The 63,255-nt window shown below is 43.3% G+C and overlaps 2 protein-coding genes across 2 annotated transcripts; one reads left to right on the top strand and one right to left on the bottom strand.

Annotated features, from left to right (window-relative positions):
• Positions 1–3,183: 3,183 nt before the first annotated feature.
• On the top strand, positions 3,184–3,767 carry LOC311142216 (stonustoxin subunit beta-like; the record flags this gene model as incomplete). Its single annotated transcript, XM_084177817.1, has 1 exon — positions 3,184–3,767. A coding segment is annotated over one exon (537 nt), but the record flags the coding sequence as incomplete, so codon positions are not given.
• Positions 3,768–26,300: 22,533 nt separating this feature from the next.
• On the bottom strand, positions 26,301–52,536 carry LOC311098959 (NLR family CARD domain-containing protein 3-like; the record flags this gene model as incomplete). The annotated part of the gene is made up of 6 exons (XM_084139526.1): positions 26,301–26,437; positions 30,676–30,767; positions 31,061–32,145; positions 48,430–48,568; positions 49,426–49,483; positions 52,527–52,536. 6 exons carry the CDS (start codon positions 52,534–52,536, stop codon positions 26,301–26,303), a joined length of 1,521 nt encoding a protein of 506 aa, XP_083995652.1.
• Positions 52,537–63,255: the final 10,719 nt, after the last annotated feature.

Here is a 63,255-nt window from a genome sequence, read left to right as displayed (position 1 = left end):
TTTAGACAAATTAATTTAGTCAAAAGTTTAGTGTTTGGTCCAATATTCTTTGCCTGCAGTGATTACATCAAGCTTGTGATTCTACAAACTTGTTGAATGCATTTGCAGTTTGTCTTGGTTGTGTTTTGGATGATGTTTTTCCCAATAGTAACTGAATGGTGAATAATGTCCTGTCATTTTGGAGTCACTTCACTTGTATTGTCAGTAAGAATAGAAGATGTTTCTGAACACTTCTACATTCATGTGGATGCTACCATGATTATGAATAATCATGAATGAATCGTGAATGATGATGAATGAGAAAGTTACTGAGGAACAAGGATCATACCCCCTCTGTTATTGGTAATGGTGAGAGGTTAGCATGTTTTGTTGTAGCCTCTGTAACTTTCTCACTCATTATTATTCATGATTCATTCATGATTTTTCTTAATCATGTCATCATCAGGATTCATTTAGTAGTGTTTAGAAACATGTTATCTACTCACTTAGAAAGAAAATTACTCCAGTCATCATCCACCATTCAGTTACTATTGGGCAAAACATAACCCAAAACACAACCAAAACAACTGCAAATGCAACCAACGAGTTTGGGACCAAATACTAAACTTTTGACTACTTTAATACACTATGAGTGAATTTATCAAAATACTTATGACTTCTTCAAATGGGGGACTAGATACATAAAGTGCTTTCATTTCTAAATGGTGAAACAGATATGTATGAAAATACCCTAAAATAAAAGGTGACATTATATACTGTCACCTCATATGAAACTTTTGATCTCAAATCCAAAATGCTGGAATATAGAGCCACATTTAAAATGTTAGCTTCACTGTCAAAATAGATATGGTGTGGACTGTATACTCAATACAATCTAAATCTGATACCTCACTGTCTGTCTTTTGACTGATACTGCTTTTTAAACTGCTCTTGTCAGTCTACTCAAATATGTGTACATTATATTTTTCTCTCTACAAACAATACTTTGATAATTTCTAATAATGATACATTCATTTATGAATAGATATGTCAGGTTTCAGGACACTGATGTATCTGCAAATGTAGAAAAAATATACTGCCATTATTTTCACCACCAAAGAATAGCAGTGTGGTTTTAATATGATTTGACTCTTTGCAGGCTGTCAGGCTGTCTAGTCACAGAGGAAGGCTGTGCTTCTCTGGTCTCAGCTCTGAAGTCAAACCCCTCACACCTGAGAGAACTGGATCTGAGTAACAATCACCCAGGAGACTCAGGAGTCAGACTGCTCTCTGCTGGACTGGAGGATCCACACTGCAGACTGGAGAAACTCAAGTATGTAGAGGGTTTATGTCAATGTTCATATCAGACATGTTGGAGTTATCAGGCTAGTTAAGACAAACATTCTGGCCACCACTTGGACTAAGTTATATAAAGACTGTGTGTGTGTGTGTGTGTGTGTGTGTGTGTGTGTATGTGTGTGTCTGTGTCCAGTGTGTGTGTGTCCAGTTTGTGTGTGTGTGTGTCCAGTGTGTGTTTGTGTGTGTGTGTGTGTGTGTGTGTGTGTGTGTGTGTGTCCAATGTGTGTGTGTGTACACTAGACCCTGGACCCCCCCCCCACACACACACACACACACACACACACACTGGACACACACACACACACACACACAGAGAGACACACACTGGACAGAAACACACACACACACACACACACACACACACAGAGGACACAAACACACACACACACACACACACACTGGGGTCACACACACATACACACACACACACTGGACACACACACACTGGACACAAACTCATTCACACTGGACACACACTCACACACACACACTGGAAACACACACACACACACACTGGCCCCACACACACACACAAAGGTAACACACACTGGCCCCCCCCACACACACACACACACACACAAAGGAAACACACACTGGACACACACACACCGGACACACACACACTGGACACACACACACCGGACTCACACACAAACACACACACTGGACACATACACACACACACACACACACACTGGACCCACACACACACACTTGACCCACACACACACACACACACTGGACACACACACACAAAGGACAGACACACACACACACACACACTGGACACACACACACTGGACACACACACACACACTGGCCTCACACACACACAAAACGTTAACAGTGGACAGACACACACACACACACACTGGACACACACACACACACACAGACTTTTATAAAGTTATATGCTGACTGTGTGTGTGTGTGTGTGTGTGTGTGTGTGTGTGTGTGTGTGTGTGTGTGTGTGTGTGTGTGTGTGTGTGTGTGTGTGTGTGAGTTCAGGTGTATCCCTCAATGACTGTCTGTTCTTCTGCTTACCGCTACAGTGTGGAACATGGTGGAGAGAACACAATGAAACCTGGACTTAGAAAATGTGAGTGTTGACTGCTGTGAAGAATATGACTAAGAATAAGTCTTAATTCAAGTGAAGTCAAAGTCAAAGACCACCATCATTACTTACTTGGTCATATTAAATATCAGCTGTAGTTCTACAGAAGCACAAATCAGGGAAACCAAAGTTTACAAAGAGTTGCTTTGACAATGTGTGTGGTCATATTAAATAGTGTGTGTGTTTGTTCAGGATGTGTGTGTGTGTGTGTGTGTGTGTGTGTGTGTGTGTGTGTGTGTGTGTGTGTGTGTGTGTGTGTGTGTGTGTGTGTGTGTGTGTGTTCAGGATGTGAGTGTGAGTGTGTATCCGGTCTGTGTGTGTGTGTTCAGGATGTGTATGTGTGTTCAGGATGTGTGTGTGTGTTCAGGATATGTGTGTGTGTCCAGTGTGTGTGTTTGTTCAGGATGTGAGTGTGAGTGTGTATCCGGTGTGTGTGTGTTCAGGATGTGTTTGTGTGTTAAGTGTGTGTGTGTGTCCAGTGTGTGTGTGTGTCTGTGTGTTCAATGTGTGTGAAAGTGTGTCCAGTGTATGTGAGTGTGTGTGTCCATTATCTGTGTTTATCCAGTGTGTGTGCGTGTCCAGTGTGTGTGTCCTGTGTGTGTGTCCAGTTTGTGTGTGTGTGTCCAGTGTGTGTGTGTGCCCTGTAAGTGTTTGTCCAGTGTGTGTTTGTGTGTGTCCAGTGTTTGTGTGTGTGTGTTCAGGATGATGATGATTTCTAATATTGTGTCTGGTTTCATCCATCAGATGTCTGTGATCTCACACTGGACCTAAACACAGTAAACAGACTCCTCTCTCTGTCTGAGGAGAACAGAAAGGTGACATGTAGGAGAGAGGAGCAGCCGTATCCTGATCATCCAGAGAGATTTGAGGTCTATAGACAGGTGCTGTGTAGAGAGGGTCTGACTGGGCGCTGTTACTGGGAGGTAGAGTGGAGTGGGAGAGGGGCTGGTATAGGAGTGGCATATAAAGGAATCAGCAGGAGAGGAAGGGGTAATGACTGTTGTCTTGGATGGAATGACAAGTCCTGGAGTCTGTTCTACTCTGACAACAGTTACTCTGCCTGGCACAATAATAAGTCCACTACCATAGACGTCCCCTCCTCCAGCTCCCACAGAGTAGGAGTGTATCTGGACTGGCCAGCCGGCACTCTGTCCTTCTACAGAGTCTCCTCTGACACACTGACCCACCTCAACACATTCCACTCCACATTCACTGAGCCCCTCTATCCAGGGTTTTGGGTTCATGATGACTCCTCAGTGTCCCTGTAAATAATAACCACTGACACACACACACACACACCCACACACACACACACACACACACACACACAAACTGGACACACACTGGACACACACACAAACTGGACACACACACACACACTGCACAAACACACACACACTGGACACACACTCACACTGGACACACACACACACACTCACACTGGACACACACACACACACACACACACACACACACACCGGACACACACATACACCGGACACAAACACACACTGGACACACACACACACACACACAGGACACCCACACTGGGCACACACACACACACTGGACACACACACAGACACACACTGGACACACATACTGGACACACACACATGCTGGACACACAAACACTGGACACATACTGGACACACACACACTGGACACACACACACACACTGGACACACACACACAATGGAGACACACACACTGAACACACAGACACTGGACACACACACACTGGACACACACACACACACCGGACACACACACACACCGGGGACACACACACACACACTGGACACATACACAATCTGGTACACACACACACACAAACACTGGGCACACAAACACACACACTGGACACACACACACACACTGGACACACACACATGCTGGACACACAAACACTGGAAACACACAGACTGGACACACACACACACTGGACACACACACACACACTGGACACACACACACATGCTGGACACCCAAACACTGGACACACACACACTGGAAACACACACACACACACACACACACACACACACACACACACACACACACACACACACACACACACACACACACACACACACACACACACACACACACACACACTGGACACACACACACACACACACTTGACACACACACATACACACTCACACACTGGACACACACAGGAGACACACACACACATATTGGACACACACACACACACACACACAGGACACAAACACACACAGGACACATACACTGGACACACACACACACTGGACACACACAAACTGGAAACACACACACACACACAGGACACAAACACACACAGGACACATACACTGGACACACACACACACACTGGACACACACACACACATTGGACACACACACACACACACACACACACACTGAACACACACACACACTGCACACACACTCACACATCTTCCTATAATAGTGAGGACCTTGACACAGGACCTTCAAATGAGGACCATCATTTCTGATAGAATTGGGAACAAACAGACTCCTCATTCCAGCACTAAGTGTCCAACAAACAGAGACATCACTTCAAAACCTGATAAACTCCAATGAACAAATAGACATGCAGGGCACCAGTCTAGTGAGGACCAGTGGTTGCTAGGCAGTTTCTGGATCCCAGGTTCCAGAACAGCTTCTATCCCAGTTCTATCTGCCTGTTAAATCAAGCAACCTAAACTGTTTCCATCAGACTTTTAGAACATGACTGAACATTTTTTTCCTTTTATGATCTTTTACCACTTTGCATTTTTTATTGATGTTCTTATGATATATTTTACTGTTTGTGTGTATGTACCACAGGAGGTTGGTGGGACCTTAGTTGGGGAGGAGAGGCTTGTAATGGCTGGAGCGGATTGAGTGGAATGGTATCAAATACATCAAATACATGTTTTCCATGGTTTCCATGTGTTTGATGCCATTTAATTGGCTCCGTTCCAGCCATTATTATGAGCCGTCCTCCCCTCAGCAGCCTCCACTGGTATGTACTGTCCTGTATGAGCTCCAACAATTGTTGCAATTTGTAAGAGCGACTTACAAATTGGTGCATTCAACTTATGATAGCCAGTGGGACTACCACTTTTTTTTTGATGGGGGGGGGGGGGGGGGTGGGGGGGGGGGGGGGGGGGGGGGTAGAAGGATTACTTTTATACTATCCCAGGTATTCCTTAAAGAGGTAGGGTTTCAAGTGTCTCCGGAAGGTGGTCAGTGACTCTGCTGTCCTGGCGTCGTGGGGGAGCTTGTTCCACCATTGGGGTGCCAGAGCAGCGAATAGCTTTGACTGGGCTGAGCGGGTACTATGCTTCCGTAGAGGTAGGGGGGCCAGCAGGCCAGAGGTGGATGAACGTAGTGCCCTCGTTTGGGTGTAGGGTCTGATCAGAGCCTGAAGGTAAGGAGGTGCCGTTCCCCTCACAGCTCCGTAGGCAAGCACCATGGTCTTGTAGTAGATGCGAGCCTCAACTGGAAGCCAGTGGAGTGTGCGGAGGAGCGGGGTGACATGAGAGAACTTGGGAAGGTTGAACACCAGATGGGCTGCAGCGTTCTGGATAAGTTGTAGATGTATCCTCTGTTTAAACATTGAAACTCTTACAATAACACTTAAAATACCAATGTGATAATTTTTTTATGTCTTTTATGTTGGAAAACTAATTGTATATGGACATATGCTCCATAATTGTACAATTGTACATAGATAAATTGTACTTTTCATAATAAAACATACTTGAAACAAGACAAAGCACGTTAATAGTGAAAACAATTTCGTTATCGATTTTACATTGTCCTCTCCCAGTCACAGGTTGACTTTTGTCATGAATTTTGCCCTGGAGGCAGAACTGCACGATTTCCTCTAGATATGCCAGCTGCATAGTCAAAATTGGACTATATCGTAAACATTTGTGGAAAATATATTAATAAAAAAGTTTTTTTGTCATTTTATAGCAGACGCTCTTATCCAGAGCGACTTACAGTTAGTGAATAAATTTTTATTTTATTTTTCATACTGGTCCCCCATGGGAATCGAACCCACAACCCTGGCGTTGCAAACGCCATGCTCTATCAACTGAGCTACATCCCTGCCGGCCATTCCCTCCCCTACCCTGGACAACTGTGCGCTGCCCATGAGTCTCCCGGTCGCGGCCGGCTGCGACAGAGCCTGGATTCGAACCAGGATTTCTAGTGGCCTTAGACCACTGCGCCACTCAGGAACCCAGGTAAGGGTTAGCAGTGAGGTTAAGGTTAGCATTAAAATCAGATATTATTACTTTTTGCCTGTGCCAGCTAGTGACCACTTTGCAGAACTGCCTCCAGGGCAAGATTCATGACAATAAATGCCAACTGCCTCCCAGTCATCCCCTCCCTATCTCTACAAGGCTGCAGAACATGCAAGCTAGTGATGCGGGGGTTGTCTCATAACCCACAGTCCCCAGGCGGGTGGGTGGCAGGCAGGTTCAATACAGAGAAAACAATAGACTACATAAGACAATCCATCAATGGATCATTATTGTGCAATTTACACTTAAGTGGACAAAACATTAAGGACACCTGCTCTTTCCATGACAGACCGAGCAGGTGAATCCAGGTGAAAGCTATGATCCCTTATTGATGTCACTTGTAGATGAAGGGGACGGGACAGGTTAAAGAAGGATGTTTAAGCCTGGAGACAATTGAGAATGGGCAAGACAAAATATTGAAGTGCCTTTGAACGGGGTATGGTAGTAGGTGCCAGGCACACCGGTTTGTGTCAAGAACTGCAATGCTGCTGGGTTTTTCACGCTCATGGTACACCACACAAAGGACATCCAGCCAACTTGACACAACTGTGGGAAGAATTGGCATCAGCATGGGCCAGCATCCCTGTGGAACGCTTTCAACACCTTGTAGAGTCCATGTCCTGACGAATTGAGGCTGTTCTGAGGGCAAAAGTGGGGAGGTAACCCAATATTAGGAAGGTGTTTGATATAACGTCTTTTGATACAGCATTTATTAATGTCTTTAAAGTCATCAGCTGTAGGTGAGAGAGAGGAGAAGGACACGCCATGTGTTGTGTCGGTCACGGATGGGTGGCCAGAAGGTCGGCGTGCCAAGATAGATTAGGGGCCACTGTTGCTAATCTTAGAAAGAGTACGTGATGGAATGGCCTGGCTCTGGGTGCCACACGATACTATGTATGGGGATCCTATTGTAGGAGATGAGTGACACTCAATAATGGTTGGCAACTGTGGGATGGAAGTAGCTCGGAGAGCGTTATATAAACTGAGAGGTTTTCTATGGAAGTCATTCAGATGACAAGAGGCTACGCCCGTACCGCTTGTCATTGAATCCAGTACTGTAACCATTAAATAACAATGAATCAACTCTCCATCTAAGTGGTCGACTACTCTCTTCCATCCTGAAGTACGAGATACCAGAGAAACTGGTCATAACAGTGTTGTGAATATTTAGTCCACTCAGTGTATAACCTGTAGCTACACTGTGCAGTTAGCACCTTAACAGACGGCCCCTGTCTTTATCAGCATCAGAAAAGATGACAGTATTTCAACCACATCAAATATGCATCCGAGCCAAAGACTAATGACACAGGAGTGGTATCTGATTCTACACTATAGGAGCCTTTTCAAGTGGTTATGAGAGGTCATATTATTTTATATGAGTCTGCCATAAAACAAAAGGGAATGACATGTGACTGGAGGAGATCGCCTGCCCAACATCCTCTATTCTGACCAACAGAGACAAATCCAGTCCCTTTGAACTACCTAGATCGGTCCAGCAGGGTTGCCCACTCAGTCCTCTGCTCTTGCTGTCTCCCTCGAACCCCTGGCGATACAAATAAGGGATCATCCTAATATCCAAGATCTTAAAGTAGGAAACATATAAGAATAATAACAATAATAACAATAATAATAATAATAATAATAATAATAATAATAAGCCATTTAGCAGACGCTTTTATCCAAAGCGACTTACAGTCATGTGTGCATACATTTTTACGTATGGGTGGTCCCGGGGATTGAACCCACTATCTTGACGTTACAAGCGCCATGCTCTACCAATTGAGCTATAGAAAGCATAATTTCGTTATATGCAGACGATGTGCTTGTATACCTCTCAGACCCAGTAGCCTCTGTCCCTAACCTACTAGACTTAATCAATTCATTTGGCAAACTATCTGGAAATTCAATAAATTGGGGAAAAAGTGACCTCATGTGTATCTCAGATAATTTTACAACAAGTGAGCTAGAGAGGATACCATTTAAAGTGGTGCATGATCACTTAACTTACCTGGGTCTAAACATACCTAGAAACCCAAAGTTTATCTTCAAGCTTAACTACAGTGATCTGGTTGCAAAAGCTAAAACAAAACATAGAGAGCTGGGGAATATTGCCTCTTTCTATGATGGGGCGCATTAATGCCATAAAAATGGTTTCTCTTCCCAGGTTCCTTTTGTAACCAACTTCTATACAGAGGAACACTAACCTGCTCTCAGAATATCTCTCTCAGACTGAGGAGCAGGCAGACCAACTTCCCAAATAGGGGAGAAGCACTCCAAACCCACTAGTTGTTCTTTCAAAAGAAAATAGTACAAAAAATGCTAAGTCCGAAGACCTCTCGTATTACCAACCTTACTACAATGGCAGCAAATATGTTTATGAATTCAGTAACACAAAATGAAAGGAAACTTTATCTATATCACCCCTTTTCCTGAAGTGAATGGTTTCACCCACTACTCTACCACGAACTGCACCGTTCTTTGATGTCTACATTGCACCGAGGTTGATGGAAACTTTAAATTTTCACTTTGTTACACTTTATCTTTGCCAGAATCTTCCTATTTGTCTTACCTCATAATTTTTTAAGACTTTGGACTCTGCAATCTTGTCATTTGTCTGGGGTTACAAAAACCATCGTATTCGTAAAGCCCACTTGCAAAAGCCCAAGGAAAGTGGCGTCTTAGACCTCCCCATCTTTAAGCATTATTACTGGCCAGCAAATGCCAGGGCATTAACGTCCTGCCAACTGGGTTTCCCTGATCAGTTGGACACTGTTGCCCCCCTGTGGCATTACAGTTTTTCTCAATTGCTAAAACACTAAAACCCATTGGCTGAACAAAGTTCTCAGTTGCCTGGACTCATTTAGCTAATTATGCAGTCTGTTGTCAATACCTTAAACCATTTCACATGGTAAAACACAATATGCAGATCTCACTTAGACTTTTCATCAAAACTCTAAACACATTCTCATTCTCCAAACACATTTTGCACTCTAATGCACATGTCATCCATACTGGTAAACACAAGAGGCAACAATCAAACACAAATAGAGAACACATGTCATTGATTGAACACAACCACTCAAAATTGATTTAACCTGTTTCAAATGATGCGACACAACCAATATAAGGCAGTTCAGAGAGCAAACAGGTTGTTGAAGGTGGGAAGGAGAAAGTCTGAGAATGGATAGAAGAAACAATGTGAGAGGACGAGGACGAGTGCGTATGCGAGGTGGGCGATGAGGGGGAAGAGGAGGAGGAGGAGGAGGGCAAGAAAGAGGAAGAGGAGGACGAAGAGGAAGAGGAAGACAAAGAGTGGAAATATCTGATGAAATTCGAGCAACAGTCATAGACCATGTTCTTGTCCATGGACTGACAATGAGGGAAGCAGGACTTAGAGTGCAACCCAATTTGAGCCGATGTTCTGTGTCCACCATAGTAAGGACATTCAGAGAAGAGAACAGGTACAGTGTACTACTGTATTTTTGTAATTGCAAATGTACTGTACTACACTATATGCAGCTGTTTCAATAGACGTTTGTAAAGTGAATCACTGTATGTATTGTACTGCATGAATATGTTTTGTAACTGCACAACTACTTTTTGTAGAATTGCAAGGCTGCCACATGCAGGTGGAAGGACATTATACAGTATCACAGAGACAAAGGACAAGTTTGTGAGATGCAGGGTACAGTACTGTAAAAATAGGGGTACAAGGAGGAGGAAGAACAAAAAACTAAATTGCAAAGAGCAAAGCAGAGTAGTAATTTCTGATCCATTTTGAGCTAATAGAACATGTTTTCGTTCATCAAAAGACAATGACGGAAAAATATGAAATTTGTTTTGAGATTAAAAATGTCCTTCTCCCTGAGAACTGTATGTTTTGAACAATGTGTTTTCTATTTTTCGGTGTGTTGTTTACTGACTGCTTGAGAGTGTTTATCATTTTGATCACTTTGTTTATGATTTGAGAGCAGTGTTTGATTTTGAACACAGGTAAAAACAGTTTTGAGGGCGAATGTTTCATTTTGCGAGAGGAGTCAGAGGTTTTGTAAATAGTGCTTGAAGTTTTGTGTTTAATGTTTTCAGGAAATGGAGCAAGGTTTCAGAAATTGTGTTTTAGTAATTGAGAACAACTGTAATGCCAAACACCACAGACTACAATTAAAATGTACTTTCCATAAATATGACCATTTACGTCACTTAAATTAATCTCTTTTTCATATATTTACATTTTAGTCATTTAGCAGACGCTCTTATCCAGAGCGACTTACAGTTAGTGATAACATTTTTTTATTTTTTTTATACTGGCCCCCCGTGGGAATCGAACCCACAACCCTGGCGTTGCAAACGCCATGCTCTATCAACTGAGCTACATCTCTGCCGGCCATTCCCTCCCCTACCCTGGACAACACTGGGCCAATTGTGCGCCGCCCATGAGTCTCCCGGTCGCGGCCGGCTGCAACAGAGCCTGGATTCGAACCAGGATCTTTAGTTGCACAGTTAGCACTGCGATGCAGTGCCTTAGACCATTGCGCCACTCATATATCACTTCTAAACTTACAAATAAACATCAAATATACCTTTTACAAATACATCAGCATGTTTAATACATTTGTTTCAAGCAATAGAGCATTTGCTTTGAATACTGGTCTGTAGGGCAAATATGCAGTTTTGGGCAAATTCTCATATCACTTTGCTCAATTTGTCACATCCAAGGCTTTTGTATGGCTGTTGAAATGTGCAGAACAGTAATCAGCTATGCCTGCCCCATATGTACGGCCCTCTTTGAGTTGTTGCTGGTGCTGCCTTAGTTTCTTGACTGTGTCATGTGACCTGCGCCTCCCCTTGTCACACTCCATTGAAGCAGCATCAGCTCTCACAACTCCTCTCTGATTGCTTCCAGTGTCGCCAAAGTGCTGCCAATACACAATTAGTCCATCCCATCTGATATAGCAGTGGCTCCCTCATTGAACGTGGCTACTGCCATACTGGCAATGAGGCTTTTGCCCAAGAAGACAGTTTTGGGGCGTCACGACCATATTAGAGTTCAGACATTCATTTGCATTCTGGGTTTCTCCGTGTTACATTCTTTTGAGGACGTTATCATTTGACATCCTGTGATATACAGGTACCATTTTCTGTGCATCCTCTCAATTAAAGAATGTATGGCCTCCATTTTTTTTGCGACTGGGTGGATCTTCACCATTTTCTAGGGCTGGCTGGTACCAGCACCAATGAACACACCTATCCCGTAGTTGGAAGTGAATCCTCTCTTGTGCCAAGAGACATCAAAGGATCCATGAATGTCTATGATGGCATCCTCATCCTCCTTCAGCAACTCTGCTATGTCTGGGTCTATATCTGCCTATTCTAATTAGCTTTGCAGCACTCCCCATTGGCTGTTGCCCTCTCTGAATCTCTGCTACTAAAGTGGGGGGAAAAAGTACTTATTATGATGTCTGTCGACATTACAGTCATAACTGCAGGACTAAATATCAGCATGTTACCCTATGTACATATTAGCATATCAGCATGTTACCCTATGTACATATTAGCATATCAGCATGTTACCCTATGTACATATTAGCATATCAGCATGTTACCCTATGTACATATTAGCATATCAGCATGTTACCCTATGTACATATTAGCATATCAGCATGTTACCCTATGTACATATTAGCATATCAGCATGTTACCCTATGTACATATTAGCATATCAGCATGCATTTCCTTTATGTAAAGCTAATTTCTCAGTAATCCCAGTTGGCTACTAAATATTATTTATCCACAGCAAGTCACCTGACAATAATGGGCTACTCTCCCTTTTTATTGACCTGTCACTCTCCTGTCATGTCTCTGATATGAGCTGAGACTCAGGGAAGGAATCCCTAGGACTTTGTTAATTTTCTTTAGAGCTGCATAACCAAGTCCAAGTTCGTGTGCTAGAAGAACCATCCTCACATTTATATAAAATGCCACATCTCCCCTGGAGCCCTCCTGCAGCCTGGAGGAAGTGGAAACACTCCTCCTAAATGCATCACGATCACCTTCTCAGGGTGCACATTCTATCATGACAGAATTACAGAATCCCTGGTTGGTGGGGGTCTATGGTGATTTTCAGTCCAGTGTTTAGACACTTAGGGCAAATCAAATCATGTACAAGTTGGTTTCTTTGTGACATGTGGAATAAAAGCCACTGTTGGCTGTCTGTCTGTCTGGTTGATCGCTGCTAGCTGTCATCTTCATCTCAACTAATGTGCGTCTCGACACGCTGCTGCCGGCCTCCTCCTTTTCCTCCTCTACCTGTACTGCCACTGCCTGGATCGGCTGATCAGGCTCATGTTTTCTTTCATTCACTGCTTTTCTCGCATTGGCTAACTGAGATCGCCTATTTTTTATCCACATACTGTAGGTATATTCTTCGAGATTTTCTCATTTTGTCTCTCTTTACATGGATTCCTCGCGGGAGATATTTTCAAACAAGGAAGTGCTGTGCGGCACGTGAGGCCTTTTAACCAATCAGGTTGCCGGAAAGTGCCATTAAATGCCAGTAACCAATCAGGTTGCCGGAAAGTGCCATTAAATGTCAGTAACCAATCGGATGTCAGTAAATACCTCCTTTTTATAATAATAATAAGCTATTTAGCAGACGCTTTTATCCAAAGCGACTAACAGTCATATGCGTGCATACATTTTTGTGTATGGGTGGTCCCAGGAATCGAACCCACTACCTTGGCGTTACAAGCGCCGTGCTCTACCAGCTGAGGTACAGAGCATCACGTCACAAAGGATATAGCCATGTATGGACTAGTAACGATCTGCTCCGGAAAACAAGCTGTTGAATTATATATGATTCAACATGGAGAGTTTGAAAAATAGAGGTTGAATTATATATGATTCAACATGGAGAGTTTGAAAAATAGGGGTTGAATTATATATGATTCAACATGGAGAGTTTGAAAAATAGCGGTTGAATTATATATGATTCAACATGGAGAGTTTGAAAAATAGCTGTTGAATTATATATGATTCAACATGGAGAGTTTGAAAAATAGCGGTTGAATTATATATGATTCAACATGGAGAGTTTGGAAAATAGCGGTTGAATTATATATGATTCAACATGGAGAGTTTGGAAAATAGCGGTTGAAGTTCTACATGAAACATGCTAACAAAAACGACATTTATGCTAGGTGTAGTTGACGGAGTTGGGATAAAATGATACAAATCAAGTATTTATATACATTATTGCCGATGTAATTGTACATTTTATGAAAGTATGGAAGTTATAGTTCCAAAATATCCCAAATTCTGAACATTGACAGATGGAAGCAAAATCTAATTTTTCGCCTGTGGTGCCTGGCCTTAATATTTTACAATTGGTTTCAATTTATAATGTCTGTTTATCAAATGGGCATGAACAGGGTCAGGGGAACAGCTCGACTAGTGAATGGAGGCTGCTTTCCTGCCTGTTGGTTTTTAGTTTTTCAATCATATGCTGTGTATACTCTGGTTATTTCACTCCAAAACCCCACCACTGTTTGAGGAGCATGCAGCCTCTCGCTGCCCGACAGGTGATATTCCACCCAAACTCTGTATGCCATGGGCTCTCCAACCCTGTTCCTGCAGCTACCCAGTGCTTCATTTTGGGAAACTAGGTGGAATCTGTTTTGGTAAGCCCATAGTAACATGTTTTCACAAGGAAACATATTTCACTAAACTGTTGACAGCCCTTCTCTCTGCGCGCTCGAAAAATGAATGAAGGATAGAGGGGAGGAGATGGAAACGCATGGTGGTGAGATATTCTGTAGCTAACGGTAATGTCTGCCTATTAATTATGGACATATTTGTTTTCTTCCTATTACTAGACTATATTAAAATCTAATTCTGTAAACCGGAAGGCTAACTCTGTAAGCTGCCCTGCACAATCAATGAACCAACAGCATCGCCCAGGCCTATACGTTCTCTCCCAGACTCATGGATAGGAAGTGTGGAGTGTAACATAAGGTAACCAGTCCATCCAGTATGTATAATAATACAGTCATCACTCAAAGGACATTACTAGAATTTGTTTAATTGTGGAGTCAAGGCTAGACCAATTATGTCCCGAAGACATCTTAAATATTTTTTCAGTTTTTAATGTTTTTCTGCCGTGTGTAATATGCAGCAGGCTATGTATTGGATAATGGCAAAATCATTATTTTATTACGAGTTTTTTTCGGGCTTGGTCTCATATATAGTCTATGTGTATACATAATATACAACATCCACAACAACCATGTTTTTCACTCAGTTTCAACCTGTTGAACTTCTTTCTTCAAATGGATCAATCACAATGATGTGAGTTTTAAAGCACCATACTGTTATGATAATAAATGTTTGATGTGATTTGTTTGTGTGGTCCTCTGTAGCTCAATTGGTAGAGCATGGCGCTTGTAATGCCAGGGTAGTGGGTTCAATCCCCGTGACCACCCATATGTAAATATATATATATATGTATGCACACATGACTGTAAGGTGCTTTGGATAAAAGCGTCTGCTAAATGGCATATTTAAGTTTTGTTGAGAGAGAGAGAGCCTTTGTTTGAAGTTGTTGAGTGGTTTTTGGCAATACACCACAATGTTCTTCTGGTGGGTGACAATAAACAAAAATGTGGATTGGATTACAACCAACAACAATTTGTTGACCAGACTAGAGATGCAGTAGAGGGAATATCAGCTCAATTATCCGCCACCTCGCTCATGACTTGGCAAAATAGGTTGGCTCTCGATATGTTGCGGGCAAAGAAGGACGGTGACTGTAGAATGGGGGGGGGGGGGATATTGTTGCACATTTATCCCCAAGAACACAGCACCAGACGGTACTGTGGCAAGAGCTCTTGCAGGTTTGACTGCTCTAAGTGAAGAATGGGCTGAGAACTCAGGAGTTAATACATCTTTGATAGGGTGGTTTGATGAAATGTTGGGTAAATGGAAAACAATAGCAGCCACCATCTTGGGGGCAGCCACCGCAATTGAATGAAATGCTTGTATTATGTGGTTGTTGTTGTCTTGTTCCCTGTGTCCGAGGGTTGGTGAGTAAGGCGTAGGAGAATGCAGTGTCAACAGATGGTGAGATATGGACGGAATCCGGACTCGGACCAGTGGAAATGTGAAAAACAATCCTCCAGGCTTGGTGGATAACGAGGACTTTGACCCTGAATAACCTGCAATTAGATACAACTTTTATTGGTTCTGACATATGCCTATGATTGGAAAAATATCCTGAGGGTGTAAAAATTTAGTCAAAGGGTGGATTGATAGAGGAATTATGATTATGACTAAGATTGTTCCACCCCAATACTGATGATGACTATGTAAAACTGTGTCAGGGTTATAATGGGGGGGTAGAAACAGCTGAGACAAACATTCCAAAAGGAAGGGGACTTAGAAACTGGTTACAGGCCGCCTAAAGGTGGGCAGAGCAAAGTTCCTTTGTGTGAAGGCATATATAAAGACTGTATATGTGTTTTGGCGGCAGAGCTCTCCATGATTAAACATACAGATCATTCTTGCTGGTTGTGGACCTTGAATAATTCATGATTAAAACCAGAACCGTACACCCTCTGGGAATGATTCAAGCTTGAGTTTAATTAGAGATAGAAATTCTCGTGACACTTTCTGAAATGAAACCATCAAGTGATAGATTTTAAACAATACAATGATTAGATAGTGAAAAAACACACCAATCTCTTTCATAATTTCTTTAAACAATAAAGGCTAATATACCAAAACTTCTGAAAAGTGATATATAGCGTTTTGGAATGAAACTCTTCTCATGTTTCCCCATCTGAGCTCAGAGTAGATGAGAGACTGAGGGGCGGTTTCCCAGACAGAGTTTAATTGAAGTCAGGACCAGGTAAATTCTACTGAAGTATCTCCCCAATATCCCCACATGTCTTATTACCTGTTCTGTCTGTGTCCCGTATACTCCCTCTCCGGCGTTCCAGGTCACCAGTCTGCTCATTATTATGCACACCTGTCACCATCGTTACGCCCCCTGTGACCAATCAGACTCACCTGGCCTCCATCCCCTTCCTGATTACCTCCCCTATATCAGTCACTCCCTTTGGTTCCTTCCCCAGGCGTTTTTGATTCTGTTTCAGTGCTTCATGTCTGTACGCTACTCATGTTTGTTGTTTTGTTCTATGTATTATTACATTCACTTCCTGTACTTGCTTCCTGACTCCCAGCATTCACGTTACAGTCTGGCTGTAGCAGGCTGCCTAGTAAATTAAATGTCTTTGGCCCCATTACACTAAAACATGTAGGCACAATGTTGTCCTGATCCATGTCATTTACAAGAACAAAATATTCAAACCGTTCTGTATATGAGCTCCACTGCTCAAAACTTTCATCAAACTGTCCAATGTTTCCAACATTTCCAATAATTGTTCGTATCTCAATAAGCTCCTGATTGTCACTCACTTCAATATTGTCCTCAACCACAGCAATATTTTCCTCAGTCATGTGATCTTCATTCACTTCACTCACTGACGTTTCCTCCTAAGTTCGCTCATTTAGCAGATTTAATTAAAAGGTTTTGTCTTCACAGTTTAATAAATGTCTTTCCTGTAATCACTGTATATTCCACCTTTTTAATCACGTTGTTTTCCCACTCCGATGTCCGTCTCGAGTCATTTTCTGCCGTCCATGACGATGTTAACTCTTTCTTAGCTAGCTGGACTATGCACTTGCCTCTGCTAGCAATACACTGTGCTAACATTAGCCTAGACAGTGCCACAGAAAATAACAGTTTTAAACAGTTGTAAAAACCCACTTCTTCCAGACAGAATAGTTCCTGTAGATTCAGACTTACTCATCACCAATCTTTTGTTATGTCTCATGGGTTTCATAACCACGTCTGTATAACAATTCAAAAATGATGAGACAGGAGACAGGAATCAGTTCAACCATTTATCTGGAACGTGATCATCTCAACACATACAAACCCCCATGATGCTCTGCAGCACAACCCCAATATACAACAAATACATAAATAAGTAAATGGACACTAAACAAAACTCATAGAGGAATTGAAATGTTCAGTTGTAGAAAGTAGGGCCATGGGATAGGGTCAGAAAGGTCAGTATGTTTGATAACTGATTCCAGAGGTGACATAACAAGCATAAGGTCCATTATAACACAGTGAAGTAGAGGTGGGAGCTAAAAGCAGACATGGACAGTGAGACGGTGTGAGGAGGTCAGGGGTGAAACACTAGATCAGGACAGGTAGAAATGGCAGGGCTGGAAATAGACACAGAGACACATTCTGATCATGGCTCAGACCTGACCTGATACACCCAAACAGAAGATGCCATAGCAAAGTCCTGTCCAGTAGGCTATATGGGATTTCCTTTCATCAAAATCCAACACATGGAAATGTGTCCACTGTGTGTGTATGTGTCTAGTGTGTGTGTGTGTGTGTTCAGTGTGTGTGTGTGTGTGTGTGTGTGTGTGTCCTGTGTGTGTGTGTGTGTGTGTGTTCAGTGTGTGTGTGTGTGTGTCCTGTGTGTGTGTGTGTGTCCACTGTATGTGTGGGTGTGTGTTCAGTGTGTGTGTGTCCAGTGTGTGTGTGTGTTTGTTCAGTGTGTGTGTGTGTGTGTGTTCAGTGTGTCCAGTGTGTGTGTGTGTCCAGTGTTTGTGTCCAGTGTGTATGTGTGTCCAGTGTGTGTGTGTGTCCAGTGTGAGTGTGTGTGTGTGTTCAGTGTGTGTCCAGTGTGTGTGTGTCCAGTGTGTGTGTGTCAGTGTGTGTGTATGTGTATCCAGTGTGTGTGTGTTTGTGTGTCCAGTGTGTGTGTGTGTGTCAGTCTGTGTGTGTCCAGTGTGTGTGTGTCAGTGTGTGTGTGTGTGTGTTCAGTGTGTGTCCACTGTGTGTGTGTGTTTGTGTATCCAGTGTGTGTTTGTCAGTGTTTGTGTGGCCAGTGTTTGTGTTCAGTGTGTGTGTGTGTGTCCAGTGTGTGTTTGTGTGTGTCCATTGTGTGTGTGTGTGTTCAGTGTGTGTGTGTGTGTCCTGAGTGTGTGAGTGTGTTCAGTGTGTGTACAGTGTGTGTGTCTGTGTGTGTGTAATCAGTGTGTGTGTGTGTGTCCAGTGTGTGTGTGTGTTCGATTCCAGTGTGTGTGTGTGTCCAGTGTGTGTGTTTGTGTGTGTGTATGTCCAGTGTGTTTGTGTGTGAGCGTCCAGTGTGTGTGTGTGTGTGTTCAATGTGTGTGTGTTCATTTTGTGTGTGTGTGGGTGTTTGTGTCGAGTTTGTGTGTGTGTGTGTTCAGTGTGTTTGTGTCCAGTGTGTGTGTGTGTGTCCAGTGTGTGTGTGTGTGTGTGTGTGTGTCCTGTGTGTGTGTTTGTGTGTGTCCAGTGTGTGTGTGTGTTTGTGTCCAGTGTGTGTGTGTGTGTGTTTGTGTGTGTGTTCAGTGTGTTTGTGTCCAGTGTGTGTGTGTTTGTCTGTGTCCAGTGTGTGTGTGTGTGTGTGTGTCCTGTGTGTGTTTCCAGTGTGTGTGCGTGTTTGTGTCCTGTGTGTGTGTGGGTGTGTGTGTTTGTGTGTGTTTGTTAATGTCCAGTGTGTGTTTGTCCAGTGTTTGTTTGTGTTCAGTGTGTGCGTCAAGTGTGCGTAGGTGTCCAGTGTGTGTGTCCAGTGTGTGTGTGTATGTGTGTGTCCAGTGTGTGTGTGTCCAGTGTGTGTGTTTGTCCAGTGTGTGTGTGTGCAGTGTGTGTGTGTGTCCAGTGTGTGTGCGTGTCCAGTGTGTGAATCCAGTGTGTGTGTGTGTGTGTCCAGTGTGTGTGTGTGTGTGTGTGTGTCCAGTGTGTGTGTGTGTCCAGTGTGTGTGTCCAGTGTGTGTGTGTGTGTGTGTGTGTGTGTGTGACCAGTGTGTGTGTGTGTGTGTGTCCAGTGTGTGTGTGTGTGTGTGTGTGTCCAGTGTGTGTGTGTGTGTGTGTGTGTGTTTGTGTCCAGTGTGTGTGTGTGTGTGTGTGTGTGTGTGTGTGTGTGTGTGTGTGTCCAGTGTGTGTGTGTGTGTGTGTCCAGTGTGTGTGTTTGTGTCAGTGTTACCATGGTTATTATTTACAGGGACACTGAAGAATCATCCCAAACCCTAAACCCTGGATAGAGGGCCTCAGTGAATGTGGAGTGGAATGTGTTCAGGTGGGTCAGTGTGTCAGAGGAGACTCTGTAGAAGGACAGAGTGCCGGCTGGCCAGTCCAGATACACTCCTACTCTGTGGGAGCTGGAGGAGGGGACGTCTATGGTAGTGGACTTATTATTGTGCCTGGCAGAGTAACTGTTGTCAGAGCAGAACAGACACCAGGACTTGTCATTGTATCCAATCCTACAGTCACCCCATCCTCTCCTGCTGATTCCTTTATATGCCACTCCTATAACAGCCCCTCTCCCACTCCACTCTACCTCCCAGTAACAGCGTCCAGTCAGACCCTCTCTACACAGCACCTGTCCACAGTCCTTAAATCTCTCTGGGTGATCAGGATACGGCTGCTCCTCTGTCCTACATGTCACCTTTCTATTCTCCTCAGACAGAGAGAGGTGTCTGTTTACTGTGTTTAGGTCCAGTGTGAGATCACAGACATCTGATGGATGAAACCAGACACAATATTAGAAATCATCATCGTTCACATTAGAATGTTAACTCACTTTTCACTAATTAATTTTAATGTAGATGTTTCTAGGTATCAAAAGGAGAAGTTAAGGTAACTTGAGATTTGTTGAATGATCATATGTTATACTGTATGGTAATATAAAACACACTTATTCCCATTAATTACACACACACACACACAAATCCTGAACACACACACACACACACACACTGGATACACACACACCCTGAACACACACACACACACACACATTTCTAATGTAACAGGAACACACCACACACAGACACACACATTGACAAAGCAACTCTTTGTAAACTTTGGTGTCCCTGATTTGTGCTTCTGTAGAACTACAGCTGATATTTAATATGACCAAGTAAGTAATGATGGTGGTCTTTGACTTTGACTTCACTTGAATTAAGACTTATTCTTAGTCATATTCTTCACAGCAGTCAACACTCACATTTTCTAAGTCCAGGTTTCATTGTGTTCTCTCCACCATGTTCCACACTGTAGCGGTAAGCAAAAGAACAGACAGTCATTGAGGGATACACGTGAACTCACACACACACACACACACACACACACACACACACACACACACACACACACACACACACACACACACACACACACACACACACACACACACACACACACACACACACACACTCACACTCACACAGTCACATGGTCAACATATAACTTTGTCCAAGAGGTGGTAAGAATGTTTGTCCGTGTGTGTGTTCAGTGTGTGTGTGTGTGTGTGTGTGTGTGTGTCCAGTGTGTGTGTGTCCATTGTGTGTGTGTGTGTGTCCAGTGTGTGTGTCCAGTGTGTGTCGAGTTTGTGTGTGTGTGTGTGTGTGTTTGTGTGTGTGCCCAGTGTGTGTGTGTGTGTGTGACCAGTGTGTGTGTGTGTGTGTGTGTCCATTGTGTGTGTCTAGTGTGTGGGTGGGTGCATGTCCTGTGTATGTGTCCAGTGTGTGTGCGTGTGTCCAGCGTGTGTGTGGTGTGTGTGTCCTGAATGTGTGTCCAGTGTGTGTGTGTCCTGTGTGTGTGTGTCTCCTGTGTGTGTGTCCAGTGTGTGTTTGTGTGTCCAGTGCGTGTGTGTCCAGTGTGTGTGTGTGTGTCCAATGTGTGTGTGTGTGTGTGTGTGTGTATGTGTCCAGCGTGTGTGTCCTGTGTGTGTGTGTCTCCTGTGTGTGTGTACAGTGCGTGTTTGTATGTGTGTGTGTGTGTTTGTGTCCAATGTGTGTGTCCAGTGTGTGCGTCCAGTGTCTGTGTCCAGTGTGTGTGTGTGTGTCCAGTGTGTCTGTGATTCCAGTGTGTGTGTGTGTCCAGTGTCTTTGTGCGTGTCTGTGTTTCTGTGTGTGTGTGTGTGTGTGTGTGTGTGGGTCCAGTGTGTGTGTCCAGTGTGTGTGTGTGTGTGTGTGTTTCCAGTGTGTGTGTGTGTGTGTGTGTGTGTGTGTGTGTGTTTGGGTCCAGTGTGTGTGTGTGTGTGTGTTTGGGTCCAGTGTGTGTGTGTGTTTGTGTGGTTCCAGTGTGTGTATCTGTGTGTGTCCAGTGTGTGTGTGTGCATGTGTGTCCAGTGTGTGTCTGTGTGTGTGTGTGTGTGTGTGTGTGTGTGTCCAGTGTGTGTGTGTGTCTGTGTGTGTGTGTGTGTAAGTGTGTGGCCAGTGTGTGTGTGTGTGTGTGTGGCCAGTGTGTGTGGCCAGTGTGTGTGTGTGTGTCCAGTGTGTGTGTGTGTGTGTATGTGTGTGGCCAGTGTGTGTGTGTGTGTGTGGCCAGTGTGTGTGTGTGTGTGGCCAGTGTGTGTGTGTGTGTGTGTGTGTGTGGCCAGTGTGTGTGTGTGTGTGGCCAGTGTGTATGTGTGTGGCCAGTGTGTGTGTGTGTGTGTGTGTGTGTGTGTGTGTGTGGCCAGTGTGTGTGTGTGTGTGGCCAATGTGTGTGTGTGTGTGGCCAGTGTGTGTGTGTGTGTGTGTGTGGCCAGTGTGTGTGAGTGTGTCCAGTGTGAGTGAGTGTGTGACACACAGACACACACTCACACTGGACACACACACACATACACACACACACACACTGGACACACATACACACACTGGCCACACACACACACACACACACACACACACTGGACACACACACACACACACTGGCCACACACACACACACACAGACACACACAGTCTTTATATAACTTAGTCCAAGTGGTGGTCAGAATGTTTGTCTTAACTAGCCTGATAACTCCAACATGTCTGATATGAACATTGACATAAACCCTCTACATACTTGAGTTTATCCAGTCTCCAGTGTGGATCCTCCAGTCCAGCAGAGAGCAGTCTGACTCCTGAGTCTCCTGGGTGATTGTAGCTCAGGTCCAGCTCTCTCAGGTGTGAGGGGTTTGACTTCAGAGCTGAGACCAGAGAAGCACAGCCTTCCTCTGTGACTAGACAGCCTGACAGCCTGCAAAGAGTCAAATCATATTAAAACCACACTGCTATTCTTTGGTGGTCAAAATAGTGGCAGTATATTTTTTTCAACATATATTCAGATATATCAGTGTCCTGAAACCTGCCATATCTATTCATAAATGAATGTATCATTATTAGAAATTATCATAATATTGCTTGTAGAGAGAAACATGTATAGTACAAATATTTGAGTAGACTGACCAGAGCAGTTTAAAAAGCAGTATCAGTCAAAAGACAGACAGTGAGGTATCAGATTTAGATTGTATTGAGTATACAGTCCACACCATATCTATTTTGACAAAGATAACATTTTAAATGTGGCTCTTTACTCCAGCATTTTGGATTTGAGATCAAATGTTTCATATGAGGTGACAGTATATAATCTCACCTTTTATTTGAGGGTATTTTAATACATATCTGTTTCAACATTTAGAAATGAAAGCACTTTATGTATCTAGTCCCCCTATTTGAAGAAGTCAAACGTATTCTGACCAATTCAATTATAATGCATTAAAGTAGTCAAAAGTTTAGTATTTGGTCCCAAACTCGTTGGTTGCATTTGCAGTTTGTTTTGGTTGTGTTTTGGGTTATGTTTTGCCCGATAGTAACTGAATGGTGGATGATGACTGGAGTAATTTTCTGTCTAAGTGAGTAGATAACATGTTTCTAAACACTACTAACTGAATCCTGATGATGCCATGATTTAGAAAAATCATGAATGAATCATGAATAATAATGAGTGAGAAAGTTACAGAGGCTACAACAAAACATGCTAACCTCTCACCATTACCAATAACAGAGGGGGTATGATCCTTGTTCCTCTGTAACTTTCTCATTCATCATCATTCACGATTCATTCATGATTATTCATAATCATGGTAGCATCCACATGAATGTAGAAGTGTTCAGAAACATCTTCTATTCTTACTGACAATACAAGTGAAGTGACTCCAAAATGACAGGACATTATTCACCATTCAGTTTCTATTAGGAAAAACATCATCCAAAACACAACCAAGACAAACTGCAAATGCATCCAACAAGTTTGTAGAATCACAGGCTTGATGTAATCACTGTGGGTAAGGAATATGGGACCAAATACTAAACTTTTGACTACTTTAATACAATATAAGAGAATGTGTGTCACACCCTGGCTCTGGGACTCTATATGTTGAGCCAGGGTGTGTTCATTCTTTGTGTTTATTTCTAGGTTGGTAGTTTCTGTTGTGTTTAGTTCTATGTTGGCTAGAGTGACTCCCAATCAGAGGCAACGAGTGTCAGCTGTCGTTGGTTGTCTCTGATTGGGAGCCATATTTATTCTGTCTGTTTTCCCTTTGTGTTTGTGGGTTTTTGTTCCGTGTTCGGTCATTGATACCGTGGACTTCACGAGTCGTTTCTTGTTTTGTATTGTGTTTACACTTTAACTAATTAAAGTATGTTCGTTCATCACGCTGCGCCTTGGTCTGTTCCATATGACGATCGTGACAATGTGTCCAAATTATTACGACTTTTTCAAATGGGAGAACTAGATACATACAGTGCTTTCATTTCTAAACGGTAAAATATATATATATATATATATATATATGAATACCTTTAAATAAAAGGAGACATTCTGTACTGTTGCCTAATATGAAACATTATATCTGAAATCCAAAATGCTGGAGCATAGCACCACATTTTTTACTGTAAGCTTCACTGTCCAAACACATATGGTGTGGACTATGTGTGCCTGGTAAACACATGTGGATCTGGTGAACAGTTATCACTTGTTGACCAACTACAGGAATACTGACCTCAGAGTCTCCAATTTACAGTGGGGATTCCCCAGTCCAGCAGAGAGCAGCTTCACTCCTGAATCCTTCAGGTCATTGTTACTCAGATCCAGCTCTCTCAGGTGTGAGGGGTTTGACCACAGAGCTGAGACCAGAGAAGCACAGCCTTCCTCTGTGACTAGACAGCCTGACAGCCTGCAAAGAGTCAAATCATATTAAAACCACACTGCTATTCTTTGGTGGTGAAAATTGTGGCAGTATATTTTTACAACATATTCAGATATATCAGTGTCCTGAAACCTGCCATATATATTCATAAATGAATGTATCATTATTAGAAATGATCATAATATTGCTTGTAGAGAGAGACATGTATAGTACGAATATTTGAGTTGACTGACCAGACCAGTTTAAAAAGCACTATCAGTCAAAAGACAGACAGTGAGGTATCAAATTTACCGTATTTTCCGCACTATAAGGCGCACTGGAGTATAAGCCGCAGCAGCTAAATTGAATGATGTGTACATATATAAGCCACACTGGACTATAAGCTGCAGGTGTTTTAATGTTTAATTACCATATGTAAGGGTTCGTGCACAGAGGGGATTGTCGGGAAAGAGATGGCTGCTTGAGGAAGCTCCCATTTATTAACATTTCAACAAACAAGTTGCATATTTGCATAACGTATTCCAGCAAAATTAGTTAATAGCGTCACAATCATTTAACCACTTAACTTTGGTTATTTTTGAAAAACCTTGAAAAAGTGTGCACATCTTTGAATATTTATCTACATTATAGCCTACAGTAGTACCATAACAAAAAACAAAGCTTACAGCGCTTGACGAGGCAATATCAATGGCTAAATTAAATGTGTTTTTTTTTTAAGTGCAAAATAAAGTGCCTGTAACACGACAGTAAGCGCGTAAACCTAAAGTTGCAGCAACACGGCTGCTTAAAATATACGGTAATCAGCCTACCAGAAAAGTCATGAATCCTCGTCTTCATCTTTTAGGCTAAGGTGCAGTACACGGCTGTAAACAGAAAAGTCAAGTCATTAATCCTCATCTCCGTCTTCTTCCTGCGTACTAAAACCACCAAAGTCCTCATCTTCAGTGTCGGAAACGAACAGGCTCAGGGTGGCTTCGTCAGCCACTCTCCTCTCTCCTTCGTTGACGCTCTCAAAACCAACGAACTCCTCTTCGTCACTGTCGGAATCAAACAGCCTCTGAAGGGCCTCAGCTGTGGCGGCGTCCTCCTCTTCATCACGCAGCAGTCCAGCCTTTCGGAACCCGTTAATGATCGTGGATGTTTTGACACTCCTCCACGCTATCAGGATCCACTCGCAAACTTGAGCGAAAGTTGCTTTTCGCATGCGACCAGTTTTGGTGAATGATTTATCGCCGCTAGTCATCCACGCCTCCCACTGAACGCGTAGTGCCACTTTGAACGCACGATTGACACTGATGTCGAGTGGCTGCAGATGCTTCGTTGTGCCCCCAGGAATCACAGCTGGAATGGAGTTTGTGCTCTTAATGGCTGCTTTCACATAATCCGTTATATGGGCCCTCATGCTGTCCAAAACGAGCAAAGCTTTTTTTGGGCGAAAGAATCCTCCAGGGCGCTTGACGTAGCACTCATTCAGCCACTCATTCATTACGCTTTCCATCATCCACCATCATCCACCCTTTCTTGTTGACTTTAAAGGAGATGCCGTTCAGAATCTTTTCTTTTAGCATTGTAATCCGCTTAAAAATCACCATTGGCGGAAGCTTTAATCCAGATGCTGTGCAGCCAAGAACACAAGTGAAATTCGTTCTCTCATGGCCAGTGGTTCTCAACGTGATGGACGATTCACCTTTCTTGTTAACAGTCCTAGTGAGAGGCAGGTCAAACGTCAAAGGCACTTCATCCATATTTATGATCTGGTCCGGTCCGATGGAATATTCCTCTATCATTCTTTGTGTGAATTCGCCGAAGTTTGTTATTTTTTCCTGGTAGTCCGGAGGGAGTTGCTGACACACAGTCGTCCGCTCCCTGATGGAGAGTCCCTTTCGTCTCATAAATCTGAAACACCAGGATGGTCCACCTCTAAAATTTTCAATTTTCATTTCGGTGGCGACTGTTTCAGCTTTCAGTCGGATCTGCACGGTGGAAACACCTCAGCCGTCTGCTCTCTGTGTGTTCACCCAATCTTCAAGAAAGTCTTCAAGTTCGGGCCATCTGCTTTTATTACCTCTGAAAGATTTTTTTGACTTTTTGCATTGAGACAGTTCTTCCCGCTGGCGTCTCCAACGTCTCACCATTGACTCATTGATGCCAAGGCTACGTGCAGCAGCTCTATTTCCTTCTTTTACAGCCAGATTGACTGCCTTTAACTTAAAAGCTGCATCATATGCATTTCTACGTTTGTTTTCCATAATGAGGGTTTGTGCATGAAAACTTCCTTTGCACAAACTGTCTTGCTCTCGTTCTGTCTCTCGTTCTGTCTCTCGTACCACTCTCGGTTCCACTTTTACTTTTGCGCGCTAATCGTCTCACTCTTTTCCGGCCTCCAGCTTTTCCTGCTGGAGCCCGCCGCTTAAAGGTGGGGGGCGCGGACCGGTCATAGAGCCCATAGAGTTAAAGTTGGTGGACTGTAACCTGTAAAATCCATAGATTTAGGAGGTCTTCTAGTGGCCATTAGCTGTAAAAATCCATAGATTAGCCGCACCGTTATATAAGCCGCAGGGGTCGAAAAATTGGAAAAAAGGCGCGGCTTATAGTCCGAAAATTACGGTAGATTGTATTGAGTATACAGTCCACACCATATCTATTTTGACAGTGAAGCTAACATTTTAAATGTGGCTCTATACTCCAGCATTTTGGATTTGAGATCAAATGTTTCATATGAGGTGACAGTATATAATGTCACCTTTTATTTGAGGGTATTTGAATACATATCTGTTTCACCGTTTAGAAATGAAAGCACTTTATGTATCTAGTCCCCCACTTTTGAAGAAGTCATAAGTATTTTGATAAATTCACTCATAGTGTATTAAAGTAGTCAAAAGTTTAGTATTTGGTCCCAAACTCGTTGGTTGCATTTGCAGTTTGTTTTGGTTGTGTTTTGGGTTATGTTTTGCCCGATAGTAACTGAATGGTGGATGATGACTGGAGTAATTTTCTGTCTAAGTGAGTAGATAACATGTTTCTAAACACTACTAACTGAATCCTGATGATGCCATGATTTAGAAAAATCATGAATGAATCATGAATAATAATGAGTGAGAAAGTTACAGAGGCTACAACAAAACATACTAACCTCTCACCATTAACAATAACAGAGGGGGTATGATCCTTGTTCCTCTGTAACTTTCTCATTCATCATCATTCACGATTCATTCATGATTATTCATAATCATGGTAGCATCCACATGAATGTAGAAGTGTTCAGAAACATCTTCTATTCTTACTGACAATACAAGTGAAGTGACTCCAAAATGACAGGACATTATTCACCATTCAGTTTCTATTAGGAAAAACATCATCTAAAACACAACCAAATCAAACTGCAAATGCATTCAACAAGTTTGTAGAATCACAAGCTTGATGTAATCACTGCAGGTAAGGAATATGGGACCAAATACTAAACTTATGACTACTTTAATACAATATAAGTGAATATGTACAAATTATTACGACTTTTTCAAATGGGAGAACTAGATACATAAAGTGCTTTCATTTCTAAACAGTAAAACAGATATGTATGAATACCCTCAAATAAAAGGTGACATTCTGTACTGTCACCTAATATGAAACTTTCTATCTTAAATCCAAGATGCTGGAGCATAGCACCAAATTTAAAACTGTAAGCTTCACTGTCCAAACACATATGGTGTGGACTATGTGTGCCTGGTAAACACATGTGGATCTGGTGAACAGTTATCACTTGTTGACCAACTACAGGAATACTGACCTCAGAGTCTCCAGTTTACAGTGGGGATTCCCCAGTCCAGCAGAGAGCAGCTTCACTCCTGAATCCTTCAGGTCATTGATACTCAGGTCCAGCTCTCTCAGGTGTGAGGGGTTTGACTTCAGAGCTGAGACCAGATAAGAACAGCCTTCCTCTGTGACTAGACAGCCTGACAGCCTGCAAAGAGTCAAATCATATTAAAACCACACTGCAATTCTTTGGTGGTGAAAATATATTTTTTCAACATTTTCAGATACATCAGAGTCCTGAAACCTGCCATATCTATTCATATATGAATATATACACACTACTACTAGTCGAGAGTTTGGACACACCTACACATTCAAGGGTTTTCTTTATTTTTACTATTTTTGACATTGTAGAATAATAGTGAAGACATCAAAACTATGAAATAACACATTTGGAATCATGTAGTAACCAAAAAAGTGTTTAACAAATCAAAATATATTTTAGATTTTAGATTCTTCAAATAGCCACCCTTTGCCTTGATGACAGCTTTGCACACTCTTGCCATTCTCTCAACCAGCTTCATGAGGTAGTCACCTGGAATGCATTTCAATTAACAGGTGTGCCTTCTTAAAAGTTAATTTGTGGAATTTCTTTCCTTCTTAGAGCCAATCAGTTGTGTTGTGACAAGGTAGGGGGGTATACAGAAGATAGCCCTATTTGGTAAAAGACCAAGTCCATTTATGGCAAGAACTGCTCAAATAAGCTACGAGAAATGACAGTCCATCATTACTTTAAGACATGACGGTCAGTCAATACGGAACATTTCAACAACTTTTAAAGTTTCTTCAAGTGCAGTCGTTAAAAATATCAAGCACTATGATGAAACTGGCTCTCATGAGGACCGCCACAGGAATGGAAGACCCAAAGTTACCTCTGCTGCAGAGGATAAGTTCATCAGAGTTACCAGCCTCAGAAATTGCAGCCCAAATACATTCTTCACAGAGTTCAAGTCACAGACACAGCTCAACATCAACTGTTCAGAGGTGACTGTGTGAATCAGGCTTTCATGGTTGAATTGCTGCAAAGAAACCACTACTAAAGGACCCCAATAATAAGAAGAGACTTGCTTGGGCCAAGAATCACGAGCAATGGACATTACACAGGTGGACATTTGTCCTTTGGCCTGGAGTCCAAATTTGAGATTTTTGGTTCCAACCGCCGTGTCTTTGTGAGAAGCGGTGTGGGTGAACGGATGATCTCGGCATGTGTATTTCCCACCGTAAAGCATGGAGGAGGAGGTGTTATGGTGTGGGGGTGCTTTGCTGGTGACACTGTCTGTGATTTATTTAGAATTCAAGGCACACTTAACCAGCATGGCTACCACAGCATTCTGCAGCGATACGCCATCCCATCTGGATTGGGCTTAGTGGGACTATCATTTGTTTTTCAACAGGACAATGACCCAACACACTTCCAGACTGTGTAAGGAGAGGGATTGAGTGCTGCATCAGATGACCTGGCCTCCATAATCACCCGAACTCAACCCAATTGAGATGGTTTGGGATGAGTCGGACGGCAGAGTGAAGGAAAAGCAGCCAACAAGTGGTCAGCATATGTGTGAACTCCTTCAAGACTGTTGGAAAAGCATTCCAGGTGAAGCTGGTTGAGAGAATGCCAAGAGTGTGCAAAACTGTCATCAAGACAAAGGGTGGCTATTTGAAGAATTTCAAATATAAAATATAATTTCATTTGTTTAACACTTTTTTTGGTTACTACATTATTCCATATTTGTTATTCCATAGTTTTGATGTCTTCACTATTATTCTACAATGGAAAAAATTAAGACAAACCCTTGAATGAGTAGGTGTGTCCAAACTTTTGACTGGTACTGTATATACATGAATTAATGTATCATTATTAACAGTAGATAACATGTTTCTAAACACTACTAAATTAATTATTGTGTGTGTGTGTGTCCAATGAGTGTGTGTTCATTGAGTGATACAGGAATACTGACCTCAGAGTCTCCAGTTTACAGTGGGGATTCCCCAGGACAGCAGAGAGCAGCTTCACTCCTGTATCCTTCATGACATTGTTACTCAGATCCAGCTCTCTCAGGTGTGAGGGGTTTGACTTCAGAGCTGAGGCCAGAGAAGCACAGCCTTCCTTTGAGAGTCCACAGAATGACAGCCTGACAAAGAGATCATCATGATTTCACAAACACACTGTTAATTTAACACCAGTAGTGTAGAAGGACAATGGCAGATGCATTTGGTTTATTCTCTTAAACAACATATAGATTAATCTTCCGTCTCCTAGAATTGTATGGTCATATTGTTATACTAATGTGAACATCAATGCATTGATTCAGTAAGTTTTTCAATATAATATAATATATTACATACATATTATAATATATATTTTTCTCTAAACTGAATATTTCTTCCTGATGATTAGTACTTAAATGTCATTTTATGTACTCACAGAGCAGCTCTGGAGGCTTTGACCACTGGCAGCAGCCTCAGAAGACCTTCCTCTGATCTGGAGTATTTATTCGGGTCAAACACATCCAGCTCCTTTTCTGAAGTCAGCAACACAAAGACCAGAGCTGACCACTGTGCAGGTGACAGTTCTTCTTCTGAGAGACTTCCTGAGCACAGGTAGCTTTGGATCTCCTCCACTAGAGAATGGTCATTCAGTTCATTCAGACAGTGGAACAGATTGATGCACCTCTCTGGAGAGGGATTCTCCCTGATCTTCTCCTTGATGTACTTGACTGTTTCTTCATGGCTCTGTGAGCTGCTTCTTGTCTTTGTCAGTAGACCTCGTAAGTGCTTCTGATTGGACTCCAGTGAGAGGCCCAGAAGGAATCGGAGGAACAGGTCCAGGTTTCCTGTCTCACTTTGTAAGGCTTTATCCACAGCACTCTTGTAGACAGTAACTTTATGCTTGTGTCTGATCCTCACAGAAAAGTTACTGGACGTTGATTGAGGTTTGGCCATTAGATTTTCATTGTTGTTGATGAATGAGAGGAACACATATACAGCAGCCAGAAACTCCTGAACGCTCAGATGCACAAAGCAGTACACCTTGTCCTGGTACAGCCCACATTCCTCTTTAAAGAGCTGTGTGCACAATCCTGAGTACACTGAGGCGTCATTGACATCAATGCCAGCCTCATTCAGGTCTTCTTCATAGAAAATCAGATTGCCCTTCACAAGCTGTTGAAAAGCCAGTTTTCCCAGTGACAGAATGCTCTCTTTATTCCAGTGTGGACCTGTCTCTTCTTTCCCAAGATACTTATCATTCTTCTGTTTGGTATGAAACTCCACAAGGTGTGAGTACATCTCAGTCAGAGTCTTGGGCATCTCTTCTGTCTTGTCTGTACTCAACATGTGTTCAAGGACTGTTGCAGAAATCCAACAGAAGACTGGAATGTGGCACATGATGTGGAGGCTCCTTGATGCCTTTATGTGTGAGATGATTCTGTTGGCCAGGTCCTCATCACTGAATCTCTTCTTGAAGTACTCCTCCTTCTGTGGGTCATTGAACCCTCGTACCTCTGTCACCTGGTCAACACACCCTGAAGGGATCTGATTGGCTGCTGCAGGTCGGGTAGTTATCCAGAGGAGAGCAGAGGGAAGCAGATTTCCCTTGATGAGATTTGTCAGCAGAACATCCACTGAGGATGTAAATGTAAAAAAACACCATGTAGAATTATGTGTACAGATGTAGGATCTTAATTTGATCACCCCCCACTGCAGAATAACTTTCCCTCAACGCAGTAAATGTAAAACTTGTAGTGTATTTGAGGTTTTAAAAGGCTTCTGAAGTTTGTAATTTCCACTTAGAAATAGCAGACTTGAGTTTCCCTTACTAAAAATGTATCAACCGATACAAAATTTTTATATTTCACCCAATTGATAAAGGAAGCTAGAAGGCTGAACCCAGAAGACAACTCTAAATCAACACTTACTGATATTATCCTAAAATCCTTTCACTCATATTGTTGTGTCTCTTTGTTCAACGGACGTCGGGTAGCCTGTGATATTAATATTGTAGCAAACAGCGGGGCAGGGCAGTGAACCCAGGTCGCTGGCCAAAACTAGGTTAACCCTATTGCTGCGATGGGAATTGTAACCTGTCTCACACTGCCCCCTATAAAAGCAGGTCTCGTGCTTCGACTACTCAGACCCCTCACACATCCGGGCCGTGCAATCTGATGGCCTCACAGACACCATACTACTTCTGACACCAATGTAGCAAACAGCGGGGCAGGGAAGTGAACCCAGGTTGCACTTGTAAAAAGGCAAACAACCTACGCATCGCGCCACTGGCGCCAATTGGGTTACTTGGTTGGAATTGCATCGTAGTACATGGGAATAATGATGCATTTTATTTAGTAAAGTGGTTTCTTGCATCAAACACAACAACATTTTCAGTCACCTCCTCCTTGTGTGAAGGACAAGTAGATAAACAGGTTAATGTCAAGCTCTGCTTGTCTCATGGAATGTAGGCTTACATTGAACACCACACATTGGCTGCTACTGTAGGCTGAATGATAGAACAGCTATTTCCATGTTAAATGTTATTGGAGGCCTTTTTTACATTATGATCAAATAGCCTACTTGGTCTCTGTTAAAACTGTAACTTAAAGTGGGTACAGCCTCAGTGTTCACAGTAAACTCACGCCGGAAGTTGCACAGATGGCTACACTATAGTAGAACTATGATACAATTACATTTATCATACGAAATGTGAAATGTAGAACTAGGATGAATGAATATTGATGTATTGAATTCACAGGAGGTTGGTGGCACCTTAATTGGGGAGGACGGGCTTGTGGTAATGGCTGGAGCGGAATAGGTTGAATGGTATCATTAATATGAGCCGTCCTCTCCTCAGCAACCTCCACTGATTGAATTTGACTTGCCCACGTCCAGTTAGCGCCATTTTGTATGATTAAACTGTCAAGTCATTATATATTTTCCGTTCTGCTGAGAGCACCTTCCTGATGACTGGCACTCTGTACATTCCTATGGGTGAGCCCTGAGCTGGAATGTGAAGATAACTGAAGCTAGCTTTAGAAAACCAGTATATCTAGCTTGCATCATAGTCCACCCCTCAGGCTAAGTTCAGGTTACAGCATAAGGCAGACATCAACAGCCGAGTTGTAGGCTACTACCTGGGTAGTATTCATTAGTTTACTCCGTAGCCAACAGTTTTAAAATGTTGCATAAACAGTTTACTCCAAACGCTGTACAACGTGACCTAAACGGTTTCTGTTGCCAAACGTTTTGCTACGGTGGGCACTAATGAACACACACAACCTGTTTTGAGGAAGTGTAAATTGTTGTTAGTCTTTCCACAGTATTTATTTGTCTCTCTTTCACACAACATACCTTCCTGAGTGAAAAGAGTTAACAGTAGATTAGAAAGAGAAAATGTTGTTGCTTGTTGTGTTTTAAGCCTGTTTTAAGAAGACAAGTCTATAGACCTAAGATACAGTACACTCTTAGAAAAAATAGTTCCAAAAGGGTCCTCTGGCTGTCCCCATAGGAGAACGCTTTTGGGTTCCAGGTAAAACCCTTCTGGCTTCCATGTAGAACCCTCTGTGGAAAGGATTCTTCATGGAACCCAAAACATTTTGGGTTCTACCTAGTACCAAAAAGGGTTCTACCTAGTACCAAAAAGGGTTCTACAAAGTGTTCTCCTATGGGGACAGCCAAAGAACCCTTTTAGACTCTAGATAGTGTAGGAGTGATCACCCGGGGACACACAGATGGAAACAGAACGAATTCACCCCACGCATCTAATTTATATCCAAAACATTTTAAGGAGAGTAGGCCTATTATAACACTATAACAATATCATCAACTATATGAATACACATAACAATATCATCAACTATATTAATACACATAACAATATCATCAACTATATTAATACACATAACAATATCATCAACTATATTAATACACATAACAATATCATCAACTATATTAATACACATAACAATATCATCAACTATATGAATACACATAACAATATCATCAACTATATTAATACACATAACAATATCATCAACTATATGAATACACATAACAATATCATCAACTATATTAATACACATAACAATATCATCAACTATATTAATACACATAACAATATCATCAACTATATGAATACACATAACAATATCATCAACTATATTAATACACATAACAATATCATCAACTATATTAATATCATAACAATATCATCAACTATATTAATACACATAACAATATCATCAACTATATTAATACACATAACAATATCATCAACTATATTAATATCATAACAATCGTCGTCTTACCTTTTATATGTCTCTCAATAGAAGTAGAGTCTGGAATGATCATTCGGTGGTGGAAAGTTCCTTTAGTTTGTTCTGCTCATTTCCATATCAGGTTCTACCTGTTCTCTCTCCCACTCCCTGTCTCTTTATAGCTCTTACAATGTGCCTTGGCATACATTCTACAAGTGTCTGGAACTCCAAATGTAGTTCTGATTTAGTGTTCCAAATGAAAACAATTTGATTAAACTGGTTAATATGGTTAAAATACATTAAGACTGAGTAATGCTGTGATTGTTTTTATTATTTTGTATTGAAATGTTTGACTTTATTTTCCCTATGTCCTTTCAATATAGGAACAATTTGTGAAATGACAGCCTTCTGTAAATATGGACAAAAGTCTATGGATTAATTTTATGGTATGTGTCTTGCAACATTATGTAAAATGACAGGTTGAGAAAAATTGCATCTTCCTAGGTGCATATGTGAGAAGGAACGCAAACTGTCTCCCTATGTGTGTGCCATCCCTAAACATCAAGTGTTTGTGGTTCATTAACATGTTTATTGTCAAGGTTGAAAAAAGAAAAAAGAAAAAAAAGTATCTTGAACTCTATTGGAGGGATGTGACATCATTCTTCCACAAGAAATTCCATAATTTGGTGTTTTGTTGATGGTTGTCTTCAATTGGGTTGAGACCTGGTGACTGAGATGGCCATGGCATATTGTGAAACATCAGCAAGTTCAGCAGTCTTCATCACTGAAGCTCCTGCCAAACGTGCCCCAACAATCACCAATCGTTAAGCTCTTCCCGAGCAGGGTCGCAGTCTCTCTTCGTTGCAGCTGCTCTCTCCCCAGGGGTATCAGCTTCTCTCTCCCCAGGGGTATCAGCTCCTCTCTCCCCAGGGGTAGCAGCTCCTCTCTCCCCAGGGGTAGCAGCTCCTCTCTCCCCAGGGGTATCAGCTCCTCTCTCCCCAGGGGTAGCAACTCCTCTCTCCCCAGGGGTATCAGCTCCTCTCTCCCCAGGGGTAACAGCTCCTCTCTCCCCAGGGGTATCAGCTCCCCTCTCCCCAGGGGTAACAGCTCCTCTCTCCCCAGGGGTAACAGCTCCTCTCTCCCCAGGGGTAACAGCTCCTCTCTCCCCAGGGGTAGCAGCTCCTCTCTCCCCAGGGGTAGCAGCTCCTCTCTCCCCAGGGGTAGCAGCTCCTCTCTCCCCAGGAAGACATCGGTGGCTTAGCCCACAGCCAGTAGGAGGGTCCGGGAAGGAATTTCAACAGCTAAATCCATGAATACATCACCAGTGTATTGCCAAAAACCACTAAAGAACTTCAAATATAGACTCTGACCTGTCCAATGAGCCAAACTGATTAAATAATCCCACAGTACCTAAACACACTCTCTCTCTCTCTCTCTCTCTCTCTCTCTCTCTCTCTCTCTCTCTCTCTCTCTCTCCCCCCCTCTCTCTCTCTCTCTCTCTCTCTCTCTCTCTCTCTCTCTCTCTCTCACACACACACACACAGTGCAGTAATTATAATCCCTATATCAGCTTTTAGTGATAGTCTATTGTGTGTTCTCCCCTCCTCTGTCTCTCTCCATCACTTTCTCTGTGTCGTCTATTGATGTCTTTCATCTTGTCTGGTGTCTCTCTCCATCATATCCTATTCTTCTGTTGATGTCTCTCATCTTGTCTGGTGTCTCTCTCCATCACCAGAAATATTGGTGAGGGTTAGGCCTACTCCAATACAACATTGAAAACATGAAAACACGACTACATAACACCATTAAATACAGTTGGAATATAGTTACAACAAGAAAGCTGGATAAACTCATTTAGATTTTTTAGATACTGCACTTTGCTTTTGCATGACCCATACAGCTGTTTAAGGTCATAAAAAGGCAGAGTGCAGTATCAGCATTTAAGGGGTCATAGGTCAGATCAGTGGTCATGGTTGATATGCATGGACCAAAAAACCCAACTTTAAAGCCATTTGTTCTCAGATTCATTGTTTGCGTAGACTGCTCTTTGCCTTTGTAGGGCAGTAGTTCAGGTGGCTTCCCTTGCCCTTAGTCTGCCTCCTGTCCCTCCTATCGCCATGGAGACACCTTCCTGAAAACAATGACTCCATACTTTGCTGAAACCTGTTCTGCCAGTTCATGTCCTTAAAGATGAATGTTGGAATGTTCCAATGTGGTTACACCGGATAGGTGCAGTGAAATGTGTTGTGTTACAGGGTAAGGCATAGTAGTACAGCACCCATGAAGCAAGTTAGTGTTAAGTGCCTTGCTTAAGGGCACATCAACAGATTTTCACATTGACGGCTCGGGTATTTGAAACAGCAACCTTTCAGTTACTGGCCCAACGTTCTAACCACTAGGCAATGTGACCATACCATACCAGGTCCCGCCCTAAAAGAAGACAATGTTTAAGTGTTAAAATGTAGTCCATGAAGAGGTATTAGCATTATGTGCACAGCTATTCTGCCGTACAATTGCAAACTGCTGCTACACATTTGGTCAAAGATGAGTTCAGACCTAAATCAGGCTTCATAGTATCTGTTATATCTTGTGACAAATTGTCCTGGTTCAATTATCTTCCGTTTCAGAGAAAATGGAGGGTCAAATTTGATGCAACTACAAAATCCCAGTAAAAACCAAGGAAACAGCAGTAAGTGAGGTTACTGCCATCTGGCTTTGTTCCACCATGTTCTACTGCAGTTACTACGGTTTTCCTTGGTATTCTATCAGGCTCTGAGTTCAGGCCATCCCGACCATGACACTCACCCTCACACACTCCATGAGACAGCCAGTGGTCCAGTTATCAAATCAAATCAAATCAAATCAAATGTTATTGGTCACATGCGCCGAATTCAACAGGTGCAGACATTACAGTGAAATGCTTACTTACAGCCCTTAACCAACAGTGCATTTATTTTAAACATAAAAAGTAAGAATAAAACAACAACAAAAAAAGTGTTGAGAAAAAAAAGAGCAGAAGTAAAATAAAGTGACAGTAGGGAGGCTATATTTACAGGGGGGTACCGTTGCAGAGTCAATGTGCGGGGGCACCGGCTAGTTGAGGTAGTTGAGGTAATATATCACCAGAATAAACTGGTGGTCCTGTGGTCCTCTGTAGCTCAGCTGGTAGAGCACGGCGCTTGTAACGCCAAGATAGTGGGTTCGATCCCCGGGACCACCCATACACAAAAAATGTATGCACGCATGACTGTAGGTCGCTTTGGATAAAAGCGTCTGCTAAATGGCATATTATTATAAACATGGCACAATTCCGTGGAAAAATATTGGATAATTTTTGTCATAAAGTCAGTCTTGTCCAAAACTGAGTTTAGTGAGACTTGTGGTTGTGACTGCATCACAACGTAAATGAAGGTTGCCCACATGCCCACACCAAGTAATAATCAATTCAGAATGCAACTGCACGCGACCCAATCATAACGCCTGTGGTAAATTTGGGTTGAATTTGGATATCCCTATGGGGCTAGTTAGGGACCATCAGTAAATTACACCGTGTACATGGGACAACATGTTACAATTCCAATAGCTCCAAATTTGGATTGCAAAACTAAAGAGAAACATCAGACAAGACACAGAGACAGCAACAGAAGAATAGGATATGATGGAGAGAGACACCAGACAAGACACAGAGACAGCAACAGAAGAACAGGATATGATGGAGAGAGACACCAGACAAGACACAGAGACAACAACAGAAGAATATGATATGATGGAGAGAGACACCAGACAAGACACAGAGACAACAACAGAAGAATAGGATATGATGGAGAGAGACACACTAGACAAGACGAGGAAGACATATTGATGGGGAGAGAGGAGCTGCTACCCCTGGGGAGAGAGGAACTGCTACCCCTGGGGAGAGAGGAGCTGTTACCCCTGGGGAGAGAGGAGCTGCTACCCCTGGGGAGAGAGGAGCTGCTACCCCTGGGGAGAGAGGAGCTGCTACCCCTGGGGAGAGAGTAGCTGCTACCCCTGGGGAGAGAGTAGCTGCTACCCCTGGGGAGAGAGGAACTGATACCCCTGGGGAGAGAGGGGCTGCAACCAGGAGAGAGGAGCTGTTACCCCTGGGGAGAGAGGAGCTGCTACCCCTGGGGAGAGAGGAGCTGTTACCCCTGGGGAGAGAGGACTGCTACCCCTGGGGAGAGAGGAGCTGCTACCCCTGGTGAGAGAGGGGCTGCAACCAGGAGAGACTGCGACCCTGCTCAGGAAGAGCTTAACGATTGGTGATTGTTGGGGCACATTTGGCAGGAGCTTCAGTGACAAAAACTGCTCAACTTGCTGATGTTTCACAATGTGCCATGGCCGTCTCAGTCACCAGGTCTCAACCCAATTGAACACTTATGGGAGATTCTGGAGAGGCGCCTGAAACAACGTTTTCCACCACCATCAACAAAACACCAAATGATGGAATTTCTCGTGGAAGAATGATGTCACATCCCTCCAATAGAGTTCCAGACACTTGTAGAATGTATGCCAAGGCACATTGTAAGAGCTATAAAGAGACAGGGAGTGGAGAACAGGTAGAACCTGATTATGTAAATGAGCAGAACAAACGAAAGGAACTTTAGGTGACCGAATGATCATTTCAGACTCTACTTCTATTGAGAGACATATAAAAGGTAAGACGACGATTGTTATGATATTAATATAGTTGATGATATTGTTATGTGTATTAATATAGTTGATGATATTGTTATGTGTATTAATATAGTTGATGATATTGTTATGTGTATTAATATAGTTGATGATATTGTTATGTGTATTCATATAGTTGATGATATTGTTATGTGTATTAATATAGTTGATGATATTGTTATGTGTATTCATATAGTTGATGATATTGTCATGTGTATTAAGATAGTTGATGATATTGTTATGTGTATTAATATAGTTGATTATATTGTTATGTGTAATGATATAGTTGATTCTATTGTTATGTGTATTAATATAGTTGATGACATTGTTATGTGTATTAAGATAGTTGATGATATTGTTATGTGTATTAATATAGTTGATGATATTGTTATGTGTATTAAGATAGTTGATGATATTGTTATGTGTATTAAGATAGTTGATGATATTGTTATGTGTATTAATATAGTTGATGATATTTTGTGTGGACAGTGTTATAATAGGCCTACACTCCATAAAATTGTATTTTATGTAAATTAGATGCGTGGGGTGAATTAATTCTGTGCCCAATATGTGTTCCCCAGGGTGATCTCCTTCATAATAGTCCTATAGACTATATGTGTTCCCCAGGGTGATCTCCTTCATAATAGTCCTATAGACTATATGTGTTCCCCAGGGTGATCTCCTTCATAATAGTCCCATAGACTATATGTGTTCCCCAGGGTGATCTCCTTCACAATAGTCCCATAGAATATATGTGTTCCCCAGGGTGATCTCCTTCATAATAGTCCTACAGACTATATGTGTTCCCCAGGGTGATCTCCTTCATAATAGTCCTATAGACTATATGTGTTCCTCAGGGTGATCTCCTTCATAATAGTCCTATAGACTATATGTGTTCCCCAGGGTGATCTCCTTCATAATAGTCCTATAGACTATATGTGTTCCCCAGGGGGATCTCCTTCATAATAGTCCTATAGACTATATGTGTTCCCCAGGGTGATCTCCTTCATAATAGTCATATAGACTATATGTGTTCCCCAGGGTGATCTCCTTCATAATAGTCCTATAGACTATATGTGTTCCCCAGGGTGATCTCCTTCATAATAGTCCTATAGACTATATGTGTTCCCCAGGGTGATCTCCTTCATAATAGTCCTATAGACTATATGTGTTCCCCAGGGTGATCTCCTTCATAATAGTCCTATAGACTATATGTGTTCCCCAGGGTGATCTCCTTCATAATAGTCCTATAGACTATATGTGTTCCCCAGGGTGATCTCCTTCATAATAGTCCTATAGACTATATGTGTTCCCCAGAGTGATCTCCTTCATAATAGTCCTATAGACTATATGTGTTCCCCAGGGTGATCTACTTCATAATAGTCCTATAGACTATATGTGTTCCCCAGGGTGATTTCCTTCATAATAGTCCTATAGGCTTGTCTTCTCAAAACAAGCTTAAAACACAACAAGCAACAAACAAACATTGTCTCTTTCGAATCCTCTTCCGAACCCTATTGGTTCGATGCATAGTGTGTTTGCCTTTCTCGCCAGAGACCCGGGTTCTCTTCCCTGCCCCGCTGTTCTTAACAATATTAATATCATAGATTACTTGTTGAAGAAAGAGACACAATAAAATGAATTCCAGTCCCAGTTTAAATCACCATGACAACCATTTCATTATTTCCCCAGAGCAGCAAGGGAATCTAGAGACTCAACCTTTGCAGAATCAGAATCACCTTTAAGTACATTTACACATACATATGTAGGATCTTAATTTGAGCCAATGATTATTAATGGACATTTTTGTAGTGGCCGAAACATTCTTAAGAAAAAATTGAGTCTAAAATGTATGTGGAAATGACAAACTTCAGAAGCCTTTTTAAACCTCAAATACACTGTTCAAATTAAGATCCTACATCTTTACTCAGAATTGTACTTGGTGATATGGTACTGCTAGTGATAGACAACATTTAGAGACAGAATACAGACAGAGGAGTTTACACAAAGTTTACGTACAACATTATACACATATAGCTAGAGTGAGCATTGAGCTATAAGAGAAGGAGCAGTGGATGTACTTTTTTTTATTTTTTTTTGTCATTTAGCAGACACTCTTATCCAGAGCGACTTACAGTTAGTTCATACATTATTATTTTATTGTTTATTTTTTTTATACTGGTCCCCCGTGGGAATCGAACCCACAACCCTGGCGTTGCAAACGCCATGCTCAATCTTCAAGTTTGCAGACGACACAACAGTAGTAGGCCTGATTACCAACAATGATGAGACAGCCTACAGGGAGGAGGTGAGGGCCCTGGGAGTGTGGTGCCAGGAAAATAACCTCTCACTCAACGTCAACAAAACGAAGGAGCTGATCGTGGACTTCAGGAAACAGCAGAGGGAGCACCCACCTATCCACATCGACGGGACCGCAGTGGAGAAGGTGAAAAGCTTCAAGTTCCTCGGCGTACACATCACTGACCAACTGAAATGGTCCACCCACACAGACAGTGTGGTGAACATGGCACAACAGAGCCTCTTCAACCTCAGGGGGCTGAGGACACCTACAACACCTACAACACCCGATGTCACAGGAAGGCCAAAAAGATCATCAAAGACATCAACCACCCGAGCCAAAGCCTGTTCACCCCACTATCATCCAGAAGGCGAGGTTAGTACAGGTGCATCAAAGCTGGGACCGAGAGACTGAGGAACAGCTTCTATCTCAAGGCCATCAGACTGTTAAATAGCCATCACTAGCACCTTAGAGTATGCTGCTGCTGCCTATTGAAATCAATGGGCACTTTAAGAAATGGAACACCAGTCACTTTAATAATGTTTACATATTTTGCATTACTCATCTCATATGTATATACTGTAATCTATTCTATTCTACTGTATTTTAGTCTATGCTGCTCTGACATTGCTCGTCCAAATATTTATATATTCTTAATTCCATTCCTTTACTTTAGATTAGTGTGTATTGTGTGTATTGTTGTGAATTTGTTAGATATGACTTGTTATATACTACTGCCCTGTTGGAGCTAGAAACACAAGCATTTCGCTACACCCAGAATAACATCTGCTCAACATGTGTATGTGGACATTACAATTTGATTTGATTTGATTTGATGTGAGAGTTGTGTGAGTGTTGAAATGACAGGTTAAGTGATTGAAATGCAGATAATAAGAGGATGGAAATTTGGATAATAACAGGTTTGAAATTTAGATGATAAGAAATATGATTACTATTAAGTACTGAGTGAATGAGAGCTGTCAGGGGACTAGAAAGAGTGTGAAAGAGGTGCGTGTCTGGATGATATAAATAATGATCTCTACGGGTTCTGTCCACCACCGGCCGTCGGACCTATAGGTAGAGAGGATAACATGTCTCACCAGAGGATAACATGTCTCATTAGAGGGTAACATGTCTCATTAGAGGATAACATGTCTCATTAGAGGTTAACATGTCTCATTAGAGGATAACATGTCTCATTAGAGGTTAACATGTCTCACCAGAGGATAACATGTCTCAGCAGATAACATGTCTCACCAGAGGATAACATGTCTCACCAGAGGATAACATGTCTCACCAGAGGATAACATGTCTCATTAGAGGTGAACATGTCTCATTAGAGGATAACATGTCTCACCAGAGGTTAACATGTCTCACCAGAGGATAACATGTCTCACCAGAGGATAACATGTCTCAGCAGAGGATAACATGTCTCAGCAGATAACATGTCTCACCAGAGGATAACATGTCTCACCAGAGGATAACATGTCTCACCAGAGGATAACATGTCTCACCAGAGGATAACATGTCTCATTAGAGGGTAACATGTCTCATTAGAGGATAACATGTCTCACCAGAGGATAACATGTCTCAGCAGATAACATGTCTCACCAGAGGATAACATGTCTCACCAGAGGATAACATTTCTCATTAGAGGATAACATGTCTCACCAGAGGATAACATGTCTCACCAGAGGATAACATGTCTCATTAGAGGATAACATGTCTCAGCAGATAACATGTCTCATTAGAGGGTAACATGTCTCATTAGAGGGTAACATGTCTCACTAGAGGATAACATTTCTCATTAGAGGATAACATGTCTCATTAGAGGATAACATGTCTCACCAGAGGATAACATGTCTCACCAGAGAATAACATGTCTCAGCAGATAACATGTCTCACCAGAGGATAACATGTCTCATTAGAGGATAACATGTCTCAGCAGAGGATAACATGTCTCACCAGAGGATAACATGTCTCACCAGAGGATAACATGTCTCACCAGAGGATAAAGTGTCTCACCAGTGGAGTTTGATTTATAACATTATTATGTATGTGAAGAGATGAAAGGAGAGAGTACTATTACTGAATATGCTGTATGAAAAGAACACTAGTGTAGAATATCTAAACCCTTGTATGATGTAAGAACACTAGTGGAACCAAAGCGGACATGTTTAGTAATGCCTAAGAAATTTAGTCGGGGTGCACTGAACAAAACAGAAGATTGGACCAAATGGACACAGCTAAACTGGAGGATGTGAGAAGCCAACTAGAGAGACAGAACAGTAAAGGGAAAGTAAAGTGGGACGATTTCAGAAAATGGGAAAGATAAAGTAATAAGAGGACTGATGGTAAAACAAGTGGTATTACCAGAGAAGAAGAGGAGGAGGATGAAGAGAAGAAGAAGAAGAAGCCTGGCTGGCCCTTCTCCAAGGGGAACCCATAACTTTGGGCCCCCCTGGTATCCACCACTGCCAATTCCTCCACCAGTGGATGGAAATGGTGGCCTCCCACCCCCTCACAACCCACTTGGGGTTGGGCCTGTGCCCGGTGGACGAGCCGGGGGATTAGGAGCTGTCAGAGGAGCTGCAGAGGGTGCTGGAACGGAAGATAGAAGGCTACCAGCAAAAACAAGAACCAGAGCAAACGAGCTGAGAGGAACGGAGGAGAGAGAGAGAGAGAAGAAGAAGCACTAGAGGAACTCAGAAACGAACTGGAGAAACGTACAAGACAAAAAGAGAAGAGAGAATGTAGAAAAACAAGAGACAAATGAAGGAGCGCATGCAGGAAGAATGACGTCAGTGAAGAAAGTAGCCAAGACAAAGAAGAAAATAAAGCGAGCAGCCAGGACAAAAACTTAAAAAATAGGAAAAAGGAGAAAAAGCCCTGGAATGTGTCCGATAATACGCTACCCCAATGGTGGTGGCATGTTGGAAATGGAGAGACCGTGGGATGTTGACGAAATTAAAGAAATAGTGGTTGATGTCACTGACCCAACAAAAGATGTTGTAAAATTCGAAGAATAGCTAAGAGCAAATATCTCCATGTACAACCCCACTACCAGAGAAACTGAAGAAATACTCTGCTGCTGCTTGAAATGGAAATGGAAGGACTATAGACACATGTGGAACCGTGATGTACTAGCGGCTGGATGCAGTGTTTACCGCTATAAAGGCTGCTTTCCCTAAACACACAGACTGGCAGAAAATCCATTCCACTAAACAGGGAACTGGTGAAACATTGAGTGACTACATGGAAAGAATGGAGCCAGTCTTCCTCCAACACTCAGGCCTGACGCATGACCAAGACTCCTACAGCAGCCTATTGTGCCATGCTGTGGTAACCGGCCTGAGACAAGATTTGAAGACGGCTGTAACGGCAACTTGTATCGCATGGGAAACTAAACCACTGTCTGAAGTAAAGCCATCTATAACCCATGAGGAAAGACAGTTGAATGAAAATGAAACTAAGGACGGAAAGACACTGAAGAAGGCACAGCTGATGTGCTACTCTGGAGGAGGAAGAGGACGTTGAAGAAATGGTGGTAACCGTGGAAACCGAATAGGCAGAGGTACCTGCTGGAGCTGACGGAGGGAGAGACTGGAGCTGCTCCAACTGTGGGAAGTTAGGGCATTTCTCAAGAAACTGTCCTGAAGGAGGAGAACAACTAAACGATTGGCCTTCCCCAGCTGTTGGCGTACAGATGGACAACCCATTTGGAAGACGAGGGGGCTACCAAACATAGGATGAGGTTTAAACAGAATAAGAAACTAATGAAGAAAACATTGATGAAGAACCAGAAGAAACCTGTCAAATGTTAAAATTGACCACCATGTCAACCCAAAACCCCCTTATTGACATTTTAGTTAAAACTATAAAATTCTATTTTTGGTGGACACTGGGGGCCGCGGTCTGTGTTGCAAATGTCTGCCCTATCTGTTCTCCCCTCAAAGAAAACAATACACACGGTTGGAGCATCTGGAATTCCCTCTGAGGAAAGTTTGACCTTTCCCCAGGACGTGGTGTGGGGTGAGGGATAATTGAGACACAGATTCCTATATTCATCTGCCTGCCCGGTAAATGTATTAGGAAGAGCCTATATTCATCTGCCTGCCCGGTAAATGTATTAGGAAGAGCCTATATTCATCTGCCTGCCCGGTAAATGTATTAGGAAGAGCCTATATTCATCTGCCTGCCCGGTAAATGTATTAGGAAGAGCCTATATTCATCTGTCTGCCCGGTAAATGTATTAGGAAGAGCCTATATTCATCTGCCTGCCCGGTAAATGTATTAGGAAGAGATTTGATGCGTTAAATTAATTTGTCTGTTGCCTGTACTGAAGAGAGATTGTCATTGGGATCGAGAGAAAATTGAATCTTCCTGTGCCTAATAAACTGTTACTATGCTTGGCACTTGAATGATCAACATGTTGAGGGACAGCTGAGAGAGCAATCTCTCTCTTCCCCGTTGCATGCTAACTGGGAAGTTTCTGAACACCTACATTGTACTGCAGCTGTTCCCTTATGCGAAGAGGACCCTGAATACCAACAGAGATGGTTAAACCAAAAAGAGAAAGTTGAGATAATCATGAATGGGACATACAGAGGAGAAGACTTCGTAGCAGCTGGAGTGTTGCTGACGGATCCAAAGACAAGTCTGTATGAAGTCCCTGGCTCTGTTCCCCATTGGAGCTTATCAAAAGCTCCTGGAAAACAACGGAGAGATGTGGGTGTTTGGATAAAGACAGTGATGGAAGCAACTGATTGGGTGTCTTGGGAAGGAGAAGGAAAGTGGTCAGCTTCAACAGCAACTTTCTATTCCCCATACTGGGCTACTGCAATGGAATTACCAAGAAAATAACCAATTCCCGTTGAAACCATGCCTGTGGTATTACAAGATAATCCACACATTGATTGGCTAAAATATATACCTGAAGAACTGTGGGTAAAATCAAAGACCGACATTGGACGCATGAAACACACCAATTTTACCTGTTAGGAAACCATCTGGTGATTATCGTGTTGTGCAAGACCTTAGACTAGTAAACAATGCATTACTTGCTAGAGCACACCTGGTGCCAAACTCTGGTACCATTTTATACCAGGTGCCTCCAGGTAGTTGTTGTTTTTCGGTGATTGATTTGGCAAATGCTTTTTTCAGTATCCCTGTGGCTGAAGAGTAACATGAGTGGTTCTCGTTTACGTTCCTTGGTAAAACAAATGGACTTGGACTGTGATGCCCCAGGGGTATGTTCAATCACATGCCATCTTTGCCCAAGAAATGGCTAGGAACCAGGAGGGTTTTGTTGCCCCTGGTGGAAGCATTTTGGTTCAATATTTTGATGATTTGATGGTTTGTCACAAGGACACTCGGGCATTGTTGATTTTCTTAGCAGAAAATGGTCATAAAGTTTCCTCTAGTAAGATGCAGTTATTCCAGAGCTCCGTTAAATATTTGGGTCATGACATTATTTCTGAGGGTCGCGCCCTCTCCAAAGATTAATTAGATGCAATTAATGTTTTGCCTAAACCTGTTACCAAGCAGCACATTATGTCTTTGTTGGGTGTGGCTGGTTACTGTCGTCCGTGGTTGAAAGACTATGCAGAGATAGTTCAACCACTGCAGGATTGTATTTATGGGAGAAAGATGGAGGCGAGTGAAGTTGTTGTCTGGACTGATGAAACTTGTGTCCTCTCTGTTGGAGGCTGTTCAACTCCCCTCGTCAATCTCGGTGATAAAGTGTCAGGCCCATACTCCCTCTAAGGATTACATTTATCTGGGGAATGCCTAGGCTGACTGTGCTGCTAAATTGTCTGCTTCTTCTTCTGTTTCCCCCTTCCTACAGATGGCAGCAGTTCCAGCTCCCACCAACCCTTTCTCTGTTAATGATATCATTGCTTTACAGGCCATGGCTGATGCTTTCAGAAACTCAAGTTGGCGGGGTGCTGTCATAAGGACACCTCGTGTGTATGGCTTGATGTGTGGAGCAGACCTGCCATGCCCCATTGTACATTCCAGTTCCACGCAAAATTGTCACATGGTCAAGACCATGTGTCAAAAGGAGGGATGGTGGATCTTGTAAATAAATATTGGGGTACAGTAGGTTTTACTGTGTTTGCAGGACATTTCAGTAAGACATGCTTGATTTGTAAGACTAACAATGTTGGACGTGGCATTTCAGTATCTCCCGCATCCCATCCAAGGCCTGAAGGACCTTTTGAGCAGTTAATGATGGAGTTCATTGAGTTGACCCCTTGTGAGGGGAATAAGTATTGTTTGGTGACTGTTGACATGTTTTCTAAATGGATTGAAACGTTCCCTTGCAGGAGAGCCACAGCGAGAGAGAGATCATACCTAGGTGGGGACTGCCATCAAAAATGTATTCTGACAATGGTCAACAGTTTGTGAATGAGATTGTTCAGTCCCTGTCAGAGGCTTTGCAGATTGATTTGAGAACACATTGTGCCTATCATCCCCAATCTGGGGGCGCAGTCGAAGGGATGAATCTTTGAAAACTAAATTAACCAAAATAATTGGTGAAACAAGCCTGACATGGGTGAACGTGCTTCCATTGTCACTGATGACGATGAGAGGCAGATCCCCTACAGTCACTGGTCTCTCTCCACATGAGGTGCTTACTGGCCGTCCCATGCGGATGACAAATACACCTTTTTCCCAGAACAGGTTGTCCCTGCAAGAAATGGAGGAAGGCGTGGTTGAGTGTTGTGTCACCCTTAACAGTGTTCTTAAGACTCTTTTCCCCCGGTTGAAGGCGTCTTTGCTAAATCTAGCAGATGGAGTTTGAACCCAGGTGATTTCATGGTGGTGAAAGACTTCAGGAGAAATAGTTGGAAGGACCCCCGTGGAGAGGCCCGTACCAAGTTCTTCTGACCACCCCCCACTGGGTGAAGGTTGCTGAGAGAGATACCTGGACCCACCTGTCGCACTGCAGACGAGTTCCTGATCCAGAAGAAGATGGGGCCTGGTCAGTTCCGGTGGTGCAGTATGGCCCTCCTCTGTATTAGCACAGTAGTGCTAATAAGAACAGTAGGTTGTCCTCTTGTTGGAGATCGGACTGAGGATGAAAAGAGTCCCGAGCCAAAGGGGCCAACGCAGGCCTGGAGTAGTGGCCCAGAAGTAGATGGTAATGACAGAAGGAGTCCTGAGCCAATGGGGCCAACGCAGGCCTGGAGTAGTGGCCCAGAAGTAGATGGTAATGACAGAAGGAGTCCTGAGCCAAAGGGGCCAACGCAGGCCTGGAGTAGTGGCCCAGAAGTAGATGGTAATGACAGAAGGAGAACCCTGCTGGGCCCTCACAACCATAACGACAATTTGTTCTTTTCTAGAGCAGAAATGGTTGCCGACCAGACATCCAAAGAAAAGGACTGTTGGGTGTGTGGGATGGGTCCGGTTAAGGTAGGGGCAGGCTTGCCCCTTACAGGAGTCCCAATAGGGATGAACTTTACTATAGCATTGGCAGGAAAAATTCCTTTTTATACTATGACAAGCAATGTTAAGGTATATAATCAACCCAATGTATCCTATTACCTGAGGCCTGGTAATGTCTCACTCCCGCCCATTTCAGTGGCTGGGGTGATGACTGCCCCTTGGTGTATTAGAGGATATGGAGATCACAATTTGGGTGAATTGAAATGTAATTGTACTATGAATCTTAATGGATCAAATGCTTGCAATTTAACAGTGCTACAGGAGAATGGTCAGGCCGATAAGGAACCGTTTAAAATGTGGGTTGACAAACATAGCACAACTCTGAAAGGAGCCCCGAATGGCACCTATTGGCTATGTGGTAAGATGGCTTACTATAGCCTTCCATCGAACTGGGGAGGTACTTGTACTATTGGGTTTTTGGTGACAGCTATGAGAACCGTTCCAGATAATGAAAAGGATCTGAAGGCTCTGTTTAGAGACTACAAACTTCCTGGGATGAGGAGAGATAAGAGGTCTCTAGCTGACGTCACTCACACTCAGGCACCAGCCTCCAGGTTCTTTGGTGTGTTTTTTTCTGGGTATGGAGTTGCATGTGCCCTAGACCAAATGCGTGACATCTCTAGACACATAGAGAAATTTGGCAATGCTACTAGAAATGCCCTGGAACAATTGAATGGGGAACTAAAAGAATTGCTTAAGTTAGCTCTGCAAAACAGAGAGGCTCTTGACTATATTCTGGCAGGTCAAGGGGGCACTTGTGCAGTCATTGATGATGAATGTTGTACTTTTGTACTCCCAGATCACTCTTCTAATGTGACTGATCTTCCAGAAAACATTACCACTGGTGCTGAGAATAATTCCCCAAAACCAGAGTGGATGCTTGCAACTTGGTTGGAATCCCTGTTTGGAAGTTGGGGATCCCAAATTGCCCAATGGGCTGCAGCATGCGTTTTTTTGCTTAGTTTGCTATGTTGTGTTATTAACATGCTATAAGGCTATCAGTGCCTTAGTTTGCTATGTTGTGTTATTAACATGCTATAAGGCTATCAGTGCCTTAGTTTGCTATGTTGTGTTATTAACATGCTATAAGGCTATCAGTGCCTTAGTTTGCTATGTTGTGTTATTAACATGCTATAAGGCTATCAGTGCCTTAGTTTGCTATGTTGTGTTATTAACATGCTATAAGGCTATCAGTGCCTTAGTTTGCTATGTTATGTTATTAACATGCTATAAGGCTATCAGTGCCTTAGTTTGCTATGTTGTGTTATTAACATGCTATAAGGCTATCAGTGCCTTAGTTTGCTATGTTGTGTTATTAACATGCTATAAGGCTATCAGTGCCTTAGTTTGCTATGTTGTGTTATTAACATGCTATAAGGCTATCAGTGCCTTAGTTTGCTATGTTGTGTTATTAACATGCTATAAGGCTATCAGTGCCTTAGTTTGCTATGTTGTGTTATTAACATGCTATAAGGCTATCAGTGTCTCCAGGGCTAATAAGATCTCAGCAGCTGTCATGTGTTATCTTTTTTTGGTTTTGATCCATCAACTTTGAAATGCAAGAGAAAGGCCACAATATAATATTGCAGTTTAGGCGCAGTTTAGATTTTGGCCACTAGCTGGCAGCAGTGTTTGTGCAAAGTTTTTAGATTGATCCAGTGAAGCATTGCAATACTGGACTATTTTGTATCAAGTCTGCCCAAATGTGCCGAATTGGTCAATTGATACATTTTCAAGTACTATAGAGAACATACAAAAATGATATGGTTTTACAAAATGTAAGTTTACACACTCCCAGGAATGTCATAAATGATGGATCATTAGCTTATACACTAACTTTCACACATCTAGATGGCCGGGCGGGGAGGGTGTGGAGCCAGAGACAGCAGGGGTTCAAACTGTAGAACCCAGTTCCTACATTTCAATATAAATTTGATTTTATCAAACAAAACTATGTTACATTTTATCTCTGGGACCCTTAGGATGACAAATCAGAGCAAGATTACTGAATGTAAGTACATTATTTATCTTCAGAGGTGAATGTATCAAACCAGTTGCCGTGATACGTTAATGCAGAACATATGTTAATACAACCCGATTGTGGTAAGTAACTATGGAAACAATGGTTAAACCTTGAGAGATTTATTCACCTCTGAATCTACAGATCCCTTGTGTATGTGTGTATATTTTTGATAGATCCACTCCCGTTGATAAAAGTATAACCTTATTGTAGATTTGAGCTTTATGATGATGATTATGAATTAAATTAGATTAGCTCCTGTTAATAGAAGGATAACCTTTATTATGATTTATTATGATGATAGTATTATCATGAATTAAATTATTTAATGTATTTTGATAGAACCTCATTTGATTTAAGTCATACGCATTACATTTGAACAATTATTATCAAAGAAGTGATAAGAGGGGGGAATGTGGAGGAAAAATGTATAGTCTGGAGGGACAGCCTTGAAAATGTTCATATTGTCCCCTCTGTCATAAACAATCATTGGTTCCTGCCTGTGCTGGGTAAAGATATAAGGGGGGGACGGACGTCATGACCCCTTCCTTAAGACCATCTGGCAGAATGCCCAGAATATGTTCTATAAGTTAAGATAGGAGATGGTGCCAGTCACATGCAGGAACCAATCGTATGAATCATGTTTATGTAGGTTTTTGTGTAGCCGTATAAGGCATTATGAAAGGACCATCACTTCAGACCGGCACTTTATGCATCTAAGTTTGACTGTGACCTCTCCAGCTTGCTGACAATAAAGAATGATTCATTTACGATTGACTTTGAGTGTCCTTGTGTTGAATTTCCATGACAGTTGCAACCGAGGACAGACGGTTTTACACACTTCAGCACTCGGCAGTCCAGTTCTGTGAGCTTGTGTGGCCTACCACTTTACGGTTGCTCCTAGACATTTTCACTTCACAAAAACAGCACACAGTTGACCGGTGCAGCTCTAGCAGGGCAGAAATGTGATGTCTCAGAATTTTGACGAACTGACTTGTTGGAAAGGTGGCATCCTATGATGGTGCCACATTGAAAGTCACTTTGCTCTTTAGTAAGGCCATTCTACTTCCAATGTTTTTCAATGGAGATTGCATGGCTGTCTGTTCGATTTTATACACCTGTCAGCAACAGGTGTGGCTGAAATAGCCGAATCCACTAATTTGAAGGGGTGTCCACATACCTTTGACCATGTAGCGTATATTGAGACAAATTACAGACACTAGCCTACAAGTAGCAAAATAGAACTCAATTAATTGAACATGAAATGTATTTCAATATGATTGAAATAGGCCTATAGCCTAATGTTTATATTTTAATGCAGTCATCTCAGTTTTCATTTGAAGCATAATTTGTGTACATCACTTCTTTGTATCGATTGCGAAGACATTGGCAACTATGTATTTGTAGTCAGCTTTGTTCTGAAGTTATTGGAAGTCACAGAGATACGGATAGATCATGTAATTCTATGCTTAGTGGAGATCTTCTGTGTGTAAAGTGACAGCGGAAGCCGGGCCCTGGATAAGAGCAACTGCTAAATTACTAAAATGTTAAAGGTAAATGTTTTATACCAAAAATCTATGACATTTTATTGGTCACATACACATTTTTGAAAAACAATACCCACAAATCCCCAATATAAAAATAAGAAATTAAGAAATATCAGGAAAAAACAATGCCTTGACTAGAATACAGTATATACATATAAAGAGGGTAAGCAATATGTAAACACTATTAAAGTGAACAGTGTTCAATGACTAGGTACATAGGGCAGCAGTCACTAAGGTGCAGGGTAGAGTACTGGGTGATAGCCAGCTAGAAACAGTGACTAAGTTCAGGGCAGTGTACTGGGCGGAGGCCAGCTAGAAACAGTGACTAAGTTCAGGGCAGTGTACTGGGCGGAGGCCAGCTAGAAACAGTGACTAAGTTCAGGGCAGTGTACTGGGTGGAGGCCAGCTAGTCTGATGGCCTGGAGATTAAAATCTCATAAAATTGGACTGTATATAATTATTTTTCAAACATTTTTTAAATAATTGATGTCACAAATGTATCATTTGTACAGATTTTTTATGTCGTTACATGAGTTTGTTACATTTGACAATGTAAAACCTAGCAGTACTACTTATTTCTCTGAGAGTGAGGCAGATATATAGCATTTTGGAGAAAAAAAATAGATTATTTGTCTATTTGAAATGAAGCCATCAGGTGATAGATTTTAAACAAATACATGTCTGTCATTGAACAACCCCATGCCATGATTAGATAGTGAAAAAACACACCAATCTCTTTCATAATTTCTTTAAACAATAAAAGCTAATTTACCAACATTTCTGAAAATGGTTATATAGCATTTTTGGAATTAAACTCTTCTTATGTTTCCCCATCTGAGCTCAGAGTAGATGAGAGACTTAATGTTTGTCTCTGTTGTGTTGAAGTCCAATCAAGCAGGAGAGACCAGCCTCCCCTGTACCCATCTGTGTGTCCATAAAGAGTGACTGGTCTATGGTTCAACCTAGAGAGAGGGAGACTTTTCTACTGAACGAAGGTAAGAAGAACTCATGGGTCACGGTCAGTGAGTTAAACAACACTGTCTCTAGTAATTTCTCCTCTCCCATTTTACCATTTCTTTTTGTTGTTTTCATAATCCATAGGCTAATTATTTTTTTCCATTTTCATAGTCCTAAAACAAACACAAAATTCCCTCATTTTAGTGTGTGTTTATGTGTGTGTGCAATCCTTTGATGTTTTGTCCACAGAAACCAACAGGAAAGATCAGAGTCAGAGATGCTCAGTGGTCAGGCTTCCCAGTCATCAAACAGACCTGGCCTCCATATTCAGTGTATGTGGTCCTGTTATGTACATTTATTTTTGTTTACCTCAAGTAAAGTCGATCTGTCAATCATTCATTAATGTGTTAATGAGAAAGCATTTCTTCTCTTGCTTACTTATTTACTTTATTTATTTCAGTTTATAGCCGGATATATTTTAATATATATTTTACCAAACAGGCACTCAAGGCACGTGTGTCTCTCTCTGTCTCTCTCTCTGTCTCTCTCTGACCAGACAAACAGTCTAACTAGCAACCCACGGATACATTAGTCTGGTCCCAGATCTGTGTGTGCTTTAGCCAACTCCTTTAGATATACATGGCATGACAATGAGTCAGAAGAGTTTGTTTAAACAGATCTGAATCAGGAAACTAAGAGTTGGTTTCAACAGATCTGAATCAGGAAACTAAGAGTTGGTTTCAACAGATCTGACTCAGGAAACTAAGAGTTGGTTTCAACAGATCTAACTCAGGAAACTAAGAGTTGGTTTGAACCACACAGATAGTATTTGTTTTCCGTCAAACACTTTGAGCATTTGATTACATTTTTGAGTGTTTGCACTTTTGGCAATATTCCATTGGTTTCATTGTGCCAGGCAAGCTCAATCAAGCCCAGCTAAGACATTTGTAAGAAAACTAATCCTATTTGAACCCAGGTCTACATTATAAATACCCATGTGTGAGTAAACTACAGAGAAGAACAGACAATCCAAGGTTCCAGTGGAAAGATGTACATAGTGTTTGCTGTTGAATGTTTATTACATGTCTACATACCTTTAGTACATAGTGGGGTTGAGTTGCTTTGTTGAGCTCAGTTCATTGTTAAAGCACCTTTAGTACATAGTGGGGTTGAGTTGCTTTGTTGAGCTCAGTTCGTTGTTAAAGCACCTTTAGTACATAGTGGGGTTGAGTTGCTTTGTTGAGCTCAGTTCATTGTTAGAGCACCTTTAGTACATAGTGGGGTTGAGTTGCTTTGTTGAGCTCAGTTCATTGTAAAAGCACATTTAATACATAGTGGGGTTGAGTTGCTTTGTTGAGCTCAGTTCATTGTTAAAGCACCTTTAGTACATAGTGGGGTTGAGTTGCTTTGTTGAGCTCAGTTCATTGTTAAAGCACCTTTAGTACATAGTGGGGTTGAGTTGCTTTGTTGAGCTCAGTTCATTGTTAAAGCACCTTTAGTACATAGTGGGGTTGAGTTGCTTTGTTGAGCTCAGTTCATTGTTAAAGCACCTTTAGTACATAGTGGGGTTGAGTTGCTTTGTTGAGCTCAGTTCATTGTTAAAGCACCTTTAGTACATAGTGGGGTCGAGTTGCTTTGTTGAGCTCAGTTCATTGTTAAAGCACCTTTAGTACATAGTGGGGTTGAGTTGCTTTGTTGAGCTCAGTTCATTGTTAGAGCACCTTTAGTACATAGTGGGGTTGAGTTGCTTTGTTGAGCTCAGTTCATTGTTAGAGCACCTTTAGTACATAGTGGGGTTGAGTTGCTTTGTTGAGCTCTGTTCATTGTTAAAGCATCTTTAGTACATAGTGGGGTTGAGTTGCTTTGTTGAGCTCAGTTCATTGTTAGAGCACCTTTAGTACATAGTGGGGTTGAGTTGCTTTGTTGAGCTCAGTTCATTGTTAAAGCACCTTTAGTACATAGTGGGGTTGAGTTGCTTTGTTGAGCTCAGTTCATTGTTAAACCACCTTTAGTACATAGTGGGGTTGAGTTGCTTTGTTGAGCTCAGTTCATTGTTAAAGCACCTTTAGTACATAGTGGGGTTGAGTTGCTTTGTTGAGCTCAGTTCATTGTTAAAGCACCTTTAGTACATAGTGGGGTTGAGTTGCTTTGTTGAGCTCAGTTCATTGTTAAAGCACCTTTAGTACATAGTGGGGTTGAGTTGCTTTGTTGAGCTCAGTTCATTGTTACAGCACTTGTTGTTTTCATAATTTCTCCTCTGTGCCAAAAAGATAAAGCTGTGATATCAACGTTTAGGAAAAAAGACAACATTTTAAAAACCTTTTAAATGTTTATTTTGCTTTACTATAGTGTAGCGTCAACTCCTAGCTTGTCATTGTCAAGTCAAACATGACAATTCCATAAAGAGTTGACAAGAAAGCAAGAACAGACTGGCCATCAGGCTAGTCATCTCCTTCAGACAAAGTTCATTCATAAACAACAACAGTTTTCTTGATGAAGGAAAATGGGGATATGTTTAGGATCCAACTAATTATAATTGTGTTAATGAATGAGCATTACTGTAAAAAATAAATAAACATGTATATTGTAAAGTTGTTATCCCACTGGCTATAAGGTGAATGCACCAATTTGTAAGTCGCTCTGGATAAGAGTGTCTGCTAAATGACGTAAATGTAATGTAAATGTAAATGTTTTAAATCTTTGTGATACACCAAATAAAACTCCTGTATTGTCTACTAGGATTCTGAAATGAAAATGGTGTTTTGTCTCTGCCGTTCTTCTACTGTATAGACTGGTTGTTAGTGATGTGTTATTAAATGGTTTTAACAATACTAGTTACGTGTGTCTTGTACGTGTGCCCTTTCTGTACAAAGACAATTTTGCGGCAAAAAACCCAAAAAGAATGTTTAGATAAATAAAAACCCTTGAAAGATTATTTCATTCATCCACTCCAAACTGGCCTGATTGACACAGCTGCAATACTGATGTTAACCACAGGGTGGGGCTGTAATGCAGAGGAACTGTTGTGAGACAGTTGTGGTATCACAAACCGTGTGTGTGACATTCCACTCTAGACTTGACATTGTTTACAATGCTGACAGATGGATCTATAATGAGGTACATAATACATATCAAGTTGAACCAACCACAGATGGGTCTATATAGAGATACATAATACATATCTAGCTGAACCCACAACAGATGGATCTATAATGAGGTACAGAATACATATCTAGCTGAACCAACCACAGATGGATATATAATGAGGTACAGAATACATATCTAGTTGAACCAACCACAGATGGATCTATAATGAGGTACAGCATACATATCTAGTTGAACCAACCACAGATGGATCTATAATGAGGTACAGAATACATATCTAGCTGAACCTGTCATGGGCCTCTCACTCCACCGGGTTACCACCTTAATTTTCTTCCACTCTGCTCACCACTCTCTCTACTCAGCCTAACTAGCTCCACCTGTCCCTGCTCTGCTCTGCTCTAATTACTCTGCCAGCTGCGCTGCATTACCCACTACCTCTCCCAGTATTTAAGGCCCTGTCTTTCAGCTCTCCGGTGTCAGATCGTCTGCAAAGCTCACACCCGGAACCTGTTTGCTCGCGCTTCTGGCTCACCCTGGTTTTGTGACCCCGGACCTGCCTGTTTTTTGGATACTCTTCTGCCTCAGGAGATCCAGACCTGCTTCTGCCATTACGACTCCTGACTACTCTTCAATCCCGGTAACTCTGACCAGCCTTCTGCCTTGCTACTACGTATTTTGGATTTCCCTTGAACTGTACTGCTGCCTTGTTTCATTCCGCCCTGTTGTGTCTGTGTCTCCCCCCCCCAGGACTTCTGGACCACCCACCACCGGCTTCATAGGACGCATCGCTGCCACTGGGGGGGGCACAGACCCAGCACATTGGACGGGATCCCTGTTACCCCTGGAGCCTTCATTCACTCCCTACTTCCCTTTTCCCTTAAGTTTAATAAACTTTCTGGTGTGACGCAATTGTGGTCCTCTGGTCGTCTGTCTGAACCGTGACAGTACGATCTGACCATTATGGACTCAGCGCACACTTTCCCCGACATGGAAACCGATGAGCATGAGCAGCAGTTCCAGCAGCAGCAACAACAACTCGCCATGATCATTCAACTCCTCACCAACCTTACCCCAGCCAGTCTGCCCACCAGCCCTGCCCCCGAGTTACCTGCCCCGGTCATTGCAGCCGCTGCTCCGGAACCCAAGATTGGAAACCCCGAGCGGTTCAACGGCGATTCAACCCAGGTCCGGCCATTCCTGACTAGCTGCCGACTTCAGTTCTCCTTGCAGCCAAGGACCTTCGCCACGGAGGGGGCTAAAGTTGGGTATGCCATCACTCACCTGACGGGCCGAGCTCGACTCTGGGGAACAGCAGAGTTCGAACGTCAAACCCCCGCATGTGCAACCTTCGACCTGTTTGCTGAGGAGATGCTGAAGGTGTTTGACCTGGATTCACCCACCGCAGAGGCGTCTCGTGAACTGTTCAGTATTCGACAAGGCAGACGTACAGTCGCAGACCATTCCATCGACTTCCGAACCCTGGCTAGACGAAGTTCTTGGAACACACCATCGTTGGTGGACGCGTTCTTCCATAGTTTGGCTGACTATATCAAGGACGAGTTGGTCTCCCATGAACTGCCTTCCACTCTTGATGAAGCCATCGCACTGACTGTCAGGATCGACAGAAGGATACAGACCCGTCGTCGTGAGAGGGGGCGCCAAGGTCCACCTACTACCGGCATTCGGAGAGATCCGACTGGGCTCCTGTCATCTACTGCCACTCACCCAGGTCAGCTTGATCAGTCTGAGCCTATGGAGATTGGGCGAGCCTCTCTCACTCCTGCAGAGCGCCAGCGCCGCTTCACCTCAAACCTCTGCCTCTATTGTGGAGGTGATGGACATCGTGTGGTAACCTGCCCTTTAAAGGGCCGAAGCTCACCGGGCATAGGGGGAGTCCGGTTGAGTTCAATGACCATCCAGTCCTCCGACCGCAAACCCCTGCTGCAAGTTCACCTCCGCCTCTCTGACTCAACTCACACCCTGGCTGCTCTGGTGGATTCTGGCGCCGAAGCCAACATAATGGACATCAAGCTGGCACGCCAACTGGGACTGGAGAACCTCCGTTTGACACCTCCTATTCCTGCCCGGGCACTGGACGGACACTTACTCGGATCGGTCACTCATGTCACGGCCCCGGTCTCGATGGGTCTGTCCGGAAACCATCAAGAAACTATCCAGTTTCACCTGCTCCCCTCTCCAGGCCAACCCCTCATCCTGGGTTACCCATGGCTCCGCCGGCACAACCCTCAGCTCGACTGGGTGACCGGGGTGATCAGGGAGTGGGGCGAGGACTGCCACCGAACCTGCCTGCTTGCTGCCGCACTACCCCCTCGGCCAGTACCTACTAACTCCGCTCCTGACCTCTCCAATGTCCCAGAATGCTACCATGGTCTCAGAGAGGTGTTTAACAAAGCAAGAGCCACATCTCTGCCCCCTCACCGACCGTACGACTGTGCCATCGACCTCCTCCCTGGAACAGCTCCTCCAAAGGGTCGTCTTTATTCGTTGTCTGCTCCTGAAAGAAAGTCCATGGAGGACTACATCAATGGCTCTCTGTCCGCAGGATTAATCCGTTCATCTTCATCTCCTGCTGGTGCTGGCTTCTTCTTTGTGGGGAAGAAGGACGGATCTCTTCGTCCCTGCATCGACTACAGGGGACTCAACGACATCACAGTGAAAAACCGTTACCCTCTGCCTCTGCTCACCTCTGCTTTTGAGTTGCTCCAGGGAGCCACTGTTTTTACCAAGTTGGATCTCAGAAACGCTTACCACCTAGTGCGGATCCGGGAGGGAGATGAATGGAAAACCGCATTCAATACACCAACAGGCCACTACGAGTATCTGGTTATGCCTTTTGGCCTCACCAATGCTCCTGCTGTGTTCCAGGCTCTAGTGAATGATGTACTGCGGGACATGTTAAACAAGTTTGTCTTCGTTTACCTGGATGACATCTTAATCTACTCCAGAAACCTGTCTGAACACACCCGCCATGTCCAGCAAGTCCTTCATCGTCTTCTGGAGAATTCCCTCTACGCCAAGGCAGAGAAATGTGAGTTTCACGTCAAGACAGTGGCCTTCCTGGGGTACATAGTGGCAGAGGGAAGTATCCAAATGGATCCTGCCAAAGTATCAGCAGTCACTTCATGGCCAGTTCCGGAGAACAGAAAGAAGCTGCAACAGTTTCTGGGGTTTGCTAACTTCTATAGGAAGTTTATCCGGAACTACAGTACCGTTGCTGCCCCTCTCACTGCTCTAACCAGCACCAAGCAACCCTTCACCTGGACCCCAGCAGCCGACAAAGCCTTCAGTACCCTCAAGGTGAGGTTCACCTCCGCTCCCATCCTCCAGATGCCTGATGTGGACCGGCAATTCATTGTGGAGGTGGACGCCTCGGATGTGGGAGTTGGTGCTGTGATTTCTCAGTGGGCTGCGGAGGATAGGAAGCTCCATCCCTGTGCCTTTTTCTCACGTCGGTTGTCCCCCTCTGAGTGCAATTACGACATAGGGAACCGTGAGCTGCTGGCTGTGAAGCTTGCCTTGGAGGAGTGGCGTCACTGGCTGGAGGGGTCCACCATTCCATTTCTCGTTTGGACCGATCATAAGAACTTGGAGTACATCCGCACGGCCAAACGGTTGAACTCCAGGCAGTCCCGCTGGGCCCTGTTCTTCACCAGGTTTAATTTCACTCTGTCATACCGGCCTGGATCACGCAACACCAAGCCAGACGCCCTCTCCCGTCAATTCCAGAAGGATGACACCCCCTCCAAGGACCCTGTGTCGATTCTGCCAAGTCCCTGCATCGTTGCAGCTCTGACCTGGGCTGTTGAGGAACAGGTGCTGGAGGCTCTCCGTAACCAGCCAGGTCCCAGCACTTGCCCAGCTGACCGCCTTTTTGTCCCCGAAGACCTGAGGTCCCAGGTCGTTCAGTGGGGACATGACTCCCGCCTAGCTTGTCACCCTGGCTCCACCCGCACTTACAACCTGCTCGCCCAGAGGTTCTGGTGGCCCTCTCTGAGGAAGGATGTACGGGAATTCGTCCAAGCCTGCCCCATCTGCAACCAACACAAGTCGTCCTGCCAGCCCCCAGCCGGATTGCTGCAGCCCCTGCCTGTGCCCAGACGTCCCTGGTCTCACATCGCCCTTGACTTTGTCACGGGGCTGCCCCCTTCAAGTGGCATGACCGTCATTCTCACCATCGTTGACCGTTTCAGCAAGATGGCACACTTCATTCCCCTCCCCAAGCTCCCAACCGCCAAGGAGACCGCCCAGGTGGTCCTGGAACACGTCTTCCGGATCCACGGACTGCCAAAGGATGTAGTTTCTGACCGTGGTCCACAATTCTCCTCCGCTTTTTGGAAGGAGTTCTGTCACCTGCTGGGAGCCACAGTCAGTCTGACTTCCGGATTCCATCCCCAATCCAATGGGCAGTCAGAGCGGGCTAATCAGGAGCTCGAGAAGGCACTGCGATGCATGACTTCACGCAACCCCCACTCCTGGTCGCAGCAATTGACATGGGTGGAGTACGCACACAATTCTCTGACCTGCTCTGCCATCGGTATGTCCCCTTTCCAATGTGTTTATGGATACCAGCCTCCTCTATTTGCCAGCCAGGAAGAGGAGGTTACTTGCCCATCTGCACTTGCTTTTGCCCGTCGATGTCGCCGCACCTGGTCACAAGCCCGAGCCACACTCCTCAGATCCGTTGCCAGCTACACTACCGGGGCCAACCGTCGGAGAATTCCTGCTCCCACCTACCATGTTGGTCAAAGGGTGTGGTTGTCATCGAAGAACCTGCCACTCAGGGTGGAGTCGCAGAAGCTGGCACCTCGGTTCATTGGCCCATTCCCTATCATAAGAGTGATTAGCCCAACTGCTGTCCGGCTCCAACTGCCTAATTCCCTGAGGGTGCACCCCACTTTCCATGTGTCTAAGATTAAGCCCATCCATGAGAGTCCGCTGGTCCCTGCTGCGCCTGGTCCTCCTCCTCCACGGCTCGTCGATGGTGGTCTGGTTTACACCGTCCGCCGCCTGCTTCGGTCCAGACGGAGGGGTAGGGGTCTCCAGTACCTCATTGACTGGGAGGGCTATGGACCTGAGGAGAGGACCTGGGTGCCAGCTAGTCGGATTGTGGATAGGACTCTCATCACCGCTTTCCACCAACGGCATCCTGATCAACCTGCAATCCGTAGGGGCCGCCCCAGAGGGGTCCCTAACCGTCCTGCCCGCTCGGCTTCCTGTCCTGTGCCTGATCCTGTCTCGGGACCTGTCCCATCTCCCGACCACGGCCCTCCGGCTTCCTCCGAGGATGAGGACGTTCACTCGGACCGTTCGGAGGAGTTCTAGCCCTCCTCCGGCTCCCCTCCTCCCGCCCGGCGTGGTGTTGCTCTTGGGACTTCTGGGGCCGTCCCTTGGGGGGGGGGTTCTGTCATGGGCCTCTCACTCCACCGGGTTACCACCTTAATTTTCTTCCACTCTGCTCACCACTCTCTCTACTCAGCCTAACTAGCTCCACCTGTCCCTGCTCTGCTCTGCTCTAATTACTCTGCCAGCTGCGCTGCATTACCCACTACCTCTCCCAGTATTTAAGGCCCTGTCTTTCAGCTCTCCGGTGTCAGATCGTCTGCAAAGCTCACACCCGGAACCTGTTTGCTCGCGCTTCTGGCTCACCCTGGTTTTGTGACCCCGGACCTGCCTGTTTTTTGGATACTCTTCTGCCTCAGGAGATCCAGACCTGCTTCTGCCATTACGACTCCTGACTACTCTTCAATCCCGGTAACTCTGACCAGCCTTCTGCCTTGCTACTACGTATTTTGGATTTCCCTTGAACTGTACTGCTGCCTTGTTTCATTCCGCCCTGTTGTGTCTGTGTCTCCCCCCCCCAGGACTTCTGGACCACCCACCACCGGCTTCATAGGACGCATCGCTGCCACTGGGGGGGGCACAGACCCAGCACATTGGACGGGATCCCTGTTACCCCTGGAGCCTTCATTCACTCCCTACTTCCCTTTTCCCTTAAGTTTAATAAACTTTCTGGTGTGACGCAATTGTGGTCCTCTGGTCGTCTGTCTGAACCGTGACAGAACCAACCACAGATGGATCTATAATGAGGTACAGAATACATATCTAGCTGAACCAACCACAGATGGATCTATAATGAGGTACAGAATACATATCTAGCTGAACCAACCACAGATGGGTCTATATAGAGATACATAATACATATCTAGCTGAACCAACCACAGATGGATCTATAATGTGGTACAGAATACATATCTAGCTGAACCGACCACAGATGGATCT

Source organism: Coregonus lavaretus (assembly GCF_964263955.1).
Source record: "Coregonus lavaretus genome assembly, chromosome: 2".
NCBI lineage: Eukaryota > Metazoa > Chordata > Actinopteri > Salmoniformes > Salmonidae > Coregonus > Coregonus lavaretus.
Note: the sequence above shows the minus strand (reverse complement) of the source record. Positions and strands in the feature narration are given on the sequence as shown.